We start from the raw sequence: 56,668 nt of genomic DNA, 5'->3' as shown, positions 1-56,668 counted from the left end.
CACTTAGAAATAAACCACATTATGGAAGAAGAATTTGTTATTGTATTGAAAGCTCTTCCCATTAAAGCAGCCAGTTACAGGTTGCACTTCAAGCGGGTAAACAGGTGCAGTTCGTATTACATAACAGTGTTTCTAGACCATTAACAATCATTTAATAACAAAGATACCTTTGAAAGTGGTTTGGAATATTGCAGAGCAGCTGCAGTTTCTTCATTTAAATATGCAGATTATAAGACTTTAACAAAGCAAGTTCCATAAGACAAAGCAAAATGCATTGAAATAATTGCTGAGCCGTGTACTTCTCTCCGAGTTTCCCTCTGTTGAAATTTACATATGTTTTGTGAATTCCCGTTTTAGGGAAAAGGTGCACGAACAATATTTGTTTCATGGCAACATTTCAAATCATACTTGTTCCAAGGTATGGTTGATATTATACTATTACTGTTCTAGCAGCACTGTTAGAAAATTACACACCGCACCTTTAATTACGCTCCTAGCTGAAGTAGAACTCCTCAGACCTGTCCGCTACTTTATAACAAAACAAACTATGGAAATTAATTTAGTCCTATGTTCGGCTCAAAGAGAAACCTCACCACAAAGGTAAAATATTTATTGCATGTTTATTGCAGTTATGAAATGTCTAATGCAATTTTAGTTTATTGATAAAGCTCAACCTTATGACATACAAAGCCTACATCCTTTACACTTTTATTTCCTGCTTTTGGGTGTATATTTAAATATTATCGTCCTAATTTACTGAGCCTCTATGGTGTTCCTATTTGCTACATACCAACCAGAAAAAAAGAACAATTGTTACTAGCTTTGAAAAGACTGATGAAGGACTGTTCTTTAAGCAGGATTTTCACAACTGGCAGATGCACAACACCTCCAAACTGACGTGACGTGGCATGAGAATTAAACCGAGGGGAAACGAGAAAACATAGCAAACGCTGCAGCACTTCTAAAATCCATTCCATTTTGATCTTGAGTTGTAACAAGACACAAATCTTACACATCTTCAGCTGAAGTGCATGGTGAGGTCAGAAAAAAAGAGCAAACTTTATGAGGATATATAGATATTTGATCTTTTTTTAAAACTGAGATTTACATAAAAAAAAAATCATGGGGCAGATAAGTTTATAATATTTATAATGAGATAATACTGATAAGAATCAGATGGACATATCACCGTATGATAAAAAGCGCAAAGTTTTACACAAGGCAGTCTGACTTTTCTAAATGACTGCATGGCCAAACTGTGCGCTTTTGCAAAACACATAATAATATTTTAAAATATCAGGCAGTTCAATACTTCAGAACACCGGGGTTGGTAAGAGAGGAGACGTATAGTCTATGTTTGATTCCGAAAGCCCACTTGCTGTTGACTTTGACTGTCTTTGTCAATGAGGTGCTGCTTTACCAGGTGAAGCTGCAGTGACCTGGCCACAGTGAAGTTCTGGTCACAGAGCGAGCAATTGTAGCGCTCGTCGTAATGTTTGCGTTGGTGTTTCTTCAGCGTGTGGCTGTCACTGAAGCTGCGCTCACAGTGGGCGCACCGGTATGGCCTCTCTCCTGTGTGAATACGCATGTGTCGCCTCAGGTTGCTCCTCTGGCTAAAGCTCTTGGAGCACCAGGTACATAAGTAGGGCCTTTCTCCAGTGTGTGTGCGCAAGTGGCGCCGAAGGTCAGCGGACTGGTAGAAGCCCTTGCCGCACCAGTTGCAGCCGAAGGCTCGCTCATGAGCTTGCTGGTGCATCTGTAGATTTTTCAGTTCTGTGAATGACTTTCGGCAATGTGAACATTTATACAGCACTTCACCGTGGACCTCTTTACTCACGTTCTCCATGCTCATCGTCTGATTCGGCTGAGCCGTGTTGTGGAGCTCTTGTCTCTCGGTCACCTCTGGGATCAAGGCATTATCAAGTCTGCTTGTGCTGGGACTGAGCATGCTCTGAGAGGATTCAGGGCTGTACGAATGACCCGAGTCTGTAGGAAGGTCAGTGTCGGGTAATGATACTGGAATTTGCTTCTCTTCTTGTTCGAGCTTCACCCTGTGCAGTTTTACAACGGGCAACATAATTTCTTGAAGGTTGTTCTCATCTGTGTTCGCAGAAGGGGAATTCTCTGCACTCAAGTCCACATTGAGTATTTTCACCTCGGGATCCGGGTCGTTTTTGCAAACCGGTGCCAGGTCTAGTGTCCGTGGCCTCTTCTTCCCGACTGAACAATCATTTAGCACTTGTGTCTGGTTCACTTCTAGAGATTCCGCTTGGTCCTCCAGGCTTGAGGCCCACTCCTGTTGCCCACATGGCGAGATTTCTTCTGAGCCAGATTTGGAGGACCTTTGAACTGGGTCTGGACAGTGAAAAGAAAAAAATATTGTATAGAAGTTTACATTTACATTTATTCATTTAGCAGATGCTTTTATCCAAAGCGACTTACAAATGAGGAAATACAAGCAAAGCGATATATCAAGCAGAGAACAATACAAGTAGTGCTACCATGCGAGTGCTACCAAAGTGCGCAGAGTAGAGGTGTAAGTGCCAGAGAAAGTTTATTTATTTATTTATTTATTTAAAAAATAATAATAATAATAATGTGGGGGTTGGCATTTAAGGGGTTAGTTAGGTGTTCCCGGAAGAGGTGGGTCTTTAGCTGTTTTTTGAAGATAGTGACAGATTCTGCGGTCCGGATTGAGGTTGGAAGTTCATTCCACCACTGAGGAACAGTTAGTGTGAAGGTTCTGGAAAGGGACCTTGAGCCATGCCGAGGCACTACTAAGCGTCGGTCGTTAACCAATCGCAGACTGTGTGAGGGAACGTAAGCCTCAAGGAGAGAGTTGAGGTAGGAGGGTGCTGTTCCAGACAAGGTCTTGTACGTGAGCATCAAAGCCTTGAATTTGATACGGGCGGCTACAGGAAGCCAGTTACTCCTTTTAAGAAGGAGTAATTTTAATTTCCTTGTAAGATGATAATAAGCAATGAACTCTGGGATATTAACTACAGGTTGCCTTTGTACCTTCAGGTTTACAATCAATTCAGAACTCAATATGGCTGTGTTAATATAGTAACAACATCTTTTAGACACTAATACTCTAATATGCTAATATTAAACTCTAGTATTAGTGGCACCCTTACTGAAAATGAACAAAATTGAATATAGAAATTGAACAACTCATCTAATTAAGGGATATTTTGCTTGTTATCTTTAAACAAGAGCACCCTCTTTGTAGACATTTTACTTTTAAATGTTTTTATTATGGCACTCGTTGTGACCAAGAGATTTTAAATTCCTTTAACCTCATACTTGTAACCCAGGAAACAGCAAAATGCAGGGATAAAGTCAACTCCTTTACACTCACCTCCTGAACCCTGAGAGCAATTAAATTCTATTTTATTCAAGGAAGACAATTTGTTTACGTTTATTTTCAACATTGAATTTGGAAAAGGAATTCTTGGCATTAATTCAAACCCATTTAAGGTATGTGCTGGACGTGTCTTTTCTCCACACGTCTTTGTGGTTTTCATGGACAAGATATTAAGACACAGCCATGGTTGGAAGGGTATCCAGTATGACAAGCTAGAAGTAACAACCCTGTTGTTTGCAGAAGGTGTCCTTTTGGCACCATGCCAACTGGACCTCCGACACACACGAATGTTTCGCTGCTGAATGTGAAGCCGCTGTGATGAAAATCAGCACTTCCAAATCCAAGCTATGGTTCTCTCGCAGAAAGAGTGAGATGCTCCATTCAGGTGAAGGGAGAGACCTTTACATTGTTATCTTGGGATCTTCTTGGGAAGTGAAATAAAAGAATGTGAGATTGACAAACGGATTGGGTCACACTGGTACAGCATTGGGTCATACTTGTACAACATTGGCTCATACTGGTACAGGAGCTCCAACAATACCGCCATTGTTGCAGCTGCTGTAACAGTATGTGATGGTGAAGCAGGAGCTCAGTTTGTAGGCAAAGCACTCTGTTTAAGGGTAGATTTACATTCCTATCCTCATGAGCTGTGGGAAGTGACTGAAAGAATAAAGTGAGTACAGGTGGTGGAAATGAGGTTACTCTGCAGGGGTTACCGGGCTTACTCTCCGTGATAAGATGAGGAGCTCCATAACCCAGGATGACCAGGACAAAGTTGGGGTAGTTTTGGCACTTTAGAAAGATGCCCCTTGGTCAGATCATAGTAGAGCTGTATTGTGCCAGAGGCATGTCCCTCTGGATGTGTTTACCTGCTGGAGAGATTATATTTCCCACTTGGCTAGGGAACATCTTGCAGGAGTTGGAATCTGTGGCTGGGTCTAGAAAAGTCTGGGCTGACGTTCTCAGTCTGTTGTTCTCTTGAAAGTGCCAAAAAAATCTGTAGATCGTGTAATCTAAACAAATAAACAAGTAATATGCTTCTACTTTTACACAGTCCCAGCTCCATGTAAATTGTCTTTGGAGAATAAAACAATAAATCTGTCCAATAGCTATTACACCTTCTGAGTTGTTAGAATTGCTATACCTTATAATGTTATAATACCTAACTTGCACACGATTCTTTATATATCTAGCCTCAAGCTAGGTGGAGGTGTTTGACAATGTTTGAGATCGTAATTAGACTGAAATATCAGAATGTCCTGAAGAGAAATGCATATATAATGTAAACATTATAAGAAAAACATCTTCCCCCAACTAAGCTGTGATTCTATGAATTAACAGAAAGACTGCAGTAGTAGAACAAAGTGGTTCAATGAGCTCGAGTGCTTCAGAAAATCGGTCAGTACTAAACCATTAAGGGCTATGAATGTCAAGGGCAAGCTTTAATGTCAATGTAAATTGAATAAGATAGGGTAATATCCTCTTTCTTTTCCTGGTAAGAGTTGCTGAGTTCTGATGGAGATGAGGCTCGCATAAAGACACAGCAGGAACCCTGGTCTGCACAGTTGCCAGGTCATTCTAACATCCCCTATTTCTTTCCTAATTTACAATTTATTCCAGATTATAGTTATAAAAAAAAAATCCCACAATGTTAATGCACAGTTCCGCATTAAAAATAGAAAGAGAAAAAAAAACCCCACAATAATGGCATGTGAAAAAGTTTGGACACCCTTCAGATCTTAATGAACACATTAGGCCTTAATTGACTTATTAGGATTTGTTACTCAGGTCAGGAACTGTCATTATGAATAACAATTCCAGAGCTTAATAAATTCTGACTCTTCAAACCTTATGCTAAACACTCAACAACAAAGGGCTCCTCTAAGCAGCTGACTGAGGATCTGAAAATGAATCGAATTGATGCCTATGAAGCAGGGGAAGTCTATAAAAAGATATCAAAGTGCTTCCAGCTCACAATTTCCACTGTCTGAAACATCATTAAGAAATGGCCATTTAGTGGAAATGTGGAAGTCAGGGAAAGATCTGCAGGACCAAGAAAACTGTCGGATAGAGCTGCCAGCCTGCTGGGAAGAAAGGCAAAGCAAAATCCCTGGATAACACAAGGACCTGCAGGAAGGTTTAGCTGAGGAGTGGTGTTGCACCATTGTGCAGTGTTGCACAAATCTGATCTGCATGGATAAGTCACCAGGAGGAAGTATTGTCTGTGACCTCATCACAGAAGTCAACATACAGTATGAAGTATGCAAAACAATATCTACATAAGCCAAAGGCTTTTGGAACCTAGTGCTGTAGACTGAAGTGCGATCTAAAGTAAAACCCGAACACTTTGGCCATAATCGCAAAAGATTTGTTTGGAAAAAAGGGCAGCATTTAATGAAAAGAATACCTTTGTGACTGTTAAGCCTGACAGTGGATATATTAGTGGTAGTGGTACAGGAAGCATTGCACAGGTAGATGGTAGAATGGCTTTCAGAATATGTCAGCAAATTCTGGAAACAAATGTGAAACAGTCAGTCAAGAAACTGAAGCTGAAAAGAGATACATACCTCAAAATCCACCATGAACAACTTCAAGAAATGTAAGCTGAAGCTTTTAGAATGGCCCCTCACTGTCCCCTGACAGAGATCTTAAACATGCTGTTAAACAGGATGTTAAGCAAGATGGCCCAACTCTTGAACTAGAAACTGTTTGGTATTCTGCAAGGAACACTGGTTGAAATTTACTAAAACAAGAATACGGAGACTCCTAGCTGGCTACAGAAAGTGTTTGCAAGCTCTGGTATGTACCATAAAGGGTGTTACTAAGTAATGACTTAGTAGGGTGTCCAATATTTTGCACATGCCACAATTATTTTTTTTTTCTTCATTTTTAAAAAGTTATCAATTGCAGAAAATGTTATTTTTTTTAAATAATAGTTTGCACAGAGGTTGTCTTTACTTATTTTTAATAATAAAATCAACAAAATATGTAATTTGGCCAGGGGTACCCAAATTTCTGCATACAACTGTACATTCATATGAGTGCTCTTGAATCCTTGCACCTGATCAGTCAGAATGTGTTGGTTTTTTTTCATTTTCTATAACAGCAGTAGTGCTGGCTGTCATTTAAATCGCCTGTCTATATTGATGCGATTGTCATTGTAATTTGTTGTTGTTTTTATAGTAACAGCTAATTTACAAGGACTTGTATGGCTGCACATTATCTAAGCCTCATAATAAATGTATTCAAAATGTCATTAATATGTTGACGCTTTTTAAAATAAAGACCATTTATGGAAGGAGTCTCCAGTGTCAGAGGTTTGGATTGGTCAGAAGGTTTTCTGCAAGGGAGTCAGTAACCCTAGGAGTTTGCACATTGCAGATTCTATCTATCAGAACAAGCTATGCCTCTTTTGTATTATTAACTTTGACAGATATATAATAAGAGATGATGGTGAGCATTGGCGAAGTTTGGTGGGGGGGAGGGGGGGGAGGGGGGGAGGGGAGGGGAGGGGAGGGGGCATTTGCTTGGCGTTGGCGCGAACAACCCTGGGCCCACCTTTGAAGATTTTTTTTGTAAATTGATTTTCTTTTTTAGTAAGAAAAACATAGATCAAATGTCCATTCCATGTTGCAATTTGTTTACATATGACTCATTTCCCTTTAGAGCAGTAACAGGCAGAGAGGATTTTTAGCCGTCTGAAACTCATCAAAAGTTACTTGCGGTCAAGCACGGGTGAGTCGCGGCTGTCAGATTTAGCACTGCTCTGCATCGAAAGGGAAGTTGACATTGACAAGGAAGTCACCAGATTTGCCAATGAAAAGGCAAGGAAGATGAAGCTTTAAATAGCCTAAATGGCATTTGTTGTGTAGCCTATAACCTGGTTCAGTAATGCATTGTTCTCATTTCCCCCCTTTGAACATGTTTAATGAGTTCGTTCAGATGCTCGTTTTTCTTAATCAGACTGTCTGATTGTTTAGGTCGGATAACATAACAGGTTAGCGCGGTCAATGGACTTTTAAGTTATCTGTTTGTTTGTAGTTGGTAATACTGCACTGTTGTGTTTTGGTCTAATCTAGGCCTAGTCGTTGCTGAACGCCTTTACTCTTTTGTTTTGTTTTGTGAACTATTATGACCCTAAATGGAATGTATTGTTTTTGTAAACAATAAATAAAACAATAAACCCACGATACTGACCGTTTGTGATTTGAAAGATTGCTGAACACAATACCCAAGCCTAGCCTACACTGTTTTGGTTTGCCGATCCCGACTGTTGAATAGATGCGTGTGTGCCCATTCATGTTTGAGGTTGCATTTACTACCACTATTATTTTTTAATATACAACAAGATATTATTAATAAGGAGGCTCTGAACATTTCTCACCTTTGCTCCGCCTCTGCTGGTGAGAGAATGACTGTTTATAGCTGCTATAACGTAAGTGATAACAGGAACTATCTAGTCTCGTGGATGTACCACAACATTAAATGCAAATATAAGCCGTTATTATTATTATTATTTAGTAATTGTTGCTATCACAGTACTCCATATTGGATTATTTTTCTATAACTGCATGCTCCATCGTGTTCTATCGCTTACTTAGGACATTCTGTAATTGTAAGATGGAGTAATTAACCATTTTAGCGGGTTCTCTGGCAATGGCGCATTGCGCAATGTTGCCGGTCCTTGTCCAAGAAAACGGCGTTAAACCTTTTTAGCGTGGTACTTCTTTCTTAAAAAGTCGCGTCGCCTTGACGGTCGCTGTGAAGTCACGTGACATAAACAAGCGCTTTAATTGGTTGACTGAACTCGGAATGCGCGAGCTCTGTTGCAGTGGAGTCCGCTGGGATTTCAGCCAGGTCTGATTGTTTTCTCACGCGATGATGCAGTTTCTAACGCGGTTACTCCTGACTTCCTCTAACGGACCTCACGAGGCACGTGCGCGCCGCTCGGTGTTCACGTTGCATTTACCTCGCAGTGTAGTGAGAACCTCTCGGAGTTGCTGTTTGAGGTTTTCGTTTTCGATGCGTGTCTGTGCAGTCTCTGTGCGGTAGTCCGTTACCGCGGCTTCCACCGCCTCCAGAATCTCCCGAACAGTCACAGCCAGCCGCTCCATCAGATACGAATTTAACATCTCTAACTTAGACATCTTATTTTTGTTGTTGTTTAGTTAAAGGTGAAGGATACACCAGGGTGGCCTTTGGCCGCTGAATCAGTGTGTACCACTGTGTCAGCGAGAAGCTTCACTCACCGAATCACTTCCGGTTGTCAGCAGAACGTATTTGTGGCATTAATAATGTACAAACACCAGGGGGCGCCCTGTGTGTGTGTATACATGTACACACACACACACACACACACATATATATATATATATATATATATATATATATATATATATATATATATATATATATATATGTGTGTGTAAATAAATATATATATATATATATATATATATATATATATATATATATATATATATATATATATATATGTATATGTATATCATAATTGTCCTCCACTCTTCCATGCAATATTCGTTCAGTTGCAAGATGTTTGAGGGTTTTCTTGCATGTACTGCCTGTTTCAAATCCCCCCACAACATTTCAATGAGATTCAAATCAGGGCTTTGACTAGACCAGGGGTTCCCAAACTTTTCCAGGGCAAGGCCCCCCAAATGGCATTAACATTTGACAGAGGCCCCCCCTTTTGCAAGATGTCTTTAAAACACATTAAAAATACAGACTTCTGAATATATCCCCCTTTTTTATTATTAATAATGACATCTTACATCTTTACATTACATTACATTAGGAATTAATTGTGTGTGTGTGTGTGTGGTTGTCTGAAAATGAGAAAGAGAAAACATACTAGCGGGAGGGATGGGCTTGGTGGCTCCGACCAAATTGTTGAGGCCCCCCGGCGGCCCCCACTTTGAAAACCACTGGAGTAGACCATTCCATAATCCTCCATTTCTTCTTTTTGAGCCATTCCTTGGTGGATTTGCTAGTGTGTTTAGGATCCACTTTCGGTTCAACTTCAACTTTTGGACAGATGGCCTCACATTATCTTCAAGCACTCTTTGATATGATGCAGAATTCATAGTTGAATCAATGAATGCAAGCTGTCCAGTCTCTGAGGCAGCGAAGCAACCCCAAACCTTAACATTTCCACCACCTTGCCTCACAGTTGGTATAAGGTGCTTCTCCTGAAAAGCTGTCCGACTCTAAACAAACAACTCTATCTTTGATTAATCTGTCCAGAGCACATTATTCCAAAAGGCCTGGTGTTTGCCTATATGCTCATTGGCAAACTGTAGCCTTGCCCAAATTGTTGCCAGAAAGTTGGAAGCACAGAACTATCTATGCTTTGTGCTGTAGCATAATGATTTCACTTCACTGTATCTAAGGAGTCCAAACCTGTTCCAGCATGACTATGCCCCTGTGTACAAAGCAAGCTTCATGAAGACATGATTTGCCCAGGTTGGAATGGATGATCATGAGTGGTCTGCACAGAGCCCTGCCCTCAACCCCACTTAACACCTTTGGAATGAACTGGAACACTGACAGTGCACCAGGCCTCCTCACCTGACATCAGTGCCTGACCTCACTAATGCTCTTGTGGCTGATTGGGCTCTTCCTGGTTTTAATTGAGCCCAGACAGATCAGGATGACCATTACGATATCACATCTAATCAGACTGGTTTTGAGGGTTGGGGCGGAATTAGACAGGTAGTCCATCAGAGATAAATAGAGAGTTGAAGAGTGACCTGTGAGAGTAATGGTCCTATACCTACGTCAGGTCTCCACTTTCATTTAGTCTTCAGTTCATATTACTGTCAAACTAGAGGCCTGCAGCTTGCCAAACACTAGGGAAGGGACACAACCTCTCCCACTTATATCAGATTAATTGATTGGGTAATTTGATTAGAATATATAATTAAAGCCCAGTAGGTTAATTTATTTGTGCTCTCAGGCAGCTTGTTCATCTCCTTTATCCTTCTGTGACATTTTCTAATCAGTGGCCCTTTGTCTCTGCTCTCATGCCATTGTGTGATGGAGAGCACGTCCACAGCAAAAAAACCTGGTTGTCATGAAGATAAAGTGGGAGTGAAAGCACATGCATGGATATGGGTAGTTTGGGAAAAAAATATTTATTATGATGCAGCTGAATCTCAAAAGGAAAACATAATAACCCCAGCTAATAAAAAAGCTAAGTCAGGTGAGCTATAAAGGCTGAATAGTAATAGTTTATACAATATCATTTTAAACTGATAACTATGAAAATAAGAATGTAGTGTTAAGTGGGGTTTGGTGTTGCTAATCATCATACATGTGATTACATTGCTCTTCTGCTTTAATTTATATATTAATATTTGCAGCTAAAACCAATATTATACGAAACACTAAACATGACCCCATTTATAGAGCAGACTGTCACAACTGGACAAGATAGGATGAATAAAAAAATATATATTTATACCCAGCCCTCCCTTTTTTTTTCTCCAGACCACTTGCCTCTTAATCTTCATTACTGATTATCCATAGGTCAGTGATCATATATACTTATGTAGGTTTCTTATATGGCACTATTGAGCAAAAAAGGATTTTGAGGTAGGTGTGCTTCTATTGTGTGCTGACTGAGGCAGTATTTTCTCTCCTTGAGTATAAATCTGTACTGTCTTCCTCCCACTTTATCCTCCAACTCTCTATCCCTATTATCTCTGTTTTCTCTATATTTTCACTTTCTCCATTTCAAACCCCTGCGTCACCCTTCAACCATCACCATTTACAGCATCCAAGCCCAGTCCTGTCCCAATTTTTCTTTTCTTTTTTTCCTTTTCCAGCCACACTGGCAGAATCTTTTAATTATTTATGCGACTTTAAAATTCAAGTGGGAGAGATCACTAGCGTCATAGTACACTCCTTATGCACATCCACATTTTCTCAGTCCCTCACTCCTTTCTGTTCCTGACCAACTGTTGCCCAGGCAACTGAAACATCCTGGAAGTGCATGATGTAGTGGGAGGAGAAAAAGGAGCGAGAGAGAGAGAGAGAGAGAGAGAGAGAGAGCGCTACTTATTGAGTGGACAATCTGAGACCTCCATTGGTACTCAATTTTCATTTGTAAACACTTTTTTTGCTAAGTTATCTGAGAAATGTTTTTTTATTTAATTGGAAAAATAATCTAGATCTAATTGGAAAAGGCAGATCTAGATCTCTCTAATTAGGCACTTGTAGTACACAACATATATGTTTCTTCCATTTGTTCTACATTTGATACTAATACTGAATAGTTGCAAGTGTAAGACAAAAATAGGCTTTTATTACCTTGAAAGAAGTGGGCAAATCATTTTATTACCTGACCTATCGGACAAGTCAAATGTCAAATGTACTTGCCCAGACCCATGTTTTTTTAGCTAGGTTTAAAAAAAAACAGCAACTAATGCTCAAAATATGCATACAAACTGGAAAATATATCTTATATTAGCAAGTAAAAATATCTTAAATATAGTAAAATGTATCTAGTATTTCATATTATTAAGATTAGAATGAACTCATTACAAATTTATTAAACCTATTTTTCCTGTTTTTATGGCACCGGGCAGTTGTAAAAAGCATTTCACTGCGTGTCATTCTGTGTATGATTGTGTGTGTGACCAACAAAATTTGAATATTTCCAGACAATGTTTCCAGCTTGAAATAGTCTTGTTCTATAAGCAGATAAGTTTGCTAATTTTAAGCGTTTAATCTTAGAAAGAAGCAACATTATCTGCCAATAGAATAAGAACATTTTAAGCTTGAAATTAGTAAAAATAATAATAATAATAATAATAATAATAATAATAAAGTCTACAAATAAGGTTAATAATCTTATATTTGGTTTATTGTAATGTTCTTACAAGAAATATAGACTCCAAAGTTTGCTGGTACAATCCAGAATTTATCGGACCATCATTAATGGCAAGCCATCCTGAACCAGAGGTAGTTAAGTGGCCCCAAACCATGATACCGCCATGCTTCACGGTTGGGATGAGGTTCTTACTGTATGTTGGAATGCAGTGTTTGCTTTTTGCCAAACATAGTGCTTTTCATTTAAACCAAAAAGTTCTATTCTGGATTAATTTCTCAACACAACAAGAGGCTTCTGGCTTATCCATATAGTCTTGAGCAAACTCCAGGCCTCAGTGTTCTTTTGGAGAGTAGTAGCTTCCTCCTTGCTATCCTGCCATGCACACCATTCTTGTTCAGTGTTTGCCTGATGGTAGACTCATGAATGTTGACCTTACTCAATGCAAGAGTGGCATGTAGGTCCTTAGATGTTACCCTGGGATTCTTTGTGGCTTCCTGTGATAGCATTCACTATGCCTTTGGAGTGATTCTTGCCGGACGACCACTCTTTGGGAGAGTAACAGTGGTGCTGAAATTCCTCCATTTGTACATCATCTGCCTCACAGTGGATTGGTGGAGGCCAGACTCTTTAGAAATGGTTTTGTAACCTTTTCCAACCTGGTGAGCATTGATAACTCTTTTTTTTTTTGAGGTCCTCAGGAGACTCCTTTAATTGAGGCATGGCACACTTCCATAAACCTGTGTAGTGAAGACCAGACTTTGATAGTTTAGACCCAAGTTTATGTTCTTGGAAGATGAAAGGATTTGTTTAATTGGGTTCTCTTGATCTAGTTTTAGGACTAAATGTCCTTAAGTTTATGAATCAGATGAATGTCTGATTACATTTCAGGTCAGATTTATGCAGAAATACAGAAAATTGTAAAAGGTTCACAAACTTTCTAGCACTTCTTGGCATTTTATCTTTGTATATGTTTAGGAATACAGACGTCCTTTGTTCAAATCTATAAGTACAAAGTCAAAAGACATTATATATGTAAATGTGAAGTGGATGTACCATGCACTGGAATATTAAATAATAAGAACAAAAGTGTCTGAATACTTATTTCCCCTCACTGTATCATTTTTGTGTGTACTGTACAGCATTTTGCTCAGTTGTCATTCTGTCCACATCCCTTTGTGTTCCTGATTCTAAAAAGTCTAGCATTTAGCCATGCTAATTAATTCATCTAGTAGAATTTTTTTTAACCACTCTGCGTCCTTAGTTCATGTAGCACAGAAAACAGAAGAGTCATGCAGGCCATAGCATAGAGGAGCTTTGGTTAAACAAGCATGTCAAATGAAAGGTTATCTTTTGCAAAAGTCAATAAGGAGTAGAGTTTTTTTTTTATTTTTAATTTAATTTCTCTGGTTGCTGGCAGAGTGGAGAACAGAAAAATGCTGGTGACTGCCATATCAGCAGCCTAGTGAACCAACTCGAACGCTTGGGCATGAAAAAGAACAAACAAACCTGATAGCCTGGACATGTAATCTGCTTGTCCTGGATGCTTGGGAGTCCCATTAGAAATCATTATATAAATACAATACAATAATTCAATATTTAATGGAACGCAAACATTTTTGATCGGCTCTGTACATGTACACCATCTCGCACGGTATTTTTATTCCACACAACACAGAAGTGCCACTAATGAGGAAGAGTTTATTAATGCTCACTGAAATATTATTAGTACCAGTCAGGACTGAAGCAAGATCAATACATAGGGCTCCATCAAAGGCCTTGTTCTACATACTGTGTACATCACATATTGTTGGTTAAAAGCAATCCGTTAAGGCATGCACAGGCAAGTCTGCACAAAGTCAGGATTATAGAAGCAGTAGGGTAGTCATAATGCAAGAAACATTAATTTCATAGAGAGAGAGAGAAAAAAAAGCATCAACCTCTGGCACTGGTGGCTTACCCAACATAAGGGTGAGATTATGCAGGGTGAGATTATGCAGTGAAGGAAAGTAGACTCACTGAACAAGAAGGACAAAAAGAACTGGTATAGAGTGCTTTTTTACATTGTCCTTTAAAAATGCACATTTTAGTGAGCTGGTGTCACTGAAAGATTAGATGATTCCTCCTTCTGAATGTCACTAAGCAGCATGTGGATTCTGTAATAATCTGTGTACATGTGAGGTCAAAGTTCACACCTCAGAAATGTACCAGTAAAACCTGACAGCCAAACAACTGACTGCAAAGCTATGGTGCATATAATACAGTATGTACAGTACTGTGCAAAAGTCTTAGGCACATGCAAAGAAGTGCTGTAGCGCAAAGATGCCTTCGAAAATAATGAAATGAAATGTTTCTACATTAAAAATATACTTTAAAGAGCAGTAAACAGTAATAAATGAAACTAAGGCAATATTTGGTGTGACGACCCTTTGCTTTTTAATTTAATTAATAAGTGTTATTGAGCATCTTGCAGAACCAGGCACGGTTCTTCAGGAGACTTTGACTATCGCACTCGCTTCTTATTTTTGCAGCAAAACCCAAAAACTCTTCGTCTGAAAAGTGGCCTCTTACATAATATGCTACTTTCTTTACTGACATACAAACATTTTTCTGTAACATTTCATTTGGTGCTGGAAAACTAACGTTTGGGAATCTAAACTGTTTTTTGTACTGACTCGATAACGTAGACATATAAAAGAATAGAATTTAGGAGAATAAAATAAAAATCTATAACAAAGTTTGTACTAAAAAAAATATAATAAAAAAAATAGGGTGCCTAAGACTTTTTGCACAGTCCTGTATATTTAGTTCACTCAGAGGCAACAATTCTGAAGTACATAACCGTAAAAATATGTTTAAACGATAAATATAGTATAACAATAGAATGTGTGAAATCACTGTCGTGATAACAGTCATGAAATTGCATTACTAACAATCTAATATTCGTCAAAGAATAACGCATAGGCAGAAGGTAGCAGTACAAATATATACATATAAATATGTACATTAGTATTTACATTAGGAAAGCTAGCAGTGCAGGCAGAGTAAATATCTTCAGCCAGTTAAAGCATTTCAAGAGAACAGAAACAAGGCCAAGGTTCTCACATTGCTGCGCAGCATGTTTCGGATTAATGCTAATTAAAAAATCGGCATGCTACAGGTTATTAATAGTTGAGGGAAGCAAAAGAACTGAACAAAATGGTACACGATTCAACTCATAATAGAAGTTGCCATTGTTAGGTAAAATGTAGCAAAAGATTCAGTCCAACACAATTTCTGCCAATTCATTCATTTCTGTCACCGCCACGTTTTAAACATGCACATTGATAGATTTTGTCCACCAATAATACAGAACGAAAAAGGGTCCCTGAAAATGATGTGCTAATGCATAAAGTATTCAGCTGTCAACTGACCTCCAGCTGCATTCAAGCCCAGTCTTAGTCCCAGTTCATTGGTTCTGAAAGACAAAAGTCCAGAATATTTGCCAGGTGCTTACTCTAGTGCCACCTTGCCCTCTAGTGGACAAAACCTCATTTGTGCAGCTCTCAAACCTCAAATATATAACAGGCAGCCTGCATGTCACTGGACCCAGTATGTGGTAATGGTGCTTAACAATGCTGTACACCTTGCCGTATACAGGGGTTTGTTTTTAATATCATGTATTTACAAAGTGCTACAAAACAAAGGACTTGCCTTTTAAAAACCTTCACAAAAGATTAAAAAAAAAAAAAAAAAACCCACTCATCACTTCACTTATTATCTTACGTCAAAAAAGCCATTACACTGTAAACATCAACCATGTAAAACAGGGGTCTATGAAAAAACTGCAGTATTTTTTTTCAACAATTAAGTGAGAAAGAGTTCACCCAGGAAGTAGATTTAGATGACGCTCCCATGACACTCATACATAATAAGATGTATATGAAGTGATATACCACATTTTTGGGGACTGGGATATTATGATTATAACTCAGGAGTATCATCACTTACCTCTCTCTCACACTCTCTCTCTCTCTCTCACACACACACACACACACACAAAGGTAAATATCTTCTGATCCAAAAGAGAAAAGCTAAAAAGCTAGCTTTCAGAGACTTGGCACAGATTCTGTTTTGGCAAAGCTACCCAAAGCGAAGAGAGAAATCACACTGTTGAGTGACAGAAAACGAGTCAATCAAGGGAACAGACTCAGCTGTGTCGATTTTGCATTTATGGGATGTGATTGTGCAGGCTGATACTGGTCTTGTAAACATTAAGATCATGTGCAGTTACACAAGCTAAAAAAAAACCCCTGACAATAACACTAACTTAACACTTATTCCTCTTCACCGGGTTGCACTGGTGGTCTGGGAAGTCTGGGAAGGGAAGGAGAGGGGGAAAGGGTGCAGGGGAATACTGCATAACCCCCTCCTTTGTACATACTCACTCAGTCACACACACACATACGGCATGTTTGCATCCTTCTCTACTGCAACTCCGTGCATCTCTCCATCTCTAGAGTAGCTTTTCATCAGCAGTTTGCCACCTCCCTCCCATCCTCCCTCCCTCCCTCTCTCATCTCTCCATCTGTGTGAAACAAAGGACTGCAGCCCAGTTCAGCCCTGCTCCCCCTCCCTTCTCCCTACTCCCTACTCCACACCATCAACACGCTTTAGTTACCGTCAGTCGGTCAGGAAGCTCACGTCTGTGCTGTCTGTTCGAGTGTGTTCACCTACATGCGCTTATCTGACACAAATCCACCTCTGATAATGTGCCAAACATTAGTGTGTGGCCATAAATACATATCAAGAAAAGGAAAGCAGAGCAGGAAATACACTATAGGAGTGCGCATGCGAGTTTCTTTTATTGTCTTGCTCCTTTGGGATTTCGATCGTGTCTAGTAGAGAATGCTGGATGGAGATTCTGCTCACGTTTCCTTTTTGGCTATCTCTCCTTCATCATTTCAGTAATTGCCTTTTCTGCCATTAATCTACATTAGGTTTAAAATGAGCTATTCTCTTTATCTATGAATCTGATATCTTTACTCAGAAAGTGTGTAACATTGGTAGCAGAGGAATAGATCATTTGTCACATGTTCTCTACCCAAAGTGCCTTCAACAAACATCTTGCTCTTTTATTCTTTCTCTATTTCTGTCTCTCTCTCTCTGTCTCTCTCTCTCTCTCTCTCTCTCACACACACACACACACACACACACACACACAAAGGACTTTAGACAGGAAATTAGATCATACTGAATGCCTCTTTGCTGACATCATTTAAAAAGCAATTAGTCCTTTTTGCTGAAAAAAAACCCCCATAAAACATGCATGTTATGATTCCGCTGGCTGCAGTCATTTATACCTCCATTTAAAATGCTGGGGAAGTCTTCACTCCTGATTTTGCTGATTTTGTTCCTACAGATGGAAAGGGGGTGTTTGGTCTCAGGAACTTGATGTATTGTAGAAAAAAAAACGAAAAATCAATCTTGAGGTGCTTCAGTAATATTTGGAAATGCAGGGTGAGAGGAGAACGATGGTCATCATGGATCAGTTGGTTGGTCAGAAATTCCTCCTGGGTTTGATTGTCATGACTACCCTCAGGACTTTAATATCACTGAAACAGATGGAAGGAGGTTTGTTAGACATAGCACAAACAGCACAATACTCCAAAAGGAAGACTAAATGGCAAGAATATGATTAATAATAATAGAAGGAATATTATGAAGACACTTCATAATATATAACACATTCACTCACAACTATACGTCAAATGATAAGTGGAAAAAATGCTGAATTTGGGGAAACACGAAGCCGGTTCAGATTTGAGCATATTACTTTTTATAATCATTGAAATGAAAAGAAAAAAAAACCACAAGACTGCACTTGACATTATCTGCTGAATAAAATTTGCATTATATAATTTTCCAATACATTCCAGTGGATTTCTTTTTAACAGTTAGTTTTTATTTTACCAAATTACAAGAATCATATTTCACGTGAAACTCACGTCCCCAGTTGATGACAATGGTGGCAGCAATGATGATAACTCCGCCCACAATAGAGACGATTGAGAGGACCTTTGCGTTGCGGCCAAGACGCCGCGCTCCATCAACGTTTCCTTGTTGCAGACTGTACCGAGACTGAGGGAGAGAACAAGAGTGGAAAAAAGGTAAGAAATGTAAGATGACGGAAAAGCACGCAAGAAGAAAATGAGAAATGATGAGGTTTTTTTAGTAGATTACAGAAAAACCAATGTAAGGGAGACTGCTTAGTATTCTGAAAATAATACAAATTACACATGAATGTTAGCACACACACTTCATGGAATATCAGCCATTCATCATGAAATGAATCAAGAATGCTAATCCTACATGCTTTTAAACAATTATACCATAACAGAGAAGGTCAAGCCGACGATGTTGATAGGCCAGAGAGGGCAGAAGCAGGCAAGAATGGCCATTATAAGGTAATCGTTGGGCTTGGTGCCATCTCCTCCACTCTCTGTGGCAGCACTGGGCTGGCGGCTGAGCGAGGGCCGAGGTGACCCAGCATGGCTCATTGAACCTGAGCGACTGCCGAGGCGGGCATGGCCATTAGCATGAACATGGCCAGACTTAGCATGATGATGACGAGGGGGAGAAGAACGGGATAAGGTAGGAGGAGAAGCCTCGACAGCATTAGAGCAGACTCCATTACCTGTTCAGGGAGAGAGAAATGACAGATATGAAAACGAAGGCGGATTGATGATAAAAGAAGGAATTTGTTGGGCAGTGCCAAATATTCAGGATGTGAGAGAAAATATTTGGTAGAGGGACAGGTTGATGAAGAAGGGAAAAGAGGGGAAAAGATGGAAAGAGGGGGATAGACATTTTTCAATGGGTCAATCACTCTGATTAAGGAAAAATGTTGCGAGGTTAGTACATCATAGCATGGCTGGGGTGCTCAGTAAATGACACGAAGAAGGGGGCATGCAAAGATTTCAGTCTTTACTTGTTTCCATCTTTTCATCGATGACTGGCAGGTGGTCTTTGGACAGGCCATTCAACTGGACTGAGCTTTCTGGAGCAGGAGTGGACTCTGAGTCAGTGGGTGGATCTTGATGCTCAGTCTTCACTGGCTGAGAGGATATGGGGGTCTGGTCAGACCAGTCATCTGGTTGTTGATTGGTCAGTTGTTCATTTTGTTGCTGCTCTTCTTCCTGCCCTACACTTAGAGCAGCAGTTGGTGCGTTGGTGTCTGTGTTCAGAGCCATCTTGAAGATGCAGAATTTCCAAAACGCCCAATTTGTTTTCAAGCTAGTTTACAGTGCAGTGTTATGGCCGTGATATGTTGTCTGACAAAACTGTGGAAAAGAATTCAAGAATTTTAATGAATTGAATCTTTTCAGTGTTAACACAGGACATTGGATCTACAAGGCACTAGACCATTACAAGGCTGCGGGCTGTTGGGCAACATTGCATCAAAGACTGCCATTTAACAAATAAATCAGTGCATGAGTCGGTGTATGGTATGACTACTTTATTCATTTTAGGCTTACAGAGGGGTGCGGCTTGTTGGTTGGAAAGGGAAGGCCTGTCAATATTTTAATTTCAATTGCAGTTCACCACACAAGTAGCGGGGGCATCTTACAATTACGAGACAGTGTACTAATGAACAGACCTATACTGAGCACAGCGAGTCTACTGAATCTTTATAGATGGTTATAAATTCTGTACTGATTAGGATCTTCGGAAGAAATTGTATCAGCTTTCTGGACACCAACCAGTACAATATACATGCACACATACCATCTCCATAGCTACGAAAAGGAATTGGCTGTAACTATGTCCGTCATGAAATCATATGGAGGGGTCTCCATGGTTATCACCATTTCCACTGACCATCTCCTCCACCATCCCTATCCCACACCCAAGTAACTATTTCTGTCTCTCTGCCATGCACAAACCAATCCTGCATTCTGATCCAGGATCTCTGGTCTGGATGAGAACCCCTGTCTTTAAGAACCATTTCATAACAGAAAGATCTCTGCATTTTGCGAGGTGAATTGCAATTTCAATGAAGACATCGGCAAGCGTTTCCCTTCCGCCAACAGATCCCAGCCTCTCTGTTAAAACAATGTATTCCTCATGAGGAAAGATGCACAGCTGAGCAGCCCTATTCCAAATTAAGGGCAGAGCTAAATACTGGGTCAGAAAAATGTCAACAAAAGACTAAAAAATTAACAAAGCAGCCATATCAAGTGCATATTTACAAGCTACAATCTTATATATATTACAAACGACTGCTTTTCCAAGGCATCATTACACGTCTAGAAATACTTTTCAACACCACAAACTGCACCTTTAAAATTAAAAAAGGCTGATAGTGGTCTTACAGTAACAACAAACCTGACAGTCCAGCAAATAAATTATTCAATAGAGAGACTAGTTTTATCATATTGCATGCCAGCGAGAGTTCATAATGAAATGGCCATGCTGCTGTTTCAGTTTTTTCTAAGTGTGGCTTTTAAGACAAGCTTTGTTCTGTCTCGTTTATTGTCCCCTTATCCTAACCTGACACTATAGTAAAGCTAGTGCACCTGCTTCTCCATCATAAAATATTGAAACAAGAAATCACAGGGAAAAAAAGGTCCACAGAAGAACAGACAGCTGGCTGCATCCTTCTCCCATCATTCCTGTGCTCTAAAAGCAAGTAAATCACATCTCAGCTTTAGCAGATTGAATCCAGAGTCTACTCCTGGGCTGCAAAATTTTGTATTTTTTTATTTATTTGTTCGCTTTTTGCAGGAGAGGTCTTTGAATCTCTTCTGCAAAGACCTTTTGTTTGCCTCACTAGACAACATCTGCTTTGATAGTCATCCGAATATGCCATCAGAACCAAATTACGCCTTAATTTGTGGCCTGTGATTAGGTTCATATTACAAGTGGTTCATAATTACTTTTGGGTCTAAGTGAAAAGTGCATTTGGCTATAAGGTCTCAACAACATTTTCTCTGCTACACCCAAAACAGTGCACAACATAATCTACTTTATCTTCATTATACCTCTGAAATCAAATTAACTTCAGACCCTACTATAAATACTGTATTGCTCAGGACTGTATTGCCAGGGAAGAACGTCTGGTTAAAACAGTGATCTGTTTTATTTGGGTGAAGGAAAGAGCTAGAAGGCGGGAAAAAAAAATCAGATGACACACCTATCTCAAAAACCCTAACGAAAAATTCCCAGAAGAAATGCATAAAAACAAAAGCCTAAAAATCCCCTGTGCACATATTATAAGCCAAATAAAGCAAACAAATCAAACAAAGCATTACTAGAAGCAAAAATAACATACAATGCTTGTACAGTTTAATATCACTGATCAAGTTCTTTCTCACCTGCTTGTCTTATATTGATATATAGGCTACATCCTGGATGGGAATACAGCTACACCTATACAACGACTGCTGTGCGTTGCCATTGACGACAAGAGTTTAGGATATTTTATACATTTGGTTTTTAAAATTAATAGAAAATAAATAAAGAAAAAAAAAACAGATGACATACCCGTCTTAAAAGCCTTAATGTCTACACCAGTGCACATTCCAAAAACTCCATAAATAAACAACTCAAGATTTAAAAAAATATATAAAATGGCACAAATTTGCTTGCGTAATGTTAAAGCTATCAGTATGATTTACCTACAGTGAAGTTTTATATATATATATATAAAATCCATATGATCAATATGATATTATGGATGTATGAATGATTTACCTACAGATTTACTCACAGTATGATTTACCTACAGTGATGAAGTTTATATATAGGCTATAAAATGTAATATTATGGCTATATGAATATTCAGAGAGACGCGTAAACGCGTGCACACCCACGGTAAGCAAGGCGTCTATACACTGGCCTCAAACGAGCTCGATGCGCAAAAGACTGAACGGAGACATGCAGACCCACCTTTTCTAGTGCGAAGCGTGGGAGAATATTCCAGTGCCTCTTATCATGTTGGAATAAAAGTAAAAGGAAAACTGTGAGGAACTTGGCACAGGGATGCTTCAATTCACTGAGCGCCGGATCGAATTGATGAGAAACTGTGAGACAGGCTGTATTTAACGACTGCGCTTCTCGGTCAGCACCACTCTCACTGCGCGGTGTGTGTGTGTGTGTGTGCGTGTCGGAAGATAGGGCTAGAGGGATGGGGAGTGCTCGCGTGCACAGAATAGGTGCTTTTAGAAGCGGGTGGTGGGGGTTTTGTGGTGGTGGTGGTGTGTGTGTGTGTAGGGAGGGTGTTATGCGGTATTCCCCCTGCACACTTTCCCCATCTCCCTCCCTTCCTAGATTTATCAACTGTGTGTGTGTGTGTGTGTGTGTGTGTGTGTGTGTGTGCGTGTGTGTGTGTGTACAGAGCTCTTTTATTATTCAGTAACACTACAGTGCTCGGTTGTGTCCCAATTCCTATATTATATTATGCTGATTACCTGATGTAAAATCTCATGTATAAAAGATAAACTTGATCTCATGTATAAAAGATAAACTATACATAATATATGTAGATATACATAAAGGAGCCAAGTGAGATATGAGATGATGACTAGAAGATTATTTATTCTGCAAGACTAAATGCAGAATGCACAAGTACGGAAGAGATCCTCGATGCTGCCACGCAAGAAAGGATTCCCATCAGCATCTCATTATGACAAGAGAAGATACTGGGTTATTACGAGTAAACATCTCGTTATTATGAGAAAAACAACGCATTACTACAAGAAAACGTGTAGTTCCTATAAGACAACATTTTGGTTACTACAAGAAAACATTTCAGAATTGTGCAAAAAATATCTTGTTACTGCAAGCAGGACAACATGTTACTGCAAGACAACATCTTGTTACTGCAAGCAGGACAACATCTTGTTACTGCAGGACATCTTGTTACTGCAAGCAGGACAACATCTTGTTACTGCAAGCAGGACAACATCTTGTTACTGCAAGACATCATCTTGTTACTGCAAGCAGGACATCATCTTGTTACTGCAGGACATCTTGTTACTGCAAGCAGGACAACATCTTGTTATTGCAAGGAGGACAACATCTTGTTACTGCAAGCAGGACATCTTGTTACTGCAAGCAGGACAACATCTTGTTACTGCAAGCAGGACAACATCTTGTTACTGCAGGACATCTTGTTACTGCAAGCAGGACAACATCTTGTTACTGCAAGCAGGACATCATCTTGTTACTGCAAGCAGGACATCATCTTGTTACTGCAAGCAGGACAACATCTTGTTACTGCAAGACATCATCTTGTTACTGCAAGCAGGACATCATCTTGTTACTGCAGGACATCTTGTTACTGCAAGCAGGACAACATCTTGTTACTGCAGGACATCTTGTTACTGCAAGCAGGACAACATCTTGTTACTGCAGGACAACATCTTGTTATTGCAAGGAGGACAACATCTTGTTACTGCAAGCAGGACATCTTGTTACTGCAAGCAGGACATCATCTTGTTACTGCAGGACATCTTGTTACTGCAAGCAGGACAACATCTTGTTACTGCAGGACAACATCTTGTTATTGCAAGGAGGACAACATCTTGTTACTGCAAGCAGGACATCTTGTTACTGCAAGCAGGACAACATCTTGTTACTGCAAGCAGGACAACATCTTGTTACTGCAGGACAATAGATTTGTTGCTACGAGACATTTTCATTACTAAAAGAAAACATCATCTTACTACAAGTAAACATTTAATTACTAGAAGAAAACATCTTGTTGCTACGAGAAAACATTTGGTTCTTATGAGAAAAGGATGGGAATTTACCATAACAAACCTCCTGTCTCATGTGTTCTACAAGGAATACACTTCCTAACCATTTTATTAGATACGTTTAATTTACAACCATTAATCCTTTTATCAGATATGCCAACCATATAGGTGCACTTTGTAAGTATACAGTTACTAACACTGGCCTATTTAACTCTGGGTATGCACTTATACCAGCACTACACACTGCACACTCATACCAGCATCACATACATTACAATACAATGTCACTGAGAATGGCCCACAAGTGGCAGATATATACAGTGTATGCCATGAACCAAGGAAAACTGTCAGTTTGCTGGATCTATATTGTAGGAGAGATTTACCTCAGTTTAGTGTGGGCACATTTGACATCATAATGAAACTGGACAGGACTTACGGACAATTAACAAGTGTTTGTAGAGAAAAAGTGATTTTATGCTTATATACATTACTTTTCATTTGGTTATAAAGTCCAGATTGAACAAACAGCATTGTCAAAGCCAAACATTGTTGGTTCAGGATCAGATCATCTGTGAGATGGCTAACAAAGCAAATAGTGACACCAGCTGCTTCTGTAACCTCGACAGCATTGCAGGATAAGTCTCTGTTAAATCTGGCAAAAAAATTATTTTGTACATGCTTTACCTTGCCAAAGGCGGACTCTTTCCAGAGAACGCATGTGAATCATAGTATAATGCCTCGGTCACCCAAGACAGCTAATCATCACAAACCATCAGAAAGCAAGTCAGGTTGGAAACCTTTGAAAGTTTATTTGGTTCTTATAAATGCACATATGGTACACAAAGGTACATTCTTTTGGTTAACTGCATGTTTTATAAGGCCTTGGTGGATTCCAAAGGAAATGAATCCTTGTTATTTCAAGTCAGGCACATAATAAAATCAAATATATTTGCATAGAATACACTCCAACATACTAAGCATTAATCTTGATACAATGGTTTTTCCCATAATATTGATAATAATAGGCAGGAAAAAGTCCAAAGAACATCTACTGTAACCATCTAACAAACCAAAACTAAGAAAAACAATGAATGGCTTTTATTTGCAGTGTAAGATAAGTCTAAGGTAAATGCATTAAGATAACTGGAATATAGAGGTTCTTGTTTTCTTGTCAGTTTCACAGTTCTTCTACTCAGGGGCCTTCATTGCTCCCAGCAGCCCATTGGCGGTAGTGAACAGATTAATGGGAGAAGAGCCATCTGTGATCAGAGTGGATTTAAGACCCAGAGCTTGCAGCATTTTAACCTAGACAGAGAGAACGAGAGGAAATGATGAGGGGAAAATAAAAAGTTTCAGTACTGCTCTTGTATAGAATGCATAAACGTGTACATAATACAAATTATATAAAACGCAGCATAAATATATAAATGAGTGAATAAATAAATCATACTAATATTCATAAGTATGGTATTTTTCGTGAGGACAACGTTAGAGTTAGTTACTTACTGAGCATTAAAAACTTAAAAAAAAAAAAGTTTTATTATAAACATTTAATATAATACAATAGAATAGAAATGAATAGAATCGATAATTTTAAATTTTTGATTTGGTGGCACACTCGAAAAAGTCTGAACCAAATACCAAAGTGACCAGACTGATTGAAAGAAAAAAAAAATGAAAGACTGATTGATGATATGATCACTTTTCTCCATGTAGTAAAGCCTTCTTATACTGTATATACACTAGTTCAGTCTGATCTACAAAGTCAATCCCCACTACTTCAGCAGCTGGTGCGTTAAAGCCTCACTTAACCTAGTTTAAACGGAGGGGGTCTCGGTTTGTGAGCATGAGAGGAAGCGTGAGCGTGAGTGAAGTGTACCTGTAGCTCTGGTCCGGCTCTGGCCATCGCTGTCAGAGTCTCGCTGCCAATAGCCTCTACCAGCTGTTTGAAACGTTGGCTTTCGATCGTAACCAGTTTCTGCTGCTTCTCCACCTCAAGGTGATCTAGTTCCTTCTTATAAAGGAGCTCCTGCTCACGTGCTTTTGCCAGACGCACCAGTTCAGCTTCCTAAGAGAGGAGTAGTGTAAGAAAGGATGAGTGGAATACGTCATTTTAAAAAGAGATGGATACACACAGGACAGCATGCTTTTCAGAACACACAAATGGTGTCTTTAATTTTAAAAACACAAATCATGGTGTAGAGAGACTACTGCGTGAAAACTAGGGGCAATTAATTCATCATCCTAGCACCCTATTAACAAGGAGAGAAAGAAAGATCAAAGGAGAGAGAGAAAACTGTCAAAGAAATTAATTAACCAAGAGGAAAACTGCCCGCTCTGCATCAGCACTGTAGACTGTATTCTATTGGGATGATGAAATGATGTGTGTGTGTGTGTGTGTGTGTGTGTGTGTGTGTGTGTGTGTGTGTGTGTGTGTGTGTGTGTGTGTGAGGAAAGGCACATCTATACTGAAAGATAGGAGAAGAATGACCTACCGCTTCTATTCTCAGGGCCTCAACTTTGAGTTTGGCCTCTTCCACAGCAGCCTCACCCTGGATACGTGCCGCCTCTGCCCTGGACTGAGCCTCTGCCTTGGCTGCTCCTGTACTTTCTACCGCAGCACTACACACAAACACACATATTAGTGACAATGGATACACAGCTAGCAGTGTTCTATTATTCTAGCTTTAAGATATAGGCTAAAAAAAAGTTTAATTAAAAAATTATAATAATCATTTTTCCATAAATAATGCATTTATGAGGGCTATTATTGTGACAAATTTGTACTTCGGCCAGTGTCTTTTCATGCTAGATTCCAGTTCTTCAGCAAGCCCCATAAGCTTCATATGCATACCTCTAATCTCTAAGAAAAGCACCTGGCAAATGCCAACATGTAAATGAAATGAAGTCAACCCATAAAGCTGCACTGGGAGAGGGAAGCAGTGAGATCTTACCTGAGCGCCTCCAGCTCTAGCAGCTCCTTCCTGGCTCTCTCAGCTTCTGCCTGGTCTGTGATCTTCTGCCTCTCCAGTTTGCCCCGTGCCTCCTGCTCCAGACGCTCTGCTTCATGCCTGAGACAGAGAGAGAGAAAGTGATCATAAGTAAGTGCTCTAAAAAACATAAACGTGGATGCCTTTCATCAAAATATGAAGGAGTTCATTCCAATGGCAGATTCCAAGTGTAACCTAGCATATACTGTACATGTGTGTTACGTTGAACCAAATTCATGCATGTGTGAGGAGTTGTCAACATTCCCCTAACAGCAAAAGTGTGTGAGTCGTGTCAGAACTTAATATTAGTTCAGCGTATTAGCCAATTTGTCAATTGATTTCCTTTTGGTTTTTTTAACAAAATCATATAGAGGTCATACTCATCCAAACATACACAAATGTCCTTACTGAGAAGAATTTGTGTCCTGTCTTGTTGTGCTTTGAAATATTCTTTGGATGCCCATCCCACTCCCATCCAACCATTTCACTTATTTAATTATTTACTCATTCCAGTTAAGAAAGTGGAATTTTTATATTATATATATATATATATATATATATATATATATATATATATATATATATATATATTATATATATATATATAATAAATAAATAAATAAATAAATAATTTTAAAAAATGCATGACTGCCAGAACAGCACAGATTGTTTAGCCAGTATATTCATTTCATTAAAAATATTGGCAGGAGAACACCTGTGATTAATCTCATTTGATTCATTTAAGAGTCAGAGTCAGCATAGGGTAAAAACATGAAGCCTGGTGTGAAAGCAGATGGACTTTGGTACTAACTTTATCAGCGAAATGTTACATGGGACAAAATCTCAACTAGAACCGAAGGACAAGAGCAGATCTTAAATGTTACTCAGCAGTACAGCAAGCGAGAGGTGAGAGACGCATACTGACCGAGCAGTGGCCTCCTGGGAGTTGGTGGTGATCTCAATGGCGAGCTGGACGCTCTTCTGCAGGGCGTCACGCGTACGCTGGTCCACCGGCTCCACTGACTGAATGTCCACGCTACTGATCACCAGCCCGTTCTGATTAAAGCGCAGACTCGATCGTACTGCCAGCTTCTCGTCAAAGCCAAACACGGCAGAGCAGATGATCCGGATTGAATTCTACAGGCAAAAAACCCCCCCGAAAACAAAACACCAGAGCAGCATAAGAAACAAGACGAATGATTGGGCCTCAAGCATAGAGCACCCTTATGCTCATTATTTTATTACTATATTAACTAGAAACAGATGGGAAAACAGATGCTGGAAAATCTGTCTTGACATTACAAACGCAGAAATATTGCATGTATCTCATAAATCGAGTCTGATAAGCCGATCACTAACTCACCTTGTGGAAGTCATCAAACTGCACGGAAGCCACAGCTCCTCTGATCCTAGAGGCGATGGCTTTACAGGCGTCGCCCACAAAATCAGGCACTGAGAAGAGAGCTGCCGCTTGTGCGGGGTCTGACTGGTTCTTTACCTCAAAGTGCCTGATCATGAGGAGGGACAAAGTACGACTTAAAATACAATAGATCCTGAACATTAAAAGCAGTCACACCTCTCAAATTTGCCATGATGTGTTTCCATTCTGTCATATCAGGGATAGACATACTGTAGCACTGCACCAAAGGGTTGTGCAATTTCAAATAAGATTGATGTGAATCGGGAAAAGCATGCATTAGTGTGGATGGTTGCGCTAAAAGAGCCTCTTCTTGTGTAGTAGACATATACATTACATGGGGGGAAAAAAGACAGAATGAATAAACTTCAGCAAATGGACACACTATAGAATAAAAATAGATTTATAAAGAGTATTGGCAGAGCTTCTTGGCAACACGTTACATTAATTTAGGACTCCCAAGGTGCAGTTATTCTGGCTGTAATGTCTGCACACTCTTATCAGAACAAAGCGTCCTGTTGTTTTTTACACCACACTGGGTAAGAAGCATATTTTTTCCCTTAGTGATAATGCAGGACACACGGACGGACACACACACACGGACACACGGACACACGGACACACGGACACACGGACACACGGACACACGGACACACGGACACACGGACACACACACACACACACACACTACCCTGAATAACCCAGACAGACAGATGTGCACACTTTACCAGTTGTAGGCGAGCTGGAGCTGCAGACGGGCATGGTCGGCAGTTTCTATGGTGATGATGTCAGTGCAGAAGTCGGGGCCAAGGAGCAGGCAGATGGCTTTAATGACGTTAGCTCGCTTGGGCTTCTCTCCAGACAAAGACAGAACCGTGAACTGCTCATCAGGACCCAGCATGACCAAATCAGGTCCAAACACCACCCTGAAACAGAACACGTTTTTTTTTTAAATTAATGAATATTATTTTTTTACAAAAACAGTTTTAAAACAAATACTGCCATCAAAGAGAGGACGTGGTTGAAATATCAAGTGTAATACTATACTTCAGGGTAAAATTCAGTTGAACTACACTCTTAAGAATGCGTTCTTCTTAAACACTAGAACAATAATTATAGTATAGCTTTCTGAGTGACAGGCAAAATGATTGACAGGCAAGGACAAATGCCTTCCTGTCCTGTTTTTTCTTGTTTATAGAGCCTGGGTTACCACAGAAACTAGAGTATATGCATAATGTGAATGTGCAGCTCATCCAAAGATAATAAGGAAATAGTTTGATGATAAAAGAACCGTTACCTGGCTTTCTTCTCCCTGTAGTCGTACACCTGTACTGCAGCATTATGGGGAACGCGGTAGGACACCACCTTGGTTTTGTCCCTGGGCTCAGCAGCAGCGTTCTGGTTATGTTCAGAGCGATCAGCCAGCGGGTCACGCACAGTGCTCAGCAACTTCTCCACGTTAGGAGGGAGTTCCTTTTCCCACAACTCCTCATCATGCGTCAGCATGTAGGTGTGGCCAATCACAGCCCGCACCTGCACAGAGCATCATGGGGGACATACATACTTTATATAGCATTTTACAAAGAATTTACATAGAGTCTTCAGTCTGTTTTCATACATTTCCAGCAGAACTCAGTGTGGAAGGTGCAGTCTACACAATCTGGTAATCCAAAACCTTTTTTTTTTGTATAGTTTAATGAAAACAAACAGTTGACAATAACTATTGAATAATTATTATAATTACCTTATTATAAACATACTTACTTAAATTTTCATATGAATTTGTGATCGTGGTGGCTCAGTGGTTAAAGGCTCTGGGTTACTGATCAGAAGGTCAGGAGTTCAAGCCCCGGCACTACCAAGCTAACACTGTTGGGCCTTTGACCAAGGCCCTTAACCCTCAACTGCTCAGTTGTATAAATGAGATACATGTAAGTCGCTCTGGATACGGGCATCTGCTAAATGCCGTAAACGTAAATTAAAAATACAACTGAATATCCTTTTCATACATGATTTGCTAGTGATGGCATACATTGTATGCAGAATGTAATCCCTATCAACGAACACCTGTTATATTATGCTGCGTTCCACTGTATTCTGAATACAGGAAAAAAAACGACCACTCACAAGGAATTCTTCTGTGGTATTGTCAACCAAGTTAAACTCAGCAAGAGCCGCCAAGTATGTATGTACAGTACAATAAAATTGTTCTAGTTCTCCAACTCCTGTTAGGGCATTCAGACTTTTGGACCCTATTGTAAAACAGTGTTGAAGTGCATTTGAATGTTGCGGTTTCTTCATCTATTTACGACAGGCTATTAACATGATAGTCTTCCAGCCACTATAGTATGTGGTCCAGTTCTTTAGAAAAGCAGGGTGGAGGTGACTAATGTCGAAACATTTCACAAGCGGGATTTCACAAGCCGTCTGTTGGTGTGGGCTCAGACCCGTAAATGCTTCCATTGCAGGATCACAAGACTCCTACACAAACACTCTCTGAATGAGCTCTTAATGAATCACCATGCACTTCTTGTCCATATGACTTAAGGCTAAAATAAATAAATAAATAAATAAATAAAATAAATATATATATCCCGACTGTCTGACCTTGCCGGTCTTGATGTCGCGCACATATATTCCTTCATTCTCGTCCAGTGGAATGGCCTGGCGTCGCAGCATGACCTCTACAGTGACAGGTGGCACGTATTCGATTGGCCCACGCAGCATCCAGCGGTCTCCTGGGCGTCTCTGCACACTAGTCTTTTTGGCCTGCTCCTCTTCCTCCTCTTCCTCCTCATCTTCTTCTTGCTGATGCAGAGACAGGGGGAGAGAGGGGGTGAGAGAGAGAAGGTAGGAAGGGGAGCAAACACAACGGCCGGAGATGGAAGGAGATGGACATGGCTGCACATAAACCATGCACAGAGTGTGTGTGTGGGGCTGTATGTGCAGGGTAATGCGCATGTGGGTGCGTATCAAAAGCAATTTGAGAGACAGAAATAATATAATATAGAAAATAATAATGCAATGCAAAATGAATTACAAAGGATTTAAGAGTAAATGATTGGGAAAGGAGTAAATGGTTTGATATTTAATAAAAGGGGAGGGAGACAAAGATGAGGGTTAATTAATGAATCCCCAGATCCTCTGAGATCAGATACAAAGAAATCCTTTTTTATTTTCTAAATTGCTTCTTTATTCCAAATCAGTATCAGATATTCAGTGATGCCCATTGTTCACTCTAGTCTCAGTAACAATGTATTTAAAAACAAAACAAAAAAAAACAAAAACATATAATCAATCATTCACCACTGGCTTTTCACAATGTTCTCCTCTTATACTGTATACCTGACTAAGTGAGGCCGTATTTTTTGTGAGGGTGTGTGGTGTGCTCATGGGGTGTTGGCAAAGCTGACACAAGGAGGATTCTGGCTAAACGAGTCATGTGTGCATTTAAGCACAGACAGAATTTCAATGGTCTGTTTATCTTTGTTGCACACTGATTGATTGGGCTTTCACACAAGCCTGACCTCTCCCTTCTTTCCTGCTCTTTATTTTTCAATACTCATAGTGCTCTCTGTCTCACCGCCTCCGTGTCATTGAAGGCCTCCACGGCACGCAGCACCAGTCCCTCCTCTTCAGACAGCACGTAGACATCCTGTATGCCGTTCTCCAGATGCTCGCCAGGCCGTAGGAAGAACGAGCGTTCACCCTGAGAGACACAGAGAGAGGTATATATTTACATAGTTTACATAATATATATTTTTTAAATTATCAGTGCTTTACAAGGACAATGAGTTTGGACTGTGCACTTTATTAAAATAAATAAATAAATAAAAGAGGTAGCATAACCAGCTTTTAATTAGTGAAATATCTGGAGTTAATGGGTGAAATTTGCATTTCTAATCATGGGGAATTGCCATTATTTATATAGATGGATACATAGATACTTTTTTGATCCTTCACAGGAAATTAGGTTTGTTACAAGCAGCGACCATAATCAATCCTCACATACAGGCAAACAGCGATCTATCTATATAACTAAGTAATAAAACAAAACATTACACTTAAATATACTATACTATATTAAGATAGTACTAAAAAGATAGATAAATTATAAAATATCCAAAACTACAGTGTGTTATTGCACAACAAGGGACAAGTGCACATATAGGGGTATGAAATGTCTAAAATACAACAGTAAAAATAATAAAACAGTTAGAAATAAAAAGAAACTAAATTAAAGTTATTGCACATTAAAGAGCCTGATGGCAGCAGGCAGGAAAGACTTACAATACCGTTCAGTCTGACATTTTGGTGGAATCATCCTGCCGAGTGGCACTCTGCCCAAACCCCTCTAAGGCATGAAGTGGGGGCATGTCATTGTTCAAGATAACATTTCTTTTCCCCAGCATCCTAACCTCCGGCACCTGCTCAACCCAGTCCTGAATGATGCCAACGTTAGAGCTCTCCTTTTTAATTCAGTTTATTGAGTCTGTTTCTATCAGATGTGTGAGCGCCCACCCCCAGCACCACCACACTGGACACAACAGCCTTATAGAAGGTGCACAATAGAGGTGGGCAGATGTTAAACGAAAGATCACAGCCTTCTTTGACCGTTTTTATATACTGCCTCCATATGGTTGGACCAGTCTGTTTTGTTATCAAGCTGTACTCCACGGTACTTAGTTCCCAGAATGGAGACAAGGTTCGGTTTGGGCTTCTTCCTCCTAAAATCAATGACCGTTTCTTTGGTTTTGGAGATATTAAGCCTCAGGTGGTTATTGTTACACCAGCACACAAAGTCTGCTACTACTATAATTGAATTATTTACTTATGCTATGTAACACTGAATATTACAGTATTACATTCATAATGCAGCCAATTAAGAGGTTTATACCAGTTTATAATCACTAATATGAGAAGCACATAAATATCTACAAATGCAATTAAAACATTATAAAGACAAGTATGTTGTCCTGCATAGTCGTCCTAAGGCAAAGATTTGAGCCTCTCAAACATAAAAGCAAATTACCTTGACCACTCTCTTCTGTCCGAGCTGGGGCTTTCCATCTGGTCCGACTGGGTCAAGGATCACACAGTACTCCCTGCTGTTCAGCGTGGTCACGTCTACTACCCCGACGACCTCCTCAGCCACAGAGGGGATGTGTGCTTCTCGGTCCGCCACGGTTACCAGCCACTCCTCTCCTGTCCTTCTGTCTCGTCCTCCCGCATCCCGGAATGGACGCAGAGCACGCACGTGCAGCGCACGCTGACAGAAGAACAGAACTGGCAGATTAAAATTGAATGAAGTGACCAAGACACGCCATGAATAGACATGATTGGTTTGATCTCTTAGGGTACAATTTCATTAGTACTATGCATCTGATCTATATTATACACATGACCTCTCCAATGGATGCCAAATCCATCCAAGAGGTAATAATACCTTTGATGTGCGCGCACACACACATACACACACACACTTTTGCATACCAAAAGGTCTAATAAGATAATGCAAAAAAAAAAGTCAGCAGAATCCTTTAAAAGCCACTGCTGAGACTGAACCACTGAGGTGCAGCGGCTCACAGTCCCACTGATGGTGGACATCAACCCACCCAGTCCAGACAGCCGTGTTACAGCACTGCTAACCCACTGCAGCGAGTGCATAAATAAGGATTCCCTAGCAGCACAGAGGGTCAAGCATCCTCACAATGAGTGTGCCAATCAATTATAATGAACAAAGGAAATGCAAAGAAAAAAACCCCAAAATATTACCTTATCAGTGAGGATGAACGCATTCACAATATCGATGACCTCCTCATGTGCTCCAGGCAGGTATGCTCCAACTTTACTGACCTGCCACTCCTCACCTGTGCTCCACACACACACACACACACACACACACACACACACACACACACACACACACACACACACACACACACACACTAATGTAATCAGCGGGCCAGTTACACCTGCTTTATTCCAGCAAAGTTCACATTAATATTGTTACAAGTGTTTCTCAGGGACAGGGAAAAGTTTTGTAATTACAAAGAAGCAAGAAATCAAATGAAGGAAATTCTCTGTTTGCCTCCATTCTATGCATACTTTTTATTTGAGTATTTGATTAGATTTTTATTGAGTATGTGCTGTGAACATGTGCCTTTTCACATAACTAGTTTGGAAATCATATTACTGTCGCAACACTGACACAATATTGACTAATGGAAATGCAAACTTTCATGTATGTGTATAAACAAGATTTTCTGTGTGTGTGTGTGTGTGTGTGTGAGAGAGAGAGAGAGAGAGCGAGAGTGTGTGTGTGCTAACCAGTAACTCTGCGAGTTCCACTGCGGTCCACACCCTCTTTGCGAGCTCGAAGGCGAATGGCCTGGTGTTCTCGAATCACTGTGGCTTTGATGATCTCCAGGACGGCCACCTCCTTCCTGGGGATGTATGTTCCTGATGGAGCATAGCCACGGGGGTTAGCCAAGGGTAGGTGATGTGGCAAAAAGATATCACAATACTGTACATTTTCATGAGATACAACATATTACATAATATTTTGTTTTGCCAAAAAGAGTGCTAACAAACATCATAGTGCAGTCATAAAACCTATGGAAAGAAAACATTTCAGTGATATTTTACTTACTATCTTCAAAAATAGTGATGAAAAAAATTAACAACCCCCCTCTAAAATATTCAATACAAAAAAAAGCAAAAAAAAAAAAAAAATTTAATGCTACCAATCAGCTATTTAAAGGGGTCATATGATGATTTTAAAAAGATCATTATTTTGTTTATTGAGTGTAATAGAATAAGTTAACATGCTTTAATGTTCAAAAATCACATTATTTTTCACATACTGTATATTATTGCAGGACCTCTATTCCCAGTTTCCGAAAAGCCCAGAGTGCTCTGACTGGCCAGCTGACCCATTGCATTGTGATCGGCCAAAAACCTCAAGTGTGTGTCGGAAATGTAACGCCCCTTACCATAATCACGAGCTTCAGCTTCCAAGGCTTCTAAAGCAATTATATAACACAGTTAATAATGTCGTCAGTTTTACCGTATCAGTCCGAACCCGAGTGAGATTCTGAAAACGCGGATGATCGAGCAGATTAATAGAAACCAACTTTGTAAGCACGACTTGAGCAGATACGATGTTTCATTTGTCTTTTTCACTGTAACAACTTTATGTCCTGAAGTGACGACATAAAGTACAGCTTAAAAAATTTTATTCATTAAAAATGTAAAAATTACGGTGGAATTATGCTGATATTTCAAATTGTGACATAGATGTTTATCTACTGAAGTAATATCTGGAATTATATTGAGGTGTTTTAGGCAGGTCTGGGGCAGTGCTCTCTATTAGAATAAATCCCTTTGTGGGAGACTATGAGCTTTGTAACGTTGCAGATCTTATATATGCACAAACAGATACATTACACACTAAAGGAAAAACATCAAAAAGCATCATATGACCCCTTTAATATTGTAATACCTGTGATATGATTTTACTATGACTTCAGTATTATATCATCATGGCCTTCATGCAGACAGAGCTCTGACAAGATAAGAATTCCATATTTTGTTAACTTCCATAAAGAAGGAATCATTTTTGCATTATTTTTTTCTGTTACAGCCATTGTATGTGTGTGTAATAATTTTTTTTTTTTTTGTGAAATACGGAGAAGAATGGCAGCCTGAATGCTGGTTTCAGTTTGACAAGGAAAAGAAAGTAAGGAAAAAAAAAACAGATAAAGGCAAAAATCCACCTGGCCCTTCAAACAGCCACTCGTCTCCAGCCACTCTCTTCTCTCCACTCTCCTCCTCAAAGTCAAGAAGAGCCTGCAGCCTCAGGGCTGTGTCGGGATACACAATCTGCAGTGGAGTCACTTCCTGATAAACACACACACACACACACACACACACACACACACACACACACACACACACACACAGAGAGAGAAAGAGAGAGAGAGAGAGGGGTTTATTTTGGGTAATATTTTGTATTAAATCATTTAAGGAGAGCAATTAGAAGGAGGTTCAGCCACCTGACAAAAGCCACTTCCCATATAAACTCTTTCACACACAGAAAAAAAAAATTAGAAGAGGAAGTGAGAATGAACAGGCCTACCTTCTGGATCTCTTCTCCGGGGTAGAGCGGGAAAGGATCCTGGGTCAGACGGATCTCCAGGTCCGCATGGCGGAGTTTAGCCTGGCCTGCGGTGTCGAACTGAACATGTCCCTCATCATCACGAGCCACCGGGTTCAGAATCACACAGTAATGGCGAGGGGGCACCATGGTCATACGAGTCGGGGAGAAGAGAACCCTAAGAGAAAATGAGAGATGAATGCAAGAAGAGTGAATCAAACGCAAGTATATATCAAGGCAAACTCGAGAGAATAAGAGGGCATGAGGGAGAACACGAGTTTCTAATGATGCTCATACTTGAGTTCTTTTTTGCACACTCAGCACTGCTTGACTTTATAGTACACAGTTATAGAAGTGGAATGATTTATAATCGCACTATCCGGTATCACACAGATGAGGATGGGTTCCCTTTTGAGTCTGGTTCCTCTCAAAGTTTATTCCTTTTTCCTTGCCACCGTCGCCTCTGGCTTGCTCATTCGGGATAAATGAAAATTTAAACAAAATTTATAACCGGATTATGTAAAGCTGCTGTGTGACTATGTCCATTATTAAAAAGCGGTATACAAATAAAAAAAATTGAATGCGAAACTCTACACAGAGACTAACCCAAGCTCCTAGGACCCTGGAACTGTGAGGCCACAATCCTACCCACTGTGCCACAGTGCTGCACCTGGAAACTGTTTGTTGTAAATCTGACACTGGTGAACAAGCCTTCACATGTTAGTCTACACAAAGGTTTTGGTGACGAAAGCGAAGTTTACATGGCTTTGGAAGATCAAATTTGAAAATGGAGATGCAGGTAAAGCAGGGCTCTTTACACCTGCTCATACAAGAAACATTAAAATATCCTTTACATGAAAGGAGATGCATTATTACACCCATAATTTCCATTATTCTTCAGTACGTTGAAGCTTTGATCACACTACTTAAAAAATTCCCGTTTTCTTCCCAATTTGCTACAGCGTAACACACTCGGAGAAAGCACTACCTGCCATCTTCTGAATACCTGAGCTCACAGACGCCCACAATTATCTAGAGCAGGGGTGTCCAATCTTATCCGCTACGGGCCGTTGTGGGTGCAGGTTTTCATCCCAACCAAGCAGGAGCCACACCTGATTCCACATGTTTAATCAGTTGATCTTGGCTTTCAATAAACTCAGGTGTGGCTTCTGCTTGGTTGGAATGAAAACCTGCACCCACACCGGCCCTTTCCGGATAAGATTGGACACCCCTGATATAGCGTCACTGTGACTGACAGGGGAGAGAGAGTATGCCACGCCTCCCACATAAAGAACATGGTCGATTTTGCTCCTTAACACTTTACTGCATGGTGTTGCCATATAGCAATTGATTTCCAAATGAAATCAAGGTCACAGAGTTACTTTAATCTTCCCCATGATTGCAGTTGTGTGTACTGAACCAGACTGAGAGATTAAAGGCTCAGGAAACCTTTGCAGGAGTTTTGAGTTAATTAGCTGATTAGAACTCTTCTCAGGTCGACATTTCTGTATTATAAATTCTTTAATCTAATATTTTGAGATACTGGATTTTTGATTTCCATGAGCTGTAAGCCATAATCATAAAGATAAAAAAAACAAAAAAAAAACCAAAACAACCAGGCTTGAAATATTTCACTTTATGTGTAATGAATCTAGAATATATTAAAGTTCCACTTTTTGAATGAAATTACAGAAAGAAAAGGAACTTTTCCACGATACTCTAATTTTTTGAGATGCACCTGTACAACACGTACACAAAGGAAATATTACTCATGCAAATATCACAATCCTAAGACAAGCTCAGTCAGGGTTAAATACAGGTTTTCCAATTCTGAACAAAAAAAAAGTTTGTATTTCTACACTGTGTGCTTCTGTACACAAAATTCACAAAAAGGTTTTTTTTTTTTTTTTTTTTTAATAAATCAAAGAGCAAGAGTGTAACTAAATGCTGCACATAATCATTCAACCTCAGCATGGCACATGTGGTTACCTCTCATTATCCTGGCGGATGTAGGTGAGGGGTCCAACCTCAACCCGAGCAATGTTGGTGTTCTGATCCAACACATGGATGTAGTGGTGTGGAGGAATCCTGATGATCGAAGCATCAGTCAGATCGTTGTGCTCCATATGACTACCTGCTGGTCTCTTCGACATGATCTGAGAGGGAAGGGGGGGGGGCAGTTATTGATTCTGAAGTCAATTATGCGACAGCAATCAATCAAAGATAAAAGACTGTCCCCAGTTAAGTGCTGACTCCGGGGCCTGGGTTGCATGTTTACCATAAGCCAGTCTAAGCTTTCCAGCTTTACTAAAATGAACCATGGTTACATGAAAAATAAAACAATAAAAGGTATTCATTTTACATTAATTACACTCATCGTTGGAAATAAACTCCCAGCCTTACAGGACATTTACTATCACACTGTTTGAGGAAGGCCCGCAGTATCATTAAGGACTGCATTCATCCTGCTCATTGCCAGTTTGTGACACTGCCGTCTGGCAGACGCATTCAATCACAGACAACCAGACTGAAGAACAGTTTTCAATCTTTAAGCTATCAGACTACTTAACCACCAGCAGTCCTTCATCTAGCTCTGAAACACTTTTACTGCCACTTCCGGACACTTATTTACCATTCAGATTTACTATACTATTTATTGTACTTGTATTTACTGTTCTGCTTATTTAATAGTTTTATTCTGCTATGGTCCACCACTTGTGTACCTTATTACATTTCAGCATCATTTCAACCATTCATGTCTAATTATGCGTTTGTTCATGTCTAATGATTGTTTGTATTGTTAACGTCTGAATCTGAGCCTTTCAATGACCAGTGTACCCAGTGTAACCAACGTGACCAACAAATGACTCTTGATTTCATCAGTGAAAAATACTGTAAATGTTGACATGACTGTCACGATAATCTCATCATGCACTGAAAAAAAAAAAAAAGATTCAGAGGTTCAGTAAATATGACTAAGTGATTTTTACACAAAAAGCAAATTATTAGAGTTACTTAAATGGTTTAAGATCTATACTAAATTAATTTATGTAAATATGTGGTTAAAAGTCAAACTGTATATTTGACTTACTTTACTGGGTTAAATTTACTATTATTTTGCAAGTACTCGCAAAACCAGAAAAAATAAGTAATGTTTACTTGAATCGATTGCATACTAAAGTGACGGCATGGTTGGTTTTTTTTTTAAACTCGATTTGCATATCTGTTCACAGAACTTTAATCTGATTTAATTTAGAGTGTTACGGATGCATTATTTTCAATATTTTTGTTTTGTGTCAGCTTTAAGGCTGAAAGCTATTGTATTATGGTGCTTAAGGTTCACCCTCTTTGCGTATCTCAGTCTTGCACACACAACTTCAATAAATCAAATCATCTGGTATTCTGCCAGTCCTGTCTTTATGAAAGCTGATATGACTGCTTTTACTTACTGGCATGTTTCTTCTGTTTGGAACCATTAAAGATGTTTGTGACTATAGTAATAGGAAAGTATTAATGATAATGTTTAGGTGATGTGCACTTTTTACACTGTTGAGATTTATGTAGTTCATTTAACTCAATTTGAGTAGAATATACTTAAAAACAGCTAGTTCAATTTACCTTACACTTTTAGGAGAATAATCCAAAACCTTACTTCAAATATAATTAGTTAAATTTAGTAAGATTTTATTGTGTGTGTATTATTTATTTAATTGTTACTACACTTTTCTTGAGTAAATTTCACTCCAATATTTTTTTCAGTGTGTGGACAATTATACAACTAGTGATAAGAAAAAAAAAAAAGGCTTTGTACACTAATATTTAATATTGATATGATATTCATTATAGGCCTTAGATTTACTTTTAATCATCAAACCCATCTTGCTGCACAAGGAAAATCCTATTAACTGCGCCACATGTAAAATCTTTACTGCTGGACACACCACAATTCTTATCTCCTCTCAGTCATATACATGATAAGGTTGCTATGGATCTGAAGAAAGTTCTAAGATACAGAGGCCCTGAGTGAGTGGGTGTCACCAATGCAATCAAGCTGTCGGTTGAGTTTACAGTGAACTTCTGAAGTAAAGGTTTAAATTGTCAAACCTGACTGCTGAACACAGAACAAATCATCATGTCAGCTTCTCTACAATAATAAGCACACACCCCAACACCTACCTTTCACAACCCTGAGAATAATACAGCATATTGTAAGTGCCACAGCAATTTTTCCCTTTGCAGATCATCTGTACTCAAATGGCTTAGTGCTAACAAAGGTAAAGGGCAACGAAACATTTTTCAATATTTGACCACCTGACATGTATGAATCATAAAAAAAATGGAAGGTATAGGGTTGGCCAAGCATGACATGTAGGCCAAGGGTTGCAGATAGACAAATAGTAAGTCACCATGTTTGTGTTACATAACTCTAAAACACCCTGTCATATACTCTGTCAGTCAACATCCAAATTTGACCTGGGTTCATATAGACATCTTAAAACAAAATGCTGGGGTACTGTACTGTTGAGAGATCTGTTAAGAGAAATCATTCACCAAACATGTTCTCTAGTCTTATAATTATTCAATTAATTACAGTACTATATAATGATTGTTTAATGACTAAAAAGCCATTATACTATCCTTCCCTTAAACAGCCCATAGTAACAGGTTTTAAACTGCAGTTAATTCGGTCACAGTTTAGGGTCCAGTTTCCCCAGTTTTAGTGTAAGAGTTCAAAATAAATTTGTAACATTTTCAGAAATAATTTTTAGATTGTGCTATTTGTAATATTTTGAGAATATAAGTATCAACTTTACAAGAAAAAAGTCAGAGTTTGACAAAAAAATAAAAAGCCCAAGGACAGTTGAGAGTGTTATGGGGAGACACACTGATTGAATAGATGCCCATTTTCTGTAGCCTCCAAAAGCACGTTATTGTGGATATGAAATGTTGAAGATGTCCTGGTGGAGTGCACATTCAGGACTGACCATTTTGCCTGCAATTTCTCTTTCATCATGAGACAACCGTATGCTATGCCTATCTTCTGATGTTGACCTAGTTTCCTTACTTAGTTCATTTCCCATAAGACCCTAAAGTGGCAGCTTTCCAGTACCTTATTCTTGAAATGTTATGAGTTTATTCAGGGAATATTATCTGTCTCTCTAAATACTGTGATTTTATTCGCATAATAGGCCTATCAGGACCCATTTTATTTCTCCAAAAATGTAGAGTACTGTGCAAAAGTTTTAGCACCCTATTTTGTTTTAGTACAGACTTTTATTTTATGACTTCTACATTATCAAGTCAGTACAAAAAAAACATTTTAGATTCCCACACATTAGTTTTCTAGCACAAAATTAAATGTTACAGAAAAATGTATATGTCAGTAAAGAAAGCAGGATATTATGCAAGAGACCACATTTCAGACAAACACCACAATGAAGGCTGCTGGGTTTTGCTGCAAAAATAAGCAAGTGCAACAATCAAAGTCTCCACAAGAACTGAGGCTGGTTCTGCAAGATGTTCAATAAAACTTACAAGCTAATTTCCTTACAAAACTGCACAAATTGTACTGGAGACTACATTTACAGCATCTGACAGCTGTCCTTATCCAGAGCGACTTACAGAAGTGCTTTGGAGCCTTTATCAATAAATACATCCCGATACTGGTTCACTAGGTCATGGACTAACAATACCATCAGTCTTAACTCTGTCGGGAGGAAATATAATAAGAAAACAGACTTTAAAAAAAAAAAATGAAAAGTGCTAATTTAAGTACTTTAGGAAGAGATACTTCTTTACACATTGTTTGAAGACTGTCAGTGACTCAGCTGTTTTGGACATTTAGGGGACGTTCATTCCACCACCTAGGTGCAAGAACAGAGAAGAGTCTTGATGCACGCCTTCCTTGTACCCGGAGTGAGGGTGGCAAAAGTTCGGAGCGTGATGGGGTGTGGGGTGTGATAACTGATTTGAGGTAAGTGGGTACTGGTCCATTTTTGGCTTTGTAGGCAAGTATCAGAGTTTTAAATCTAATGCGGGCAGCTACAGGAAGCCAGTGGAGGGAGTGTAGCAGTGGAGTGGTGTGGGAGAACTTAGGAAGGTTGAAAACAAGTCGGCAGCTGCATTCTGGATCAGTTGCAGAGGTCGAATGACGGAACAGAGATCTAAACAATATACCTAATGTTGGAACAAACTAGCATTATTTAATCTACTTAAAAAAGATTGAGATAATTCTAGTTTTCTCGAATGGAATGGAAAGTTAGCTACTAAACTCTTTCTAGCCAGCTATGTTGTTATCAGCTAGCTACTGTAGCTGGTCTAACAAGCTAGCAGACGAGTTATGATGGTTGAAGGTGACGTGCAGGTAACTAGCAAGTAGCTACCTACCAAGCAAGCTATCAGCCAGATAGGAATCCAGACACCTACCTCCAATCTGTCTCAAATGCTTGTGTAATAGATAGGTTGGTTATCTAGCTCATTTGAATGATTTGACTAACACAGGCAGTTGAAAAAGACAGTGTGCCCAAGGAGTAGACAGACCAGTGAGAAGTACCAGTAAGATAAAACAGACCTCTCTCATTAGGTTCCTGGTGGATCCAAAGAGGTAAAAAGCCAGAATAGTTTATTTATTTTACATTTTATATACTGAAAAGCTAGTTTTTCCCCCCTACACAATACATTAATGACTTGAATATGAATATTATAAAGCTGTATTCTCAAATAAATGAAAGCTGTCTGTAGCTGTTGTCCTGTTGATCTTAAGGGGGTGGTAGCTCCTCTCCTTCTTCATGGTGAATTCCACTATCAACTCTGTCTTGCTTACATTCAGGGGGAGGTTGTTCTCCTGGCACCAGTTCTCCAGGCTTTTAATCTCCTCTAGGTGGGCCTACTCTGCATTATCAGGTATCAGGCCCACCGCAACAGTGTCGTCAGCAAACTTGAACTTAAATTTACAGTTCATTAATGACTGAAATTCCTTTGATGTCACATTTGAGTACTAGTCTTGTAGTCATCCAATGAAATTCTATATAGAAGGTATATATCCCACCCCTAAAGGCATGTCTTGCTCTACAGTAACAGCTCCTTAGCATCAAACGTGGCTCATTGGTGCATTTGTGGCTGTGCGTCGTCCCACATGCTAACCATCATGCCCTTTTCCGACCGTCTCTTGGATGAGAGAAAAGGGTTTGTAGTTTATTTATTACACCCAATGAGGGTGTTATTTGTAAAAGTTCACAAGTTCGTAAGGTGGATGTTTAATGCCAAAATGTATTGCTACCTCAGACTGATTGAGAACATGATTCTGTCTTTATGCTCTGTCAGGACTTCGCCAACAAGATCAAGTAATATAATTTGTTCAACCTTTCAGACATGTTAGATGCCCCTCGGTGCTGATACTTCGGCTTTCTGTCACTGCTGACAATGGTTGATGTTTAAATTTGGCAGTGGTGTGGTATATCTTGAGCAATATTGGCTTTTGTGTAAATTAGTCAAGCACATGACTCTAACTTCCTGCTTCAAAGGGATATATGTCAAAATAAAGAATCATACATGGCTCACAAGCTGTTTCATGGAAACTTTAATTTAGGTTTACACTTCAGTGTATATCTACATACATATATATGTATATACATACATACATACATACATACATACACACACATTATATATATATATATATATATATAATATGTTTTTGATAGTCCTTTATCAGCTGTGTAACCAGAATACTTCGGAGTACTTCATTAACGTTATGTCCATCACTGTTGAAGTGTCTTGCAACTGGAAAGGAGAAATCCTTAATTCTAATGGTGTGAAGGAGCATGACAGGTCCTGTGTGATGTAAACACCAATCTGATGCACTATCTGAATCTATCTTATGCACTTCTTATGTGTAAAAGCTGTAAACATGAAAAAGTTTGACACCTTACAAAAGTGTCTTGCTCAAAACTCTAGTGACATTTTCCAGCTGTGAGGTAGTCGTGTCACTACTGTTAAATCAAGCAACTGTATTATGGACAGAGTACTGATAAATGCAATATCTAATTCTCTTAAAGTGAGGATTCCTCCATCAATTATGTAGCTTGTTAAGGAAGTTACTGCCAAATGATAACTGTTTACAACAGCGGTCACCAACCTTCCTTTTGATCTACCTTCCTGCAGGTTTCATCACCAACCAAAATCTAACACACCTGTTTTAGTTGATCAAAAACTTTTTGGCCACACCACTTTTAGACAGGTGGAGCCACCGCTGTGTTCAGCCCTTTATAAATGGCTTCTCATGTAAAAGAAATGTAAAATAAAATCTGTTCACATCAAGCACTTCTCAACAAAGATCAATTCTGGGTTTTCATGCAGTTCAACTTACATTAAAAAAAAATAAAAATAAATAACAATAATAATTCAACCATTTCCAGCACTGTTTCACACACTGAGAGCTGCACACAGCACCTGTCAATCATGTCACTCTTTAATCAGTGTGCAGTGACTTCATTCTTCCTTATCATACTAATACCTACCAACTTTTACACAAAACGCAGGCTGGATCACATTTGGTCCAACTTAAGACACAGATCCATGTAGCAATTCTGAAATGTTAGGGATTAAAACCATGCTAAAGATAGACGCTTCCGCATTGTAGGCTTATAGCAACCAGGGGGTGTGGCACAAAAAAACCCCAAAACAAACATAATACAGTGACATAGAACACGCAGTTTTTATGTTTAGATAATATGATTTGAATGAAGCGTCTAATTCACCCATAAATAAAAGCTTCACTATATTTTGAACAAAGATCGAGGCATTACGCCATACAGGTGACATTCTTCCTCCCACTCACTTCCGTGTTGCTGGAGGCTGAACCTTCTGATTTTGAGTGCGCTTTCATTTTTATTCCTTTAGTTCCTTTTCATAACAACCGACAATTTCTAAAGCACCAAACATGCCACAACATTATTTCCAACCACTGCCAACACGCATACTTAATCCGACACGAATACTGAGCGTACGAGGTGAATGCAGATAAACGCAGTCTAGTCCGCTTTCAGACTGCATAGTGGAAAGAAAAAAAATCCCCCAAAAAACAAAACACAAATTAAAAAGAAAGACTTACGGATTCCGTGAGCCTGCTGTGAGATTGTTCTGACTTTAGAGTGCGCGTGCCTGGACTGACAACCTCTTTAAAAAAAACCCGAATGTTGTGGGCCTATCTATGTATGGCTGTGGGCGTGGTTTATTCACACTCTTCCGGTAAACAGTGTGCATTCTTGTTTCTGTAATTCCGCTTCAGAATAACAGGCAAGGGCGTAAATTTGGGGGGGACGGGACTGCTTAATGTTGACAACTAACTAGTTTATTAAAATATATATATAAGACTGACTTTAATGCTGATGCTTCTCTACAATTCCAAAATATAATTCAGAATTAGGACCTCACCTGAAACCCTGAAGACTCAGATGTTTCTTCCTGCTCTACTTCAGCGTTTCATGCATACAAACTCATTCATTAAATGATGACATTTTCATGGACTAAATTTCTAGACTAAAATTCAACTCAACATAATTTCATATATGCACCTATTTTACGTTCCAGCTAGCAACCTGACTGCTAGCCTGCAGATGACAGAAGCCAGGGTTAGCTTGCTAGTTAATGCTAGCTAACACAGTTAACTAACATCAGTTGACAGGACTTTCTGCAGTGCAAGGCTGGTGACGTTTGGTCGCTAACAGGTTTTCATTTTAAATCAACGTGTCTACTGGACAGTTAGTTTACTACCTATTACTTACGCTTTGGGTGTTGAGGAAAAAGCTCCTGATTTGTTTTCGTGGCATAATATCTAAAAAGTACAAAACGTGTTGGCATGGGGAAAAAATACTTTATGTATGCTGTGCCGTGCACTAAATAGAGGAAAGGGAGTAAAATCATTTGCAAGAGTACATTTTTCGCCCATGCTTGAGGTTTGGACTGACAGCCTTGATAACTTACTTACCATTATCAGCCCTCGCCTCCGTGTCTGTACTCTACACTGGCAGCTCGATATTTGCATGTAAGGTGAGCCTTCAGATAGCCCCGCCCCCTCCCTTTCAGCCTTAAATGCTATTATGCCGAATTCCTGGAGCTTCTGGGAGAATATGCTATGGAATTGACATGACTTCACTCCAAAGATAATGTGAACGGGTTCGTGCAAATATTGGTAGGGACATGTCCCTACCGTCCATATGCAAACCCTTGATAACAGGGTGTATGTGGTATATTATGTGGTCTATTCGTGTAGGTGGACTGCTTGTGCGCTTAAATCTGAGCCCCGCACTCATCAGCCAGTGCAGAGGGGTGGGTGGAGCTGTGTGTGGGGAAATCCCGGCAGGTGCGTCATTTCTAGTGAAATGAGCAATAGATGCTGGAAACCTCGTGACACCCTTTCAAAATAAAAGCCACGCAGCAACGTGACTCATATAGTGCTCCTGAATTAAAAATGGGTTATATGCGTGAACTTTGCCACCAACTCAAAAGAGTCTGAATCGTTTGTGCCGTAAAAATGTTTGTTTATGCTTCGGTTTATTATTTATTTAGATATTTAAAGAATATTTATTGGTCACTCAACCACCCCCACATGCTCCAAATTCACTCCAAATAGTCTCGTTGTTTGTGCTGCTTCGGTTTTTAACATAATAGACACTGAATTACGAATTACAGTCTCTCTCTCTCACCCTCTCTGAAAAATGGTTTTGTGCGCGAGCGCCATCAAGTCGTAGTTTTATGTAACTTCAGTTCTCGTGCAACTTTTATACACGAGAACAAAAGCGCAAATCTCCTCGGTGTGAACCCGCTTTACATTAGAGTCGAATTGAGGAAGACTTTCTGTCAAGAATATTCATCACATCATTTGTTCAATAAACAGTTATCTTTACTTCATTCACTGGTCCCTCCTGATTGAACATTTTATCTATTTACATCAGCTACACTTCACTGCCACCACTAGGCGGAAGTGACACTTCAGTTCAGGCTGCTCTTGTGGAAATTAGTGTAGGGTTAATAGAGGAAAAGTCGATATGGTTACTAAATCAAATTTCTGGCCAGTGAAAGTACAATGTTTTAACACTGTCAGTTACAATATTATTAGTTAACTTCAAGAATAATGGTACAACATTCAAGAGAGCTAAGATTGACACTGTTTATTGAACAGACAACTCATTGCTAATACTAATATCGCTAATGTAGTTATGAAATGCTAATTAGAGTTGCACATGTGATCCATGTTAGTTTTCTGATTAGTTGTGCATCTAGGGGTCAACATTACCATATTGGTCCTAAATATAAGATATATTATATATTATGGTGAAAAGAACTGTTAAAAAAAATGGAAATAATCAACAGCCTGTTAAACTCAGGAAATCAAGAATCTATGTGCTGAACTCGTGTACATTTGATGCTTTTTGTTAATGCTTATGTAGTGCTTTCTTCGGTAGTGTCACTTTTGGAAATATCATTTGCTGTGAGGACTCCAACAACTTCCTCCAGCTAGTGAAAACCATCACCACAAAGGGTCTGAATGCACAGGACTAGATACAGAAGGCAGAGCTGCTGAGTGGAATAGTCAAAGCTGTCCAATTGAAGTCTGTTGCTCTCCAAATCAGTGCACAGTGCCACAGCTCCACTATCATTGAAAAGTCAATGACAAAACGTGCATATGTTTCCTCCACAAAACAGTGCTCCTCACAGTCACAAGGGAAACTCCATTTCCACTTCTGGCATGGCTCATCTTCAGACCGCAGTGGAAGAAGGCCTTAACCTTCTGGAGTCCACCTGCCTCAGGCCAATCCAAAATCGGTCACAGTGTCCCTCTGCATTCAAGACAGACTCTACCTCAGGAAAAGTGCTTGGTGCAGGGAAAGTTTCTCACAGTTACAGTCTGGGAGAACTTCTATGGATTGACACTGACCTGGGAAGCAACTCCACAGAATTTCCTTTGTGTGAATTTCACTCCAATCTGATGTTCCAATTAGAAAGGTTTACTTTAAGGGCACCTGAGAAGTGGAGTGACAGAAAAAACAAAATATGCCCACATGCTGTGTTATACACAAAAGTGTGATTGCATTGTTTAAATTTAATTTCACAAATACAAGTATTTTTGCTTTATGCTACACACGCTTGTTTTCCTACTCCTGCTTGGAGAAGAAGTCTCTACTTTTCTAGAAGTCGGGCTTGATGGCATTCGCATTCAAGTCTGTTATTCAATGTGGTATTTTTGGTTTGACAGATAGTGGTGTGTCAGTATTAAGTGTTTTTAAGTTTAAATTTTTAAAGGTCCAGTATTTGTGTTAATGGATGTTCAATAGTACACAGTAATTCAATTTCACAAGTAAAATCAGTTTGGCTTAATCTTGAATTCATTGAGTCATGAGTTTTCACATGCATATACACACATACACACACAGCCTATGTATGTATAAACACAGAGCTACAGCAAACAGATTATGGTGCATGTATTTATGACAATGTTAATATTTCTACTGTTATTCACATAACAACATATAGTAACAAGTAAAAACACTTACCTTGGAGTTTGTGTTACATTCCACACATCCTGTGATCCGCTGTGTCTGTTAAAAGTTGAAAACGCACAGTGGATAAGTAACAATTAAGTGAATACGACTATTTAATGTGATTTGGTTTGCCGTTTCCTGGCTTTGGTCCAGCACCGCTTGTAGATAGACTGCAGGTCAGGCAGCTCACTACGGATGGTACGCTCAGCTGATCGTACCACCTTCTGGAGAGCCTGCTAAACTAGGCTGTGAAGCTTCCCATCAGGGTGCAGGTGTAAATGTTCCTTAGCACCTTAGAGGGCAATTTAAAGTCCTGACAGGCCTTCTTCACCAGGGTGTAAATGTGACAGGACCATGACAGGTCCTGTGTGATGTGAACACCAATATATCAGAAACTGTCCACTCTCTCCACTGTTGTCCTGTTGATCTTAAGGGGGTGGTAGCTCCTCTCCTTCTTCATGGTGAATTCCACTATCAACTCTGTCTTGCTTACATTCAGGAGGAGGTTGTTCTCCTGGCACCAGTTCTCCAGGCTTTTAATCTCCTCTAGGTGGGCCTGCTCTGCATTATCAGGTATCAGGCCCACCGCAACAGTGTCGTCAGCAAACTTGAACTTAAATTTACAGTTCATTAATGACTGAAATTCCTTTGATGTCACATTCGAGTACTAGTCTTGTAGTCATCCAATGAAATTCTATATAGAAGGTATATATCCCACCCCTAAAGGCATGTCTTGCTCTACAGTAACAGCTCCTTAGCATCAAACGTGGCTCATTGGTGCATTTGTGGCTGTGCGTCATCCCACATGCTAACCATCATGCCCTTTTCCGACCGTCTCTTGGATGAGAGAAAAGGGTTTGTAGTTTATTTATTACACCCAATGAGGGTGTTATTTGTAAAAGTTCACAAGTTCGTAAGGTGGATGTTTAATGCCAAAATGTATTGCTACCTCAGACTGATTGAGAACATGATTCTGTCTTTATGCTCTGTCAGGACTTCGCCAACAAGATCAAGTAATATAATTTGTTCAACCTTTCAGACATGTTAGATGCCCCTCGGTGCTGACACTTCGGCTTTCTGTCACTGCTGACAATGGTTGATGTTTAAATTTGGCATTGGTGTGGTATATCTTGAACAATATTGGCTTTTGTGTAAATTAGTCAAGCACATGACTCTGACTTCCTGTTTCAAAGGGATATATGTCAAAATAAAGAATCATACATGGCTCACAAGCTGTTTCATGGAAACTTTAATTTAGGTTTACACTTCAGTGTATATCTACATACATATATATGTATATACATACATATATATATATGTTTTTGATAGTCCTTTATCAGCTGTGTAACTAGAATACTTCTGAGTACTTCATTAACGTTATGTCCATCACTGTTGAAGTGTCTTGCAACTGGAAAGGAGAAATCCTTAATTCTAATGGTGTGAAGGAGCATGACAGGTCCTGTGTGATGTAAACACCAATCTGATGCACTATCTGAATCTATCTTATGCACTTCTTATGTGTAAAAGCTGTAAACATGAAAAAGTTTGACACCTTACAAAAGTGTCTTGCTCAAAACTCTAGTGACATTTTCCAGCTGTGAGGTAGTCGTGTCACTACTGTTAAATCAAGCAACTGTATTATGGACAGAGTACTGATAAATGCAATATCTAATTCTCTTAAAGTGAGGATTCCTCCATCAATTATGTAGCTTGTTAAGGAAGTTACTGCCAAATGATAACTGTTTACAACAGCGGTCACCAACCTTCCTTTTGATCTACCTTCCTGCAGGTTTCATCTCCAACCAAAATCTAACACCTGTTTTAGTTGATCAAAAACTTTTTGCACCCCCAGAGAGAAAGTATGAGACAAAAATTACACCCCACCTACATAACTGTTTTTCTACACTAGATGGCAGTGTGTACATTCAGTCAAATCTGAATAAACCTCTGTAAAGTCAACAAATACTGTAAGAAATTAAAAAAAATGGTCACATATACATTACAGCAAAATTCTATTTTCACATATCCCAGCTTGTTAGAAAGTTGGGGTCAGAGTGCAGAGTCAGCCATGATACTGCACCTGAGCAGAGAGGGAGGGTTAAAGGCCTTTAAAGGTTAAAGGCCCAACAGTAGCAGCTTGGATGGGCCGAGACTTGAACCTCCAACCCTCTGGTTAATAACCCAGAACCTTAACCACTGAGCAACCACTACCCTGTAGTTGTCCCATATGAATAAAATAAGCTTGGTTGTAATTATAGAAAAATGACCACATGCAACTAAAAGTTTTTTTTTCTTTCCCTGAACTCAACTCATCTTTCAATATATCTCCGGCTTATTCTGATCTCCAGATCAAACCCACCCAACAACAACAACAACAAAAACTGAAAAGACAAGGAAAAGAAAACTTTGCCAGACATCTCAACAATGTTGAGGCTTAGTTGAAAAGCGAAAGGTGAAAAGCCATCTATTAAAAAAAAAAGATGTCCCTCCAAGTCTAAATTTGTCTGCAATGGCTATTTCAACAATTTGAATTCATGTTTATATATTATATCCATTATATTATTATATCATCATTTTATATTCATAATTCCTCTCATAATAAGACAAGTGACAAAAAAGTCCCATTAAAGCATTTATTGATACGATACGATCTGCCAGAATGTTCAGGGTCTTGTTACTGTATGTACAATAAAAAACACTTCATGCATAGAGGAGATGAATTAATCCCTTTTCAGCAAAGACCTGATTTAATTATAATATACTATATTACGTATTAGCTAGAGAGCATGTAATCAGTTGTAACCAGTGTTGGGTAAGTTACTCAAAAAAAGGAATCCACTACAGATTACTAATTACTACTTTAAAATTGTAAACTGGTTTCATTACTGTTTACTGCATGTAAAAATTAATCAGATTACTAACTACTTTCCTTTCGAAACCTGTCAAACCTACAAAAACTACAAAGTGAAATTCACAGTTCTTTCAGTAATTTTAGCATGCGTCAATGTATGACATGATCAGAAAAAGTTGGATTTCTCATAAAACTTGCCTCGGGTGTTGTCACTGTTTGTAGAACTAGCAGACCAATAAAATATAAAACTTTTCTAACTAGGCTAGTTTGGTGTTGCTAGCCAAGGGGAGGCACAGCTAAGCTATCAGTGTATGGGTTTAGCTGCTACAGTGTCATGCAAAGTACATTATATTTCCTTCTGCTCCGATCATATCATGTTCACGTAAACTGGACCTCACATAGACATTTACACACCTTGTTTTCCTGCTCAGCATGAGAGGATGTTACTGTTTCAGTTTTAATCCCTTTACAGGTTTTAAAAAAATTGACGTACATCCATTTTTCCTCACACCGACTGTATGAGCTATCGTTTGGCAGAATTGAGAGCTGTCAGCCAATAAGAAACAAGTGTTTCCACGTATTTCCCTTTATACCCTGTCTGTTGGTCTCGCCTCCGTTCACTGAAGATACAAAATTACAAACTGTCTTCTTTTACTGTTGTTCAGTTATTTTAAAAATGCATTTTACTTAATATTGATTTCTTAACAATAAATTTGTGATGCAATTAACGTAATCTTATTGATGTTTATTGAATCAATAACTGTAATAAAATTACATTAATTTTAAATGTAATGCGTTACATTACTGCTGTCATGTCACCGCAAACTAGCGACATTTCCCAGAATGCACCGCAAACTACAAACATACAAATGCTGACAATGACTACAACTCCCAAACAACACATAGACAAGTTCACCTTCTCCTGAGGACTAATCACACACACCTGTTCCCCATCGCAATCAATCACACCACACTATATAAGAGAATGTTCCTGCACAAGGTCTCTGCAAAGTAATAGGTTTAGGTGCTATTGTTGCTGTCAAGTCCTAAGCGGTTAGCTCATGTTGTTAATCTGGTTTTGACTTTGTTTATTCCCTCAACTGTGATTCTCTGCTTTGCCTGTTCTGGATTATTTGCATGATTGTTTAACCCTTGCCTGTCTATGTTGATTGACTTCTGCCTGACCCTTTGCATTTGTCTGCTCATTAAACTGCCATACCTGCATGTGCTTCCGTCTCAGCCTCCATTACGTGACAACTGTGTTATCATAAAAAGTATTTAGATTACAGTAACGTGTTACACCCAACTCTGGTTGTAACACTATTAATTGCTCTAGTCAGCAACTAACTACAGTGGTGGCACTCACTCAGCCAATACTCATTAGGATCTTCTATCTGCCTGTGAAAAACAGCAACAGAGTTCCCTCAGGAATTTGAGCCTACAGTGGGCACAGATTCATTGCTTGGACATTTTCCAGTCTTCCACTGTTCGGTTCTGGTTAGCCTGTGCCCACTGTAGGCTCAGATTCCTGTTCTTCGCTGACTAGAGTGGAATCTAATATGATCCTCTTCTGTTTTAGACCAGTCCCCACAAGGTTCGATGTGCTCTGTGTTCTGAAATGCTTTTTTTTTCTTCCCCTCACCATGATTCTAAAGTGTGGTTATTTGAGTTACCGTAATCTTTCTGTCAGCTCAAAACAGTCTGGCCATTCTCCTCTGACATCTTAACAAGGCACTGCTGCTCACTGGATGTTTGGGCACCGTTCTGTGTAAACACTGTTGTGTGTGAAAATCCCAGTTGTTTCTATAGTAATCAAACCAGCCCATCTGGCAGTGAGATCATAAATTTCCCCCCATTATGAGATGTTTGATGTGAACATTAAATGAAGCTCTTGGCCTGTATCTGCATGATTTTATGTATTGCACTGCTACCACGTGATCGGCTGATTTAGATAACGAAAGAGCAAGGGGTACAGGTGTTCCTATTAAAGTGGTCGGTGAGTGTATATCAGTCATTCAACAAATGTTAATCTTCATAAAGTCCTCCTTCAGAACTTTGTACATTTTAAATCCCATTAAAATACCAATTAAGGCTTTTGAATGAAAGATTTACATAAAATATTTCTACTTGATGGATTTAAACTGATATTCTGTTGATATGCTTGCCTATTTGGATTTTTGCACAACTGCAGGCAGTGTTCTCATTACCCACTTTAGCTCCATCGAGTTACTGCAAATCATGGGAACTGCAACAAGCACTAATAGAGGTCTACTAGGGCAGGGATCATACTGCCCCATGCTAGGGGGAGGAGCAAATGATAGGCCAGGTAATGACAAGGTTGCCAGAGTGTGCATGCTTAAAAATACTCCACTTGCCACTAAAAACGAATACATTTCCACAAACAAAAGCAAAGTGCAGACTAAGTGTATCTATGCAGTGTATACTTCTTTCCCATGCAAAGATAAGAAACAGAAGAAAAATGTGCCTCCCTTTTGCAAAGCTGAAATGTTTGGGCTAGTTTTAGGTCTTTTGTGTCTTTTTTGAGGTGTAGTTGGCCTGGAAATGTTTCACGAAACCTGCCAAAAGCATGTGTAAAACTACTCAAAATAAGCCGTTAGTCTGTATGTTGTTTACTCTCTACTGCCTGTTATATTTCACTAGATACTAGCCTATATAGCAAAAGTCAAGTGTGATAGCCTTTCAAAATTATTGCCTATATTGGTTTAATGTTGTCTAGCCCCACCAAAATGTAGGGGCTATGTGCCATTGCTATAAACACTGAGCCAAAGCTAGCAGGAGGAAGGGTAGTGGATTTTGGTGTTACACCTCAAGCTGCTGCCTGGAACAATAATACATACAGTGATAAACTGATTAGACAACTACTCAGTGCAGTAGTAGGATGTTTTGGACACAGCCTCGTGTTGTTTCCTCCATAATACATGTTATTGCATTATTAATTGAAAGCACACTAGTAATCTCTTGATCACTCTTACTGTGCAGACTGATGACCACAGCACAAAACACAACACAGAACATGCACAACATTACAATGCTAAAACATTAAGGCAGCAAGAACAGCCAAAGAAGAAACTGCTCCACTGTATTATTCTGTCATTCCCCTCAATCCAATCACACTGCTGGGATGAGGGGTAGTTCTCCTTCTGTAGTCTGTGACAGGTTTATGTACACCTCTTATGCACATACATTAGCACACAGCAGAGGAAGAGAGAAGAGGAACAGTTAATACTGCACGTTATCAATGTGCTCAGGCACAGGCTGAATGAAACATTCATTCATTCCACTATCCATACTTCTCAGGAGGTCTTGCTAAATTTAGCTTTTTCTATCATTAAATGATGTCCTGCTAAACTAGACATCCATCCATCCGTTTTCTGTACTGCTTATCCTACACAGGATTTTAGGGAGCCTGGAGCCTATCCCAGGGAAATTGGGGCACAAGGCAGTGGACAGCTTGGACAAGGTGCCGACCCATCGCAGGACACAATCGCACACATCCATTACGAACAATTTGTAAATACCAATCAGCGTACAGTGCATGTCTTTGGACTGGGGGAGGAAACCGGAGTACCTGGAGGAAGCCCCCTAAGCACAGGGAGAACATGCAAAATCGAACCCCCAACCCTCGTGGTGCAAGGAAAACATGCTAACCTCTAAGCCACCATGCCATTTCCTTTCCATTGTCTTCTTCCATTCTGTGTCCTCCCTAATAATGAACTGTGGTACTGTTCAAATTCCTCTTCGAAAACTACATCTCCAAATGTGTGGAGAGTGTATGAGGTTTACTATAGTGAGTAAGTAAAGGGATGGCGAAAATGTAAAAATATAAAAATGTCCATTCTTTGCATGTGTAATGTTTGCACAAAAAATAAAAGTCTCACTGAAGGCCGTCATGTTTTCCCCCATGGTAAATTCAGTCACTGCCTACATATGAATATTTTATCTACTCAGCTCTCTGTAATAGAGAGAGTGAGTGTGTGTGTGTGAGAGAGAGAGAATGTGACAGCATTATAATGACACAAGAAGAGAGAGAAAAATACTGATACAAAAAGTCGAGAGAGAGAGAGAGAGAGAGAGAGAGAGACACTTACAGAAGAGATGAAGAGAAATAGAGTGACATACTGAGAAACCGTGATGGTGTTCAATAAACCCATGGGAGGAGGACCTCATTGGACTTTTTTTTTGCATGAGCTTTGTTCCTCTGCATGAAATGTGTTTTTTATTGGTATTCTTCCCCCCACTCTTACACACATACTCTCTGACAGGTCACACACACACACACACACCCCACCCAGAGTAGTACTTGTTTGTGTTGTGCAGAGTACCACAGTATGTGTTGTTTTGTCATAAAAATGTAAATGTTGGTGAAACTAGCGGTGTGAAGCTGGTGTGATGGTTCTTTGATACTATGGTTAACAAATAAATGTAATATTAGGTAACTAGTCTATATTTGTAACACTTCACCTCTGTGGTGCTCTTATAGCAGTTAGAATGTGTGTACAGTATTTTGGTGCTGCAAACCCTTTAGTGGGTGCTTCTGAAATGTTGTTAGTGCTCCCAGTTTTCTGAAATGTGAGCACCAGTGCTTAGTGGGAAAAAAAAATCATTTGAGCCCTGCATTAAAATACTTTTACAGCATAAAAACAGCTTAGCAATCAATCAACTGATGCTTCAGGAAGGAAGCATACACGTTAACAGACACGTGACAGACACGTGAAGCCAGCCAACAGCCT

General features: G+C 39.4%; 3 protein-coding genes across 3 annotated transcripts; all 3 read right to left on the bottom strand.

Moving 5' to 3' along the window:
- Positions 1 to 595: 595 nt before the first annotated feature.
- zgc:66443 (uncharacterized protein LOC406856 homolog) lies at positions 596 to 8,603 on the bottom strand. Its single transcript, XM_053613666.1, has 2 exons — positions 8,337 to 8,603; positions 596 to 2,355 (listed from the first exon to the last, which is right to left on the bottom strand). The coding sequence occupies exons 1-2, from the start codon at positions 8,512 to 8,514 to the stop codon at positions 1,352 to 1,354; spliced, it is 1,182 nt and encodes a 393-aa protein (XP_053469641.1). The 5' UTR covers positions 8,515 to 8,603; the 3' UTR covers positions 596 to 1,351.
- Positions 8,604 to 17,687: 9,084 nt separating this feature from the next.
- LOC128600893 (proline-rich transmembrane protein 2) lies at positions 17,688 to 22,828 on the bottom strand. The gene is made up of 5 exons (XM_053613652.1): positions 22,149 to 22,828; positions 19,189 to 19,540; positions 18,590 to 18,894; positions 18,206 to 18,338; positions 17,688 to 17,812 (listed from the first exon to the last, which is right to left on the bottom strand). Exons 2-5 carry the CDS (start codon positions 19,448 to 19,450, stop codon positions 17,796 to 17,798), a joined length of 717 nt encoding a protein of 238 aa, XP_053469627.1. The 5' UTR covers positions 19,451 to 19,540; positions 22,149 to 22,828; the 3' UTR covers positions 17,688 to 17,795.
- A 1,915-nt stretch (positions 22,829 to 24,743) lies between these two features.
- On the bottom strand, positions 24,744 to 45,746 carry mvp (major vault protein). Its single transcript, XM_053613644.1, has 17 exons — positions 45,637 to 45,746; positions 38,514 to 38,680; positions 36,507 to 36,702; positions 36,145 to 36,268; positions 34,697 to 34,828; positions 34,142 to 34,236; positions 33,399 to 33,635; positions 31,950 to 32,075; positions 30,974 to 31,174; positions 29,664 to 29,899; positions 29,095 to 29,292; positions 28,313 to 28,457; positions 27,875 to 28,086; positions 26,914 to 27,030; positions 26,455 to 26,581; positions 25,839 to 26,027; positions 24,744 to 25,264 (listed from the first exon to the last, which is right to left on the bottom strand). Exons 2-17 carry the CDS (start codon positions 38,675 to 38,677, stop codon positions 25,148 to 25,150), a joined length of 2,616 nt encoding a protein of 871 aa, XP_053469619.1. The 5' UTR covers positions 38,678 to 38,680; positions 45,637 to 45,746; the 3' UTR covers positions 24,744 to 25,147.
- Positions 45,747 to 56,668: the final 10,922 nt, after the last annotated feature.

The sequence above is a fragment of the Ictalurus furcatus genome, chromosome 2, assembly GCF_023375685.1.
Source record: "Ictalurus furcatus strain D&B chromosome 2, Billie_1.0, whole genome shotgun sequence".
NCBI lineage: Eukaryota > Metazoa > Chordata > Actinopteri > Siluriformes > Ictaluridae > Ictalurus > Ictalurus furcatus.
This window is presented reverse-complemented; position numbering and strand designations above follow the sequence as displayed.

What these genes read in the sequence shown, in the direction of transcription:
- zgc:66443 (XM_053613666.1), bottom strand. Translation starts at nt 8,514, where the DNA reads ATGTCTAAGTTAGAGATGTTAAATTCGTATCTGATGGAGCGGCTGGCT. An exon ending in GGTTCTCACTACACTGCGAG is followed by an intron (nt 2,356 to 8,336) that starts GTAAATGCAACG and finishes TTCACTGTCCAG; the next exon opens with ACCCAGTTCAAAGGTCCTCC.
- LOC128600893 (XM_053613652.1), bottom strand. Translation starts at nt 19,450, where the DNA reads ATGGCTCTGAACACAGACACCAACGCACCAACTGCTGCTCTAAGTGTA. An exon ending in CGATGAAAAGATGGAAACAA is followed by an intron (nt 18,895 to 19,188) that starts GTAAAGACTGAA and finishes CTCCCTGAACAG; the next exon opens with GTAATGGAGTCTGCTCTAAT. An exon ending in GCTTGACCTTCTCTGTTATG is followed by an intron (nt 18,339 to 18,589) that starts GTATAATTGTTT and finishes TCTCTCCCTCAG; the next exon opens with TCTCGGTACAGTCTGCAACA.
- mvp (XM_053613644.1), bottom strand. Translation starts at nt 38,677, where the DNA reads ATGTCGAAGAGACCAGCAGGTAGTCATATGGAGCACAACGATCTGACT. An exon ending in ATCCGCCAGGATAATGAGAG is followed by an intron (nt 36,703 to 38,513) that starts GTAACCACATGT and finishes ATTTTCTCTTAG; the next exon opens with GGTTCTCTTCTCCCCGACTC. An exon ending in AGGCCCTGAGAATAGAAGCG is followed by an intron (nt 26,028 to 26,454) that starts GTAGGTCATTCT and finishes CTCCTCTCTTAG; the next exon opens with GAAGCTGAACTGGTGCGTCT.